Source organism: Cyprinus carpio, unplaced genomic scaffold (assembly GCF_018340385.1).
Source record: "Cyprinus carpio isolate SPL01 unplaced genomic scaffold, ASM1834038v1 S000006646, whole genome shotgun sequence".
NCBI lineage: Eukaryota > Metazoa > Chordata > Actinopteri > Cypriniformes > Cyprinidae > Cyprinus > Cyprinus carpio.
Window position 1 is genome coordinate 1,128,274 of NW_024879272.1, and position 68,830 is coordinate 1,197,103.

The window sequence follows — 68,830 nt, forward strand, 5'->3', positions numbered from 1 at the left end:
CATCTTTTATGACCATTTTGTAAACTATAGCGAATAAACTGATAATGTGAGAAATGTTTAAGGTGTCCGAATAAATTTAGGTTGCTGTTATTACTTGAAAATTTATTTATGTTGCTTGTTTTTAAACACTGGCTATTATTTGGGCTGCAGCTGTGGCCTAACGGTGAGAGATTTGGACTTGTAACCAGAAGGTCGCAGGTTTGAGTCTCGGTGCTGGCAGGAGTTGTAGGTGGGAGGGAGTGAATGAACAGCTCTCTCTTCCACCCTCAATACCCATGGCTGAAGTGCCCTTGAGCAAGGCACTGAACCCCCAGTTGCTCCCCGGGCGCTGGATATAGCTGCCCACTGCTCCGGGTGTGTGTTCACGGTGTGCTCACTTCTCACTGCTGTGTGTGTGCACTTGGATGGGTTAAATGCAGAGCACCAATTTCGAGTATGGGTCACCATACTTGACAAATGTCACGACTTTCACTTTTTTTTTTAACTGAAAATGAAAATAATCAACAAATAAATTCAAAATTGATTAATCAGGGCTTCAAGTTATACACGAAAAAAACAGCCAATAATAATGCATTTCTGTGAACAAAACACCAGAAATTTACACAGTCTACACAAACAACTTTCATTCTGCATTTTCGGCTCATCTGTCACAGAATCGAATGCACAGGACAGTGGGATATCATCTTCAATAAATGACACCTGCCTCAGTGCTTTAGAATGAGTTACAGTTGATCATGAATGTTTTAGTAAACACTGCTGAGGACTTTGATGCTGTCACTGATCAGTCTGACGGTTTAATTAAGTTTAGAATTGAACACTGAACAGTAAAAGTGAACACTTCCCAAGAAAAAAAAAAAAAAAAAATCAAGCAATCAGTGAATTATTCAAGGCTGAGCAGGGAACAATAATCATCACTGATAAGACACTATAAAGTGCATTCAAAAATACATTCACTTGTTTTAAGTTCAGTGTTACTCTAATATAATTTATTTACCATTTTTCTTAATTTTCCACATTTATTTACGTATTATTTTTTGGAAAAACATTTAGCAACTGCAGAAGTGAAACTGATAGGTGTCCTGATATTGGGGAAGAGTGTAAGGCAATGGATCTTAATCCTAGTCCTGCTCCTGCTGGAGATGATGAAGCTGTTCTCCTGCATTTGAGTCTCAAGCAGGACGAGAAAATACTTCTTTGAAATAGAGACTGACACATCATGGGCCTCCCCTCAGTGATTATTTCTGGAACCTGGTTGATACACTTTTATTGTACAACTATAAATACAAAAACTACAAAATACAAATGCACTAAATAAAATAATTCAATAAATGTATATTTACACTTTAAGCACTTAACTAAAATAAGTTTTAAATAACAAAATAAATCACTAGAGAAGGCTGACTATAATCAGCTTGCTTCCATTTAGTGAGAAAAGCCTTCTATTCACCTGAACTAGAAAAAAAAAGCTCTTCTGGTCTTCAGTGATGTGAGGACAACATTTGAGTGTACACACAATATATATGAGCGAGAGCAGAGCCAATTCATAAAATAACAATGTATATTTAAAAGCACACGTCCAGTTTTGTGTGAGTGAAGGTTATCCAGTTGCAATGGAGAGATTTGTGCTCATGCATTACATGGATCACGTAACATAATGCGCTCTCGACATTTCTCATTAAGATCACGCTGTAGAAACAGCCTAAAATTAAGTGTAAAGAAGAGAAAAAAGCGTCCCTAGGCAGCTGCCTACACATGCGAGGATCCACCACTGCCAGATACAGTTAAACATTTACTAAAAACAAGCCTATCACAAGATATCTGGGGGGGGGGCAACCTCAGACTTCAAGGGGTGCCGGTGCCACCCCTGCCCACGAAGTAGACACACCCCTGGTGCTCTGAGAGTGTTTATAGTGCTGTGAGTTTAACACTTCATGACTGAGAGCAGAACAGAACACAATCTTCATCATCACCCAAATGACACAACACAACAACAATGAACAACATCATCATCCTCATCTGGACTCTCACACTGTTTGCTCAAGGTTTGTGTAATAAAATTTTAACAAAGATTATGCAAACGTTGAAGTGTAAAATATAAAACATTTACAGTTTTTCATTAATTTTCATTTTTGTTCTTTCTTTCAGAGTGTAGAGGACAGTACACTGTAACCCAGAGTCCATCATTAATAACAGCAGCTCAAGGACAAGAAGTCAGAATAAACTGTAAAACCAGCAGTAGTGTGTGTGGTAGTAACTACTTACACTGGTACTTACAGAAACCTGGAGAAGCTCCTTAACTCCTCATATATGTTGCAACAAGCCGTTACACTGGAACTCCATCTAGATTCAGTGGCAGTGGATCTAACACTGATTTCACTCTCACTCTCACCATCAGTGGAGTCCAGACTGAAGATACAGGAGATTATTACTGTCAGAGTGTACACTGTTCTAGTAGTGCTGTGTTCACACAGTGATAAAGAGTCGTACAAAAACCTCCGTCAGTCAGAGTCACAGTGACTGCACTGATACAGCTGAGAGACACTGCAGCTGCTGATGAGAGGATCACAAACAACACAATGACTTCAAGTAACACATTTTCCAGAGATTATGGCGTACAGACATTAAAATTAACAGTATTTATTTATTTACCTACATTAACATTTGAATATCAGATTCATCTGCTCTAGTCTGATCTGCATGAGGACTAAATGTCTGGAACAATGTGCTCTGGACAGAAAAGTCAAAGGTTGAGCAGTTTGCTGAAACTTAAATGGAAATTTCAACAGGATGATGACATTAATCGTGCAAGAGGAATGATTGAGAAGAATGAAATGAGGGTTTTAATGACCGTCAGACAGGCCCGGCGCCAGGACACAAGACTTGGAAGGGCTTTTATGTTTTTAGGGGGGCAAAATTGGGGAAGGGGGGGTTCAAGTGAACGCTCGAAATACATTCTTTAGGTAGTACTTTACAATAATAATACATTAACTAACATTAACTAATCAAACCTTATTGTAAAGTGTTACAATTACTTGTTAATAAAGTATATATATGTTCACAAAAACACTGTTAAATTAAACAGAAATGCAAGCAGGTGAGCATGATTTGGCGTGGCAGCCAATACAAATAATAACTGTTTCCTTACCTAAATCCTGCGTTTGGACCAAGCGGCAACTTTCCGCTCCCTCTCTTGAAACCAACACGGAAGTGACTAAAACTGCAATTCATCGACTGGCCGCTGGAGGCTGGCATGGGAGAATATAACTCATCCGTTTAAATTATATTAAGCCTTAAAGTTCTGCATAATTAAGGGCTCAGCCACTTGAGTGACAGGTGGATTTCTGCTGCTGTCACCGCTGTCGCGCTAGGTGGGCGTGGTTTCAGCAACCAGCTCCCGCCTTTTGACCATTTTCGATTATATGGGAGAGACGCTCAGTGACGTGCTGCCAAGATTGCGATGGCCGCCTCCGCCTACTTTTGGCTTCAAAAGAGCTCTTCAGAAACCAATGGGTGACATCACTGACACTACATCCATGTTTTTATACAGTCTATGGTTTGGACCAGATCGGTTTCAGAATCACGTGCTTCTGAAATTATCAACTTTTTCTATTTTTCTAGTGTAGCAGTTGGCCTTCTCTGTGTCATACGTGGCTGCTTGTCAAGCATGAAGTTCTATTTAAATTCTGAATAAAACATCATAGACTATACAGCATGTAAAGACTGCTCCCTTTAAATTTATTAAAAACTGTCACTCATTCATCACGATCTAACAAAGTAAAAGAAAAAAAAAATACAATGAACATGACTAGCCTACATGATGCAACTTTTGAATGTCTTTGTTAGAAAGGTAATGAGCATGATAGAATCCAGCACTGGACAAAGAACTGTGACCGGAGCGGTGATTGTGTGGATTCCAACCTAAACTCCTCTGATTGGCCACTGCGTTTTAGAAGTCAACAAACATAACTGTGATTGGCTACATTGCTCACCTCTGCGAAAATGCATTGTAAAATCATTTGATGCTTTCCAAAGAAGAAGATACACTGGATTGTTTGCCAAATCTAATTCGTTATGCTATTATTACGAAGAAAAAATAGGTTGTGAGCAGCTTTTCCATCTAAAAGCAAGCAGATTCAACAGCAGGCAGTTGTATGAGTAAGACTATAATACACACCAGTGGCGTCTCGTCGGGGGAGGCACAGCTTCCCCAAAATTTTGAGGTGAAAATGAGGACGATTTAATGTTAATAAAATTCACAATTCATTTCAGTTCATGTCTCAGAATGTATATATTTTTGTTTGTAATTTCACAGTTGTAATACCATTACATGAAAGTGCTGCTTTTCTATCACGAATGTTCCAAATCTGCTGATGTAATTACAACCGCTAAGTGATAGAGAAGGGAAGGGGAGGCCGGGGGAGAGATGAGCGATCATGCCTCCGTTGTAAAAAAAAAAATTAGCCAATCAGCGTCAAGTGTTCACTTTCAGCGCTGAGGAGTGTTGAGAAAAGGAACATCATAGAGGAGGCTAGCCTCCCTTCCGATATCAACCAATCATCATAGAGATGTAAATTATGTGCTATTAGTTTGAACGTCTCCTGTAGCAGCTGGGCTGATAATTTACCAAGTTCTTATGATGAGTAGCAATATTGAATATTTGATCGCCAACAGATTTTCCAAGCTTTCATTCAAACAGTATATATACAAATTAAAAATAAAGGGAGCTAGAACAGTAGGCGTAATTAAATAGCACAACAGGCAGCTCTCTTTTAACACAGACTTTTAAGAAGGGATGGATGTTTGTTTCAAGTTATAGGACAGGTAAGTGAATTTATATTATCTCGCTGTATGTGTTTATTTTCTTTACGTTTTCTGACTAAAAGCCACCAAAAATCTGGCATCGGGCCTGCTGTCAGAGTCCAGATCTCAGAACAATTGAAATGTTGTTGAGGAACTTGCAGTACTTGAAGAGTGGTAACACTTTATAATAACTTTCATTAATAAATTAACAAACATTATGTAATGTTTAGCTAATCATTACTTAATTTATAGTCACATATTCTAGAAAGATAATGTGCTGGTTAATGTTAACTAACTTATTAAACATTACCAAATAATCATTATTAAACGTAAATTCAAATGGTTACAAATGTCATCAAACTTTCAATTTATATGATCATGCATAAAAAAAAAAAAAAAGAACTTAAAATGATTTTGAGAGATGATTTACAAGTATTAAAGCTTCATTAATGAATCTTTAACAAACATTATATAACGCAACACAACTGAAATGTTCCCAGGTCCAGAAACACAGTAAGGACGTCAATAAAAGAGTCCATGTGACATCAGTGGCTCAACTTCAGTTTTCTGAAGCTATGAGAATACTTTCTGTGAGCAAAGAAAACAAAAATAACTTTATTCAAGAATTCTTCTCCTCCGAGTTACCGTCTTCTGCCATTTCAGAGAGAAATCCAGAATGTAATCAACGTAATCAGCATTTTTTACATCCGCTGATGCTATTTAACTGATAACTGAATAACTGATAACCGAATAACTGATGCTTTTGTTTGATTGAATATTTTTACAGTTGGGTACAGTCTCAACCTCACTATTGATTCAATCATCAAACACTAGACTTAAACTCCTTTATGACATTCATCTGAATGTTGTAAACAGACAACTTCACATGATCTGCTTCTTCATCAATCTCTTTCTTTGTCAATGCAAAGATGTTTTTGAAAAACATTATTGCAAATGTTTAAAACAAAAAAATCAAGGGTAAAGTGTCCAACCAAAGCAAATACTTTACAATGAAGCAACACTTTCAAAAGAACATGAGTAAACTGGAGCTAAACCTGTTAACTCTGAAAAACAACATTTGAAAGAAACAAAGCAAACAGGTTTATAATGAGTGTTAGATTTAATGTTTTCTTTTATTTCAGCTGATTTCATCTAAAGCTGTGGTTGTAAGTCAGTTGTGGTTGTTGTGTTTCTGCTGGTCTCTTCTCCTTATTTTCTGTTCTTGTTGTTTCTCTTTCCTTCAGTGATTCTGCTTGTTAACCAACAGGTATCATCATTAATGTTTAATCATGATTTAATTAATCACTTCTATTTAACTAATTAACTCCAACGAGAGGTGTGTTTGACTTTAAGTGCTGCTGTGCAGATCGATTGATGTATGACATCAAAGTACCGCGAGAGCGACTGGAAAGCACCGATCGGTCTGTGCAGCGCTGCTTCAAGTCAAACACACCTATTGCTTCAGTGCTACTTTTAACACTGTTCCAGTGGCTCCATATAAACACTGAGCACACTCTGGGATTTACTGAAATCCAAGGCCAAGTCCACACATGAACAGGTATTTTATAAACAGAGGGGTTTTTTATGGTGGCCGAGAGATCTCAACATGCTGCAACTTCAGAAAACACTTGCAAATAGAAAAAGCACCAGCAAATCAAGAAAACATCTTCATCAGTTTGAAAGCAGGTGCTGCAAATGCTCACAACACAAACAAATAAAGAATTTTATTTGCAGCCTGTTCCTTTATTTGTTTGTGTTTTGAGCATTTGCAGCGTGTGTGTTGTCAAACTGATGAAGTTATTTTCTTAATTTGCAAAGGGTGGTTGTTTTAGCTCTCTTGGCCACCATAGTGTTGCCTCTGTCAATTAAAAATAAATAAATAAATAATGCAAAAAAGCACTGTGAAACACTGTCAAGACAAGAGCATGCCAAACCAACAGGTGGCGATATAACCCTAACCATAAAGCCATGTTGGCCAATCAGAAGCCTTAAAAAAGTATCGGTCACAATCCAAAATCTCTGGTTTCACCGACTACATGACAGCACTGCAACCAGAGACTCTGAAAATCTTCACCCTGCAGGAGTTTTCAAAAGAATTCAGTTTCAGTGAGCTGATAATAAGTTTGCGTGTGAACAAACGTCCAAACAAGCAAAGAAAATGCTGTGGTTTTGAAAAAACCCATATTAATGTGACAGGTCACAAACAACATTCATATATGTATCTCTTTTATCCATAATTGTGGTGATTAAATACACAGATCACAAATTCAAACTGGCCGTTCCCAAACATTTTAATAAAACATTTTTATAGAAGTGGAGATAAATTCAACCTCAATAATAACAGCAGCTGAGATACTGTAAACTAAAAGTAGAATCTCCACAGGGTTCATTAACTTCAGTACTTTAATTATTTGAATCTAAATCTAACAATGAGTCTATATATTGTCCTGATCTCTCTTCTGTCTCATCTTTAGCTTTTGCATACAGAGGGTGTTTTGCATGAGCTGTGCTTTATATCTCTATGAACTGAACATGACATGATCAAGAGCTCTTCTTCATCAACCAACAAACATGACTTTCAGCATCATCTTTGTCTGGATACTGGCAGTGTTTTGTCAAGGTTTGATGATTCATGTTTGTATTTTCTGAAGATAAATGTGTGTGTGAAAATATTTGACTTCTAATATTCATTACTTGACAGAATCCATTGAGCAGGTGACAGTGACTCAAACTCCCTCACAGCTGCTCACTCAAACAGGAGAAGAAGTCAAAATAAAGTGTACAACTAGCAGCAATGCTGCCTGTTGTTGTGGTGGTACTGCATGTATTAGCTGGTATCTACAAAAACACGGAGAAGCTCCTAAACTCCTTATTTATGGAGCGAATCAACGACAGTCAGGAACTCCTTCTAGATTCAGTGGCAGTGGATCTGACAATGATTTCACTCTCACCATCAGTGGAGTCCAGACTGAAGATACAGGAGATTATTACTGTATGAGTCTACACTACATCAGTAGTAGCTGGGTGTTCACACAATGATAAAGAGTCGTACAAAAACCTCCGTCAGTCAGAGTCACAGTGACTGCACTGATACAGCTGAGAGACACTGCAGCTGCTCTACAACACAATCACACACAACACTGATCAGTGAACAAACACTAATAACACAATATCTTTACAACATAAATAGTATATTCCTGAAGAAAACAAGTCAGTGTTTTAATATGATCATGTTTTTGGTGTAAAATATGATGCCTGTCAATCAAACTGAACAGACTGCAATCAGTCACTTCTTCTGTCTTTTAAGAAATATGCTTAAGACAAGCAAACTTTAAGTGAAGTTTTAGTCTATTTACATAAAACACTTATTTTACTCTTACTTAAAGTATAATTTATGTTTACTTTAAGAAAATAGCTAAATTACTCATGTTTTAGTGGGTTTAAAGTATCAATTCTTTATAACCATGTGAAGGCCTGCTGCAGTTTATTTAAAATATTTACGTAATGATCGTGCTTCAGTTTGCTTTTCAAAAGTAAGATATTTTTAACATTTTCATATATTTTATGACGCACAATATTACTTAATTTTTTTTCAAGGCTGTGAGTGTGTGAGTGTAGGTGTGTGTGTGTGTGTGTGTGTGTGTGTGTGTGTGTGTGTGTGTGTGTGTGTGTGTGTGTGTTATTAGCCTATCTCTATATTCAACACCTTATGTGTCTGTAATCCATGGGGAAAGAATACCCTTATGTCTTGTGTAGTGGACTGTGAAGTTAAAGGGATAGTTCACCCAAAAATGTAAATTTGATGTTTATCTGCTTACCCCCAGGGCATCCAAGATGTAGGTGACTTTGTTTCTTCAGTAGAACAGAAACGAAGATTTATAACTGGAACCGTTGCAGTCTGTCAGTCATATAATGTAAGTGGATGGGAATCATGGCTTTGAGAGTCAAAAAAACATACACAAACAAAAACAACTGAAACCCTGCACCCCGTGACAAAACATTGATGTGTAAAGACACAAAACGATCAGTCTGTGCAAGAAACTGAACAGTATTTATATTGTTTTATATTTATAAACATGTACACAATAAGTGCATTGTATCAAATTATTAATTTTGAATGTAGGTACATAATAGTTAAGGCCACCTTATATAAAGTGGGACCAAATAGTTTAAATGAATTGTGAATAAATACAGTTTAACACAATTTAATATATTTAAATATATTGTAAATAGCTTAAACTTGATCTTAAACATATTTAGAAATATGCTTAATATATTTATTGTTTCAAAATAATACATGTAATATGCATTTAGTATAGCATAATATAAATATACTAAGTATGTCCAAAAAAAAGCACAATTTAAATATATTTCCTTTGCACCTGGGCTGCAGGACTACAGCAGAAGTGAAAACTGGTGTGTTTTCAGTTCAGATCATGTAACCAATCAAACAGTGACTCTGGGAGTGTGGGCTGAAAATCTCATTTGCATTGTCAGGGTGGAGTGATTGTGATCCTCTCAGAATAGAGCAGCTCTGTCTCCAGAGACCATGTTCAAACCCCAAGAGCTTTATTTGACTAGATTTACTGCTACTGATCGAGCTTCTGAAAAGCACCTGGACAAACACTACATGCACCTTCATCTGTTAGTTGAATGATGTTGTCAGACACAAATGGAGTTTGTTGAGAAGCTTTATTGAATGTTGCAGCAAACACAGCAGATTGAAAGATCAGCCAGTGCTTTGACACTAGAGCTCTCTTTCAGTATTGAGTTGTAAATGACTACAGCTGCAGCACTAGACTCATGTGAATCCTGCCTGACACAGGACACTCAGATACGCTCATCTTCAGGAGAGAGCAGTGCTCACTGGAGAAACATCAGCACTGCGAGCGACTAACAGCGACTCTTGTGGAACGAGGCCTCATGAGGAGCTCCATCATGTGTTACTCTGCAGACGTACAGCTCTCCCGCTTCCCAGCGTGCTTTGCTGAGGGTCAGGACACTACTGCGGCTGTAGCGGCCGTCCTGCTCGCTCTCTGTGCTGGTCACAACCCCCTCGGTGACCCCTGAGCCGTCCAGTGTCCAGCTCACCAGCGCCCCCTGTGGAGAGTAAGAGCTGAGCAGGCAGAGCAGTGCGGCTGAGTCTCCAGAGATCTGCAGAGAAGAGGGCGGCAGCAGAGACACTGAGGGCTTCACTGTGGGACCAGCTGCAGGAGACAAACACAACACATTCACAAACACAGAGAAAACACAAACACTACATACATTTCAATGAATTCTCACAAATAAAACAAAACATATTAAGATATTTACTGCTTTAATCCCAGTAGATTTATATCCCTAAATGATGTCTTTGTATCTTAGTTCAGTGAGGTATTTAACTCAAACTCTATTTCAAACAGAGATTGTGTGACTACAAATGATATCACTCGAATTAGAAATTAATCAACTGAGTTTTTTTTTTTGTATAAACTGTGCTTGTATTAAAATGAACTGAATTATAAACACAACATGAGCAAAAGAGATTCATAATCATTTATTGATCTAAAGAAAGTAGCTCCAGTTCCTTTTTATAATATTTTTCTTTTTATTTTAAATCTCTTTTTATGTATAATATATATATATATATATGTGATAAATGATAAAATCAAGAGTAAGCCACAAAAAGTGAATAATTCAGTTCTTCTGAATATCTAAACGTCACAATATTTTAGATTAAATATTTACTGTAAACTATATATATAAAATGTGTAACACTTTGCAACAAGATTCATAAGTTAGCGTTAAATTATGCGTTATTTAATATTAACTAAAAATGAGCAATACATTTGTTACAGTATTTATTAATCTTAGTTAATGTTGATTAATAAAGGTTCAACTGTTCATCGTTAGTTCATGTCAACTCAGGTCCATTAATTAATATTAGCAGATAAAACTTTGGATTTTAATACTGTATTAGTAAACAATTAATATGCGATAGACTTAGATTAATAAATGCTTTACAATAATTTTTCATTGTTAGGTTACGGTAACTAATGTATTTAACTAATATTAACAAAAGAAACATTATTGTGTTACCAAAATATTATTGTTAGAAAAAAAAATCTGGTTCAATTAAAAAAAATAAAAAATATATATATATATATATATATATATATAAATATATATATATATATATATATATATATATATATATATATATATATATATATATATATATATATAATAATAATAATAATAATTGTACGCAATCTAAATTGTATGTTTGCAGTGGAGAAATTAATAGAGACTTACCGAGCATCAGTTTAGTTCCTCCACCGAAAGTCCTCCACAGTCATACAATCTCATGAAACACTCGTACAAAAACCTCTATTCCACTCGAGTGAACACAAACTCCAGCAGAGAGAGAAACACTTCAACACACTGAGAGTAGAAACACTTCAGCTGACAACAACTCTAAATAATATAGGTTTTGAAAAATGATTTTCAAATGTAAAAACTCCTTCACACAAAATCTTTTTTAAAATGTAAAAATGTATTTTTGTAAGACATAGCAACATGACACTGACTCACCACTGAATCAATATTAATTTCTGACATTGATCTATATTAACTGTGCAATCTTGTTTTAAAGTTTTTTTTTTTTTTTTTTGTTTTTTTTGAACATGTAAAAAAAAATATATATATACAGACATGCATACATATATAAAATTAAAATTAAAATAACAGCTGAATTAAATAATATAATAAGCTTTTTATAGAAACCAAAATTATTATAGAAATTCCCATGTTCAAAAAGGAGTATGAAGAAGTTCATAAACTTTTCAGGTCCTACCCCATTTCTCTTTTTTTATCCTTTAGTTAAATACAAAACAATTTGATGCTTCTCTTATACATACATCTTTACATACACCGTATATCTACCTACCTTATATTCACATAAACCCATGCATTCACATAGATACAGATGCATGCATACATGCATACACACACATTCCCTTTTTTTTCTTTTCTTCTTCATTTCCATCTATCTATAGCAAATCAAGTAATAACACCTCCATACTAGACTTAACATGTAAACCAATGAACCTGTATACACTACTATCACCTCGAGTCCTTTCATATTCATTTAATATATTCAGCTTAAATAGTCTTTTAAAATTACTCATAGTTGTACATGATTTTATCTCTTCACTGCAGCTGTTCCATACAATAACTCTTTTGGTTGTGATGCAGTGATATTTAGAATTTGTTCTTATAAATTTATTTTTAAATACAAATGTTCCTCTTAAGTGATGTTTGCTCTCTCTCATTTGAAACAACCCTTGAATACTATTCGATAGCTGTTGATTATTTATTTTATACATAATTTGTGCAGTTTTGAAGTCAACAATATCTCTGAATTTTAGTCCTTTTAATTTAATAAACAGTGGAGTAGTTGGTGCTCTATAGGTGGTTTTATTTACAATTCTTAAGGCTCTCTTTTGAAGGGTAAATATTGGTTCAGTATTAGTTTTGTAAGTGTTGCTCCATACCTCCTAACAGTAAGTGATGTATGGAAGTATGAAGGAACAATACAACGTGTACAATGTTTGTTGATTTAATAGGTAATTGATTTTATACAATATAGCCTTGATATAATGTATATGTGGCTTCCAACATAATTTTTCATCGATTATTACTCCCAAAAATTTAAGTTCTTTTACTCTTTCTATTTCAATATCATTTATCACAAGTTTTTTGTTTAAAGTTGTGGCACGATTACCAAAAATTATAAATTTAGTTTTACTTAAATTCAGTGTTAGTTTATTTGCATCAAACCAGCTTTTGTAATTCATTTTCCACTGTATCCAAGAGTTGTTCCATATTTTCTGCAGAACAGATTAAATTAGTATCATCAGCAAACAAAATGGTTTTCAGTGTTTTTGACACCTCCCATACATTATTAATATACAAGTTAAACAACAATGGTCCCAACACTGACCCCTGGGGGACCCCACAGGTAATTTTCTTTGACTTTGAAATATGGTTTTTGCAGTTCAAACATATTGTTGTCGATTATGTAAGTAGCTATTTAACCAAGAAAGTGCAGTCCCCCCTAATTCCATATTTGTGTAATTTCATAATCAAAAAAATTGTGGTCTACTGTATCAAATGCTTTCTTAAGATCCAAGAATATCCCTACTGCATATTTTTTTTCTTCTATTGCTGTTGTTATTTCTTCCACAAATTGAATAAGTGCATGTGAGGTTGTCCTATTAGTCCTGAAACCATATTGAAAGTGTATGTTTTTCACCAGCCTTATATATTGGTATTACTTTTGCCATTTTCATTTTATCTGGAAAAACTCCAGTTTTCAAAGATTGATTACATACATGCGTTAAAGGTTTAACAACACAACCAATAATACTTTTTATCATAAACATGCCAAATACCATTCCAGTCAGTTGACTTTTTACACTTAAATGTTTTAACAATCTCTATAATTTCATTTTCATCAGTTTCCTTAACAAACATAGATTCATTAATATTTACATTCTTGCTTAACACATCATTTATACTGCCAGTCTTTGCAAACCCCTCAGCTAAGCCTGGACCAACTCCAACAAAAAAATCATTAAATTCATTTGCAGCTAAGGTCATATCCTTAACTTCTATATTATCTTTTGTCAGAAAATAGTTAGTGTCTCACGTTTTACCTTTTTTATTCTTGATAATTTCATTCAGCACTTTCCAGGTATTTCTTAAATTGATTCTGTTGTCCTCCAGTAGTTTACTATAATACTTCTTTTTATTGCTTCTCATAATTCTGGTTAGTTTGTTTTTATATATCTTATATTTATTTTCTGCTTCTTTTGTCCTCTTCTTTAAAAATTCATTATATAATACATTTTTCTTTTTAATTGCTTTTAATATTCCATTAGTTATCCACGGTTTTCATCAGATTTCAGTTTTACTACTTTCTTTACTACAGGACAGTTTTTTTTTCATAAAGTGGTGTTACAACAGTCAAAAATGAATCATGCTTCATTCACGTTATCTACATACACTTTTCCCCAATCTTGTTTCATTAAATCCTCTTTGAATATATTGATATTTTCTTGGGTTCTGTGTCGGGTCATTGTGTATATTTTGTTGTCTTTCCTGGTCCTAGTGTAGCTATGTATGTTTGCAAAAACTGGCAGATGGTCACTGACATCGTTTATTATTAGACCACTTTCAACTTTATAGTCAATGACGTTGGTAAATATGTTATCAATTAATGTGGCACTATTTATTGTAATTCTGGTTGGTCGAGTGATTGAGGGATACAAACCGGTACTATACATCAAATTAATGAACTCTGTAATTTTGTTGTGTTCTTGTGGGTTGAGCAAATCAATATTGAAGTCTCCGCAGATAAATTTTTTTTTTTTTGTTATTGCTATTACTAAACATTTCTGTTATTTTTCCCTTAAACATGTCAATATTTGATCCCGGTTTCCTATAAATGCAGCTAATTAAAATGTTCTTAGATTTTTCCATTTCAATTTGTACTGTGATGCATTCCATAATTGTATCTAAAGCAAAAGACATTTTATTAACAATTTTACATTGATATCTTTGGTCAATAAATAATGCAACCCCCCCCCACCTATTGACTGTTTCCTATTGATGATAAACAGTTTGTATCCCTCAATCTCAACCAAATCATGAAAGTTATTCAGTTGAAATCAATTTATCATTGTGTCAACGTGTAATTCATCTTGCTTATGTTTCATACTGTGTTTTATTCTTCTAACTCCCACCCTTCACTTGCAAACACTCACTCGCAGCAAAAATGGTATAAAGTACAGTAATGAGATGAAGACTTAAATCAGAGGTTTAGAAATAGCTGCTTCATTATACAGTCGTGGCCAAAAGTTTTGAGAATTACATAAATATTGAAAATTGGAAAAGTTGCTGCTTAAGTTTTTATAATAGCAATTTGCATATACTCCAGAATGTGATGAAGAGTTGATCAGATGAATTGCATAGTCCTTCTTTGCCATGAAAATTAACTTAATACCAAAAAAACCTTTCCACTGCATTTCATTACTGTCATTAAAGGACCTGCTGAGATCATTTCAGTAATCATCTTGTTAACTCAGGTGAGAATGTTGACGAGCACAAGGCTGGAGATCATTGTGTCAGGCTGATTGGGTTAGAATTGCAGACTTTACATGTTAAAAGGAGGGTGATGCTTGAAATCATTGTTCTTCCATTGTTAACCATGGTGATCTGCAAAGAAACGCGTGCAGCCATCATTGCGTTGCATAAAAATGGCTTCACAGGCAAGGATATTGTGGCTACCAAGATTGCATCTAAATCAACAATTTTATAGGTTCACCAAGAACTTCAAGGAAAGAGGTTCAATTCTTGTAAAGAAGGCTTCAGGGCGTCCAAGAAAGTCCAGCAAGCGCCAGGATCGTCTCCTAAAGAGGATTCAGCTGCGGGATCGGAGTGCCACCAGTGCAGAGCTTGCTCAGGAATGGCAGCAGGCAGGTGTGAGCGCATCTGCACGCACAGTGAGGCGAAGACTTTTGGAAAGATGGCCTGGTGTCAAGAAGGGCAGCAAAGAAGCCACTTCTCTCCAAAAAAAACATCAGGGAGGGACAGATTGATCTTCTGCAGAAAGTATAGTGAATGGACTGCTGAGGACTGGGGCAAAGTCATATTCTCCGATGAAGCCCCTTTCTGATTGTTTGGGGCATCTGGAAAAGGCTTGTCCGGAGAAGAAAAGGTGAGCACTACCATCAGTCCTGTGTCATGCCAACAGTAAAAGCATCCTGACACCATTCATGTGTGGGGTTGCTTCTCATCCAAGGGAGTGGGCTCACTCACAATTCTGCCCAAAAACACAGCCATGAATGAAGAATGGTACCAAAACACCCTCCAACAACACCTTCTTCCAACAACCCAACAACAGTTTGGTGAAGAATAATGCATTTTCCAGCATGATGGAGCACCGTGCCATAAGGCAAAAGTGATAACTAAGTGGCTCGGGGACCAGAATATGTTGAAATTTTGGGTCCATGGCCTGGAAACTCCCCAGTTCTTAATCCCATTGAGAACTTGTGGTCAATCCTCAAGAGGCGGGTGGACAAACAAAAACCCACTAATTCTGACAAACTCCAAGAAGTTATTATGAAAGAATGGTTTGCTATCAGTCAGGATTTGGCCCAGAAGTTGATTGAGAGCATGCCCAGTCGAATTGCAGAGGTCCTGAAAAAGAAGGGCCAACACTGCAAATACTGACTCTGCATAAATGTCATGTAATTGTCGATAAAAGCCTTTGAAGTATGAAGTGCTTGTAATTATATTTCAGTACATCACAGAAACAACTGAAACAAAGATCTAAAAGCAGTTTAGCAGCAAACTTTTTGAAATCTAATATTTATGTAATTCTCAAAACTTTTGGCCACGACTGTACATAATGGTGGTCCTCCCTCGTGAATATCATATGATGTAATATAAATATAATAAATGAATCATGGGTGAGAAATATTTCTGAAGAGGGTGGTTCTAAAAAAGGATTTTGTGTCATGCTGCATTCAGTGTAAAGTTCTTATTTTTATATGCTATACTTTATTTAAAGGTGATGTTGTTGCAGTGTAATTACATAAATAAATACTGAATAATATTAATTACTATATACTTACTGTAAGGATTTGGTTGGGGTGTTGGTTTAATTACTCGAAATGATGCATAATTTACTGTTGTTCTTGTTGTTGTTGTTAGAGTAAGTACATGTAACAGTTGTAAAAGCATCTTCTTAAAATAAAGCTGTTGTAAATCCTGCCCACTTCTTTGCATCGTCAGCACATGCTTCAGTGCTCTGAGAGTGTTTATAGTGCTGTGAGTTTAACACTTCATGACTGAGAGCAGAACAGAACACAATCTTCATCATCACACAAGACACAACAACAACAATGAACAACATCATCATCCTCATCTGGACTCTCTGTATATGTATACAAGGTAAGGTTTTCATGTTAATGTTATGCTGACATACTGTAGTTATGATATTATGAAGATTCACATTTACAATACATATAGATCCTGTTTTTTAACTCCTGCTACTTTTCTAACAGGTTTCAGTGGACAAGTGACTGTGACTCAGACTCCCTCTGTAAAAACATTTCAGATTGGTGAATCAGTCACTATAAACTGTAAAACAAACACAGTAGTGAGCAATGCCTGTACAGGTTCATATACTTGTATGGCCTGGTATCAGCAGAAACCTGGAGAAGCTCCTAAACTCTTGATTCAATCTGCAAATCGAAGAGTGTCAAACACTCCATCTAGATTCAGTGGCAGCGGATCCAGAACTGATTTCACTCTCACCATCAGTGGAGTCCAGACTGAAGATACAGGAGATTATTACTGTCAGAGTGTACATGAGATCAACAGTAAATATGTGTTCACACAGTGATAAAGAGTCGTACAAAAACCTCCGTCAGTCAGAGTCACAGTGACTGCACTGATACAGCTGAGAGACACTGCAGCTGCTGATGAGAGGAATCAACACACAACACATGGACACAGCATATCAAACATTTCAGAGACTATTTATTTAGATTATATATTTGGGAAGCAGAGATTTATTAGTAGAAACAAGGAGAGAATAGTCAAAACCAGGCAACGGTCAAAAACAAGGCAACCAGTCAGAGAAGCAAACAGCATGCAGGAGCTGATTAAGATCAGAAACCAAAGATTACAAAATCCAGAGACATAAAACCAAGAGTGTAGAGTGTGAAACAAGCAACACTCCACACTGAAACAGTCAGGGTTTAAATAGGCCAGTCTAATTAGAATAAACACCTGAGAAGAATCACATCAGAGTTCAGGTGAGTGTGACATCTGTTGTTGGAGATATTTGATAAATGTGTGTCAATACCAAGGAAATATAATAAAATTGTACTGTATGTCACTTACTAGATTTCACATTGTCTAGAACAGTGCTTCCCAAACCTGTCCTGGAGGCCCCCCTGCCCTGCAGTTTTTGTATGTCTCCCTTATCTAACACACCTGATTCCACTCATCAGCTCGTTAGTAGAGACTGCAAGAACTAAATTGGAAGTGTCTGATTAGGGAAACATGCAAAATGTGCAGGGCAGGGGGTCCTCCAGACACCGGTTTGAGAAGCACTGGTCACAGAAGAAAATAAATGTTGTGTGCTTGGCCTGGTATCAGCAGAAACCTGGAGAAAGCTCCTAAACTCTTGATTCAATCTGCAAATCGAAGAGTGTAAACACATCTAGATTCAGTGGCAGCGGATCCAGAACTGATTTCACTCTGACCATCAGTGGAGTCCAGACTGAAGATACAGGAGATTATTACTGTCAGAGTTACCACTACAGTGTTCACACAGTGATAAAGAGTCGTACAAAATCCGTCAGTCAGAGTCACAGTGACTGCACTGATACAGCTGAGAGACACTGCAGCTGCTGATGAGAGGATCACAAACAACACAGTGACAGCATATCAAACATTTCAGAGACTATTTATTTAGATTATATATTTGGGAAGCAGATATTTATTAGTAGAAACAAGGATGACTTAATGATCAAGTCTCACCAGTAACTTATTGTCTGGCTCATCTGATTCTCTCATCTGATTTTCATGATGAATCATCCACAGATCAACAGTTGATTCAATCATTCAGAAGGTCAGTATGACTGCTGAGAGTCTCAGTGTGAACAAACCTCATCTCTCCATTAGTCTCCATTAGACTCATTTCAGAGAATAAAGAGTCAAACAGTCAAACTCATATTTGAGTGATTGTGTTCCTCTCAGAATAGAGCAGCTCCATCAGCAGATGTTCAGCATCCTCACAGGAGCTTCATGATACAGTAAAACTACACAGAGTCAACACACAGAGAACCAATAGTGATCTGTTTCAGTGTTTGAGCTTCAGAAACTGACTACACAGAATAGATTCATAATTTCCTTCATCTGCAGGTGTTTTCATGGTTCACTGAGTGACATTTGATTATAAAATATGAGCTTGAGTTCTGGGGCCTCATTTATAATAACGGGCATATAATTTTCTGAAATTCTCTACGAGTGATTTATAAAACCAAAAAATAAATAAATAAAAATACACACAATTTTTTTTTTTCCTAAATGCATTAATCGTTATAAATCTCAGTTCATTTTAAATAAAAGCACAATGTGATTGAATCAAACACATAAACCTACAGAATGTTCAGAAATAGGAATTTATGGTTCAGAAGTACAACATTCATCACCATGAACAAGAAAAATCCAAATGTGTTCATATTCAGTAAATAATTAATACCTGTGATGTAATTTTCACAAAGCATAATATTAATGAATATTGTGACTGTCTATTTTTACCTTATTATTATTATTATTATTTTAATCTTAACAATTTTATAAATGTTGAATTATTTTGATGGTATATATGTGTACAAATTTGTACTTATGCTCTTATGAACAGATAAAAATATTTTCACATCATTTCTCATCATTTGTCTTTGAAAACACCAATTTGTTCCTCACTTTTAGGATGAATCCTACATCATTTAGGATTCGATCATACTTTCATTTAAAAATGAAGCTTGTGACAAATTCAAAAAGACAAAAATGAGTCAAAGACATAAAGATAAAATATTGTTTTATTGTTTTATCTAACTGAAATTTGATTAAATAATATCCAGTACAGTTGAAACAGCTGTTAAGTTTTTTTTTAATTTTTAGATTTAACTGTGCTTTTATTTTGACTTCTGTAAATATTAATCAGATTAATATTAGTCTAATATATCTTTGAACAAAACCACCAGACCATCATTAAACACCTCAAGATCTGAACATTTAACTCTTAAAAATATGTTTAGAAAGCAGATGATCTTTAATATTATTAGTTTTTTTATTAAGCCAGTAAAATAATTAAACACTCACTGTAACAGAGTGTCTGTTGATTTATGAAGCTCATTATCATCATAAAGTATTCAAAATGTTATTGTTTTTAGAACATGAACAACCTGAGACTGACAGCTGCCTGTTCTGTGTATGAAGAGCATTTACATACAGAGACACTTTGCATGAGAGTGTTTATAGTGCTGTGAGTTTAACACTTCATGACTGAGAGCAGAACAGAACACAATCTTCATCATCACACAAGACACAACAACAACAATGAACAACATCATCATCCTCATCTGGACTCTGACTCTCTGCATCCAGGGTAAATACTTTATAATAAATCACAAACTATACTAAAACTTTTCATATACTGTGGGATTAGTATGATATATTAGAATGATAATATTTGATCAAAATGTTCACTAAAGAACTAAAATGTCTTATTTCAGAGATCTGGGGGACAAATGACAGTGACTCAGAATCCAGCGATAAAATCAATCAAACAAGGAGAAACTGTTACAATCAGCTGTAAAACCAGTCAGACACTTTCTAGCTGTAGTACCTGTGTGTCTTGGTATCAGCAGAAACCTGGAGAAGCTCCTAAACTCCTCATTTATGACATAAACAGCCTCCAGTCAGGAACTCCATCTAGATTCAGTGGCAGTGGATCTGGCACTGATTTCTCTCTGACCATCAGTGGAGTCCAGACTGAAGATACAGGAGATTATTACTGTATGAGTCACTACTTTATGAGTACCTGGATGTTCACACAGTGATAAAGAGTCGTACAAAAACCTCCGTCAGTCAGAGTCACAGTGACTGCACTGATACAGCTGAGAGACACTGCAGCTGCTGATGAGAGGATCACAAACAAGTTACAAATTTAATTCTAATTTTAATTAATTATTTTATTAATTTTTTAATAAAATAATTTAGGTGGATTATAATTGTACACTCAACTATACAGTAGATGGACGTACAACACTTTTTGATCAATGTTTTTTTTTCATCACACTTTATATTTGGTGGCCTTAACTACTATGTACTTACATTTAAATTAATGTAATGTCCCTAACCTTACATGTATCCCACCTCAATAGCAGCAGAAGTGCTTTGCAATAAATTATGAACACAATAAGTACATTGATGTAGGACCTCGGTGAACAGTCACACCAATAACTGCAGAATCGGCTACTTCTGCCAAAGGAATTAAAAGAGCATATTTCTATGGCGTTATTTCCCTGTCAAATGTCGAGAGCGCATTATTGTAGCGCGAAAGTACATTCATATAATGTGCGAGCGCGAATCTCTCTGCTCGCGCGCGGAATATAATGTGCAAGCGCGAATCTCTCTGCTCGCGCGCGGGAACTGGGCGCGCGCTCTCACATACACGTTGCTCTTGTAAGAATTTTCTCTGGGCTCGCTCAGAGAGTCTACCTGCACTTAAAACGTGTTCAGTGCAATCGCGAATCTCTCCTCACTGCATGAAAAGAGCTGTATACGGACAAATACGGGATGGGAAATCTCTGCTTAACTGTAGGTTTGCCAGATAAATGAGGCAGAGTGCTTGGAAAGGTAATACACAGAAGTAAACTCGTGAAACATCCAGAAACCTTAGGCTACGTATGTGGATGTATATAGGAACTGGTGGAAGTTTCCAGGAATCCTTACAGCTGGTTGTGAGGAGGGGTGGGTGTGAGGTGTGAAGGGCTTTTTAATATGTGAAAATTATGTCTCTGACTTTTCATGTTTAATGTAGTCTAGAGGAATGCAACAAAGGTTATTTCAGAATATATATTTTCAACACTTTGAAAACATGTCTCCAACTGCCCTATGTCAGTATGTTGTGCATGTATCTCTCAATGCTGCATTCATTGTATAAAAGAAGCAGTTCAAATGAGACATTTTGTTTCAAAAAACATCATGTAACACATTTTGCTAGCTAGGATGTTGATAAATTCAGTACCATATTCATAAGTCAGTGAAATTTAAAGCTGCTTGTTTTTGCTGATGTCTCATGATTTGAAGTCCACTGTTTCTATTGTTATTATGATTCTACCCTAACATTTCATTAAATCTTGTAAAATAGAAACAAAGAAATCTAAAAGTCTTTCACATGTGAATGCAAAACATGTTGGGTGATACAGACTGACAAACTCGGGTAAAAATATCTGCAGATACCTGTCAGCTACTGTACTTCTAGTCCAGAGGTGCCGATACTAGGGCACGCAGGCCAAAGTTGGTCTTTTATAATATATCCATGTCACATTTGACCCTGGGCCACAAAAACATAAGTAAACCCATAAGTAGCACATGTAGGTTATATTTGTAGCATTAGCAATAGCCAACAATACATTAAATGGATCAAAATAATAGATTTTTCTGTTTTAATATTAGGATATTAAAAAAGTTCCATAAAAATAATAGTAATGTAAATATATTTATTGGTGTTTGTGTGAAGATCACTACATTTATCAAAAATATATTTATCATTAGTAGCCTAATATTTGTTGCTAAGGACTTCATTTGGACAACTGGGGATTTTCTCAGTTTTTTTTTTTTTTTTATTGTTGTATCTCTGCCAAATATTTATAAAGTAAAACTCAAAAAAAAAAAAATGTACCCGTATGACTGGTTATGTGGTCCAGGGACACATATTATAAATTTTATGTAAGTTTAATTGCTATATCAAAATAACTTATGGGTATATCATATCAAGCGACACAGCCAAGCGACTTTCCGCAACAACACCTTATCCCCTAACACGCTTGTTAGTAATATAAATAATTTAATTTGTTATTTTGACTGTTGCAAAAATGTTCTCAAAATAAACAGTCAATAGACATGACTACCTTTTTAATGTGTAAAAATTACTTTATATGTCTGACTCTTCATGGGTTACATTAGTCAAGAGGAATACAACAAACATTGTTTTAGTATATCAAGAAAAAGGTTTATTGCAAAGGTTGACATTTACAGATAATGACAAAAAATGAAAATAGACATTAACAATGACAAAACAAATTTCTAAATCTCTACCACAGTGCATTGTGGAATTACAACCGAGACCTTCTCTTTAGTGTGACTTAACTGCACGGTTGATGTACTAAGTACACATCTGCCTTCTATACGCTCCACAGGGAGAAATGCTGCAGCAGTATCAGTCTGTTCCGGCCATTATGTCGGTGACGTAAGGGAATGCAACCAGTGACATTACAGTATCATTCGCGCGAACACAATTTAAATTGTCGGCATTGTGTACGGAAGTCATTTTTTGCGAATTGCGACTTGGTGAAACTGACTATTGTTTGTGATGGCGTGTAAAAGGAAACCTGAGTTTTACTACTCCCGTGAGTAATAGGGCTTTGCAACCAGCAGCAAGCCCACTGAGCATAAATGATATAATGAAACAGCTGATCTCCGGTCAGAACGCTTTGTCTCGTAAGCTTGAGGGTTTGATGGAGAAGCAAGCTGCAAACACTGTTCTTCTCGAAGATGCTATCCAGCGTCTTTGTGCTCTTGAGCGAAAGTTTGACGAGCAAAGACCGCAAGAGGAACAAAAACCGCGGGGAAGAGCCATTACATAAAAGGATAAAGAGGGCGCACAACATGGGCATTGCGGTAAGTTGAGTTTTATTTTAGCGGACAATATAGTAGTAAAGATATGTATAATAAAGGCTAGATGTTTGGCCCGCACCGCATTTGGCGGCCATCTTACCACGGGGAGCTCGCTCGCTCGCTCACTCGTAGTATTGTGTTTTAATGGTGCATGCACTTTTAAATAACAATAACTTGTTCCATTTTCTACCGATTTTCAAACGGTTTGGTTTGTTATAAACGTTAGAGATGAACCTATGACACTTAGGGTGGCCATTCGTGCCAGTCCCGCCGGACACGCCCGAACATGTTTTCAGGTGCGTTCTCCGGAAGTCACGTTGGTCGACCGCATACGTCATCGAGGTTCTCACATTTCAGTTAAAATACATTAGAAAATTAAGATTTATATTTTTTAAGACATACAGTCATTGTAGTTTCATTCTTACCTTGAAATGTAACGGTTTGCTTTTTCTGAAATTGAACCCGAAATATAAACCTTGATGACGTATGAGGGTCAATTATTTTTGACCCTTTCGTTGTTGTAGTTGTCCGGCCTTTTAACAGTTTGTCACGTCTGTAAGTTACACAACGTCGTTTGAAAACTTTTGTTCCCAGCCAATGTAACGTTATGTGTGCATGTATTAAAGCGTTTTTTCATTCAATGTTACAGGAAGCTGTAAGGCGCCTTCACAATTCGGAAAACAACCCACATAAATATGATCCACAAACTGGGTAAGACTGCTGTTTTTCTGCTATGTTTATTTGGCCTTTGTGGGCCATGCTGTTTATGGGGTTTTACATATTCCTTTTAAATGTATTTAATGACACACTTCTCTCTTTCCACACAGAATAAGTTCGCCTCGTAACCAAGCAGTCATGACTTATCTGCTAGAGGACTTGAAAACAACTTTTGTAGATGCAGACCCTGAGTGTATACAAGGTAATTTTAAAATGTTTGTTTAACAATTTTAATGTCCATAATTTTAGTCTCTTATATTTTGTCCATCTTATGATTTCAATAGTGTAGTTTCTGTCACTTATCTGAATTTTCTTTTATTCAGCATGTTGCAAGACATACTTAGAAACACTTCGGAGAAAGTACAATTTGTCTCAGCCAGAAAAGTCCCAGCTAAGAGATGCCATTAAAACAGGAGCTAAAAACCGACAAAGGAAAAGACGGGTAAGTGTAGAAATTCATCAACTTGTCTTTAAAGGGATAGTTCACCCCGAATTGAAAATTCTGTTATTTTCTTCTGATAACCACAAAAGAAAATATTTTTAGGAATGTTTGAAATCAAACTGATCATGAGCTCCAATCACTTCCATAGTATTTATTTTTTACCTACTTTAAAGTCAATGGGGCCCATGATTGGTTGGATTATAAACATTCCATCTTTTGTGGTTATCAGAACAAAGACATTTACAGGTTTGTAACAACATGAGAGTGAGTACATTGACAGAATTTTCATTTTTGAGTGAACTATTTCCTTTAAGTTTGATACATTTCTGGGTGTTTTTAGTGGTTAACACATTGTGTGTTTTGCAGTTGCTGGATTCCAGGTCCAAGGTTGTTCAAACCGATGCAGAGAGAGCGCTTTGGCAGACTGCAACAGTGGAGCTGATGTCTGACGAGGAGGATGTCATTGTTGATGGAAGGCCAGTGTGGATTGTGAGGTCTCCATCTCACAGGAACCCACAATTGTCAGAACTTTGTGAGGAGCTTCAGCGCAGATTGGAGGCAGACATGCGCTACACTATTTTGCATCATCAGCGTGTTAAGGCTGATGGAAATGAACATGATGGACCTTCCTTTCTTCAACTTTAACTAAACTGCACTGGTTTTGCAATTTTAATAATTGCACCACAAACTGCACATTTTCACTTATTCTCTTCTATTTTATCTTATTCTTTGTATACTTATTAGGTTAGATTTATTTAGTTTCATATTCTGCAACTTATTTTCTTTTAATATTGTGTGTGTTTGCTGTGTTTGGTTACATTTTAAATACTTTGTGCTGTGTGTACATACTATGTAGTTTATTTAGTTTTATATTCTGTAACTGTTATAATATTGCTTGTGTTTAGTAAAATTTTATAAAAGTACTTTGCTTTGTGTACATATTTAGTTTTATATTCTGTAACTGTTATAATATTTCTTGTGTTTAGTAAAATTTTATAAAAGTACTTTGCGTACATATTATTTCGTTTTATATTTTGTAACTGTTATAATATTGCTTGTGTTTGGTTAAATTTTATAAAAGTACTTTTTCCCCTGTACAGTTCCTATAGTTTTATTTATATATTTAATGCTTTATTTATATATTTAATGCTTTAAGTGTTTTGGTTTAATTTTAATAAAAAGAAATTCTGAATCCATTCTGTTTCTCTATTTTTGAGGGGGTTGGGTTGTATAGTGGGTGGGGTGGTTATGGTTTATTAACATAGCTGGCCAAAACCAATCAAGTCACTATGCTATGAGGGCTTGGGTTGGAAAAGTGTCATCTGCAATGGATTTTCTTTATCGCGGATTGCAGCGTTGAGTGTTATAATCAATCACGCACTGTTTTTTATTTTTTATTTTTTTATTATTATTATTTTTTTTTTAATCTAAAAAATCTAACCTTCAATGGGCATGGCACGTAGTGTGAACAATGTGGTTGACCGTCTAGGTAATTTATGTGTAAAATAATCCAATCGCCCTCTTCCCAGACATTTCTAAGATACATTTGACGTATTTAACATCAAAACAAATAAAACTGGTTACCTGAGATCATCGATTCGGCGGATTCATCTAGGCTCGTCTTGATTGAACTTCAGTGAACTTATTCCATGATGGGTCGTTCGCGAACTCTTAAGAGCCCTTGTAGGTTCTTGTAGGTGAACGACGAGAGCTAGCTCGCATATCTGAAGAGCCGACTCTATTTTAAAAAAAATATAGCCTATAGAAATTAAATCATTATGTAATAATGAAATAATGGATGCATTTTATTTTATTTAAAATAATTGACTAATTCAAAGAACAAAAAAATATATTATATAGGCCTAAAGGCGCACATATTCGTTTCGACTGTCTGATCAGCCTCACATTCTGTTCCTGTCAATCATACAAGAGGTGTCAACCAATTATATGGCATGAGGGAGGAGCCGAGCCATCACACACAAACCACACACACAGTGTCAAACTCGGAGAAAAAACCGCATCAGCCCCTCGAAAGTAAGGCAGCTTGCATTTCTGAATGCAAATCTCTCATAAAATAAAAATATGATCAGCATTGTGTGTGTGTGTGTGTGTTCATGCTAGTTATACAAAAACATAACTAGTGAGATAGTTCATGCTGGTTTATATAACATGCCAAAAAAGATGGACCAGTTTAATCCTTTCAGTTATTTATTTTTCTTTAATATGGGTTCTATTATGTTGTTCAGATTCAGATTGTATTTGTTTTATAATGTTGTTGTTTCTATACATTTAAAAAGTTGTAATTTAAATGCAAATGTTTAATAGTATTCTTTTTTCATAACAAATCAATGCATTTTTAAAGAAATTGTGAGACATTGTGAGTATGATTTCATTTAATAATTTAATTAGAATTGTTTTCACACCTATCATAGTCAAAACATTATTGTTTTTTAAAGAGCCGTTTGTGAGCCAAAAGAGCCGGCTCTTTTCAGTGAGCTGAGTCAAACGATGAAAAAGAGCCGAAATGACCATCAACCAATAAGATTCCATGTACGATGTCGCGTTTTCATTGGTCAGTCGTCGAAGCCTATTTCTGATTGGTTGTTGCCGTTTTGACAGCATTTATGCCAAGAGCAAAGAGAAAGAATTCGAAGAGAAGAGTACTTGGCCATGCGCGCGAACGCACGGGACACAGTCTAAGCACATACACGCTTACTTTAAGCGAAGAGGAGAGATTCGCGATTGCACTGAACACGTTTTAAGTGCAGGCAGACTCTCTGGGCTCGCTCAAAAATTCTTACAAGAGCAACGTGTATCTAAGAGCGCGCGCCCAGTTCCCGCGCGCGAGCAGAGAGATTCGCGCTTGCACATTATATTCCGCGCGCGAGCAGAGAGATTCGCGCTCGCACATTATATTAATGTACTTTCGCGCTACAATAATGCGCTCTCGACATTTGACAGGGAAATAACGCCATATATTTCCTCCCATCTGTACAATCTGAACTCCATTAATTATTAACTAAAGAGTAACAATGCTCAGTTGTATGTCAGCATTTAATAGAAGTGACAACGTGATTCCGCAACAGAGGACTTTTGTTCCGCCCGCTCATCAGAAAACTAATCAGGAGTTAATCATGTGACGTCGACATCCTGTGTAAGCTTTCTGTCAGCCTTGTTGTTTTCCAATTAAAAGAGTTGACGACATTAACTCTTTTCACAAGATACAAGGACCCTGTGTATCAAGAAGCATCTCATGATCACAACGTATGGAAACCCCTGGGGCCCCACAGAAATCATTAATAATTAATGGACCTCAACACAAAGGATCCATATAAGATCCATCCCATGACTCTGCTTCCTGCTTGGTTGTGAAGTTTTCTACAAACTGAACTTTTCAATAAATGATCTCAAAAGGACAACCATTGAGAATCTGAAGGTTTAATTATATTCACAAATAATATGTTTTATGTCTTATATATGTTTGATGTGTTTCAAATGTAATCGGTGCAAATTTAATCAATGTTTTACTGGTTTTAGCAGATAGTGCTATTAAATGTCTATAAGATATGGAAAGTTTAGTGTTGAACGAAAGCTCACGTTATTTGCTTAAACTTGGAGCTAATGAAATGTCCAAATTCTGTATTGGGTGCATATTATGACACTTTATAAGGTATTAACCAAAGTTCCACAATGGAGTTCTCTCACATGACGATGTCACAGGATGCTTAATCAATGCACAAAGAGAAACAGTATGGGGCATGTCTAAGTTCTGCAACAGCATCCCATTGGAAGATCACGTCGTGGGATGGGCCAAATCCTCTTGGATAAAACCCCAATGCCTGAACTAATTCAGTGCACGCTTCCTTCTTCGCCATGGCTTGAACTACTCCAACGCTGCTAGCGTTCTTGTCATCCAGAACTCAAAACCACTCTGTTGAAACTTCGTGACTGCCAAGAATCTTCGAAGTCTTGCAAACAGCGAAACTATCCGAAGAAATTCTGAAGCTCTACGTAACCAGTCAACCAACCAATCACCAGGAGGGTTTTCCCAAAAGACGTCATCCAAACGACAGATCTGCAACCAACCCGAGGTGTGGGGATTCCCTGAGACGAGGCAACAAGCAAATCTCCAACTCCGCTTTTCAGCGCAAATGCAAGTAAAACAAACAAACTTCATTCCTAGCTGAAATAAGGTGCAGATTGACCTTAAGCAGTAAAGATAAGACACATCTCTGCTTTTGTGATTTTCTTGTTGCGATCTAACGAATAACTTACTCCTGGGACTCCATTCAAATTCCGTTATCATCCTCTTCAGTAACTGTGTGTGTGTACGTGTGTGTGTATGTATGTGTATGTCCATTAGGTTTTAGATCCATGTAATAGAGTAGCTCAATAAATTCTTGTTTCATTTATAAAGAAGTATTGTCTTGTGTGGTGTATTTTAAGATTAAACTTTGCCCAGATCCTATGCTACCTAGCTCGTAGTTTATAAATTATCATTCTGTTTGTATTCTCATTAAGCCATGAAGTAATATACTAGCCACTAGCAAGACTTGCTCCTCATCCTCCCAGACTTTGCAGTGTCTGTGCGAGAAGGCTCACTGGGGGAAATGCATATTTGCATAGAACAACTGGCAGTGAGAGGTCTCTGGAGAAGCAAACAGGTCTACCTGAGCGGCTCCGAACCGTCTCCAAATCATCTGGACCATCAGGGGATGGAGTCACCATTCTCCTGGGAGCATTGCTCGAGACAGCTCATCGGCTGCACGGTTGAGCAGGCCCGGAAAGTGAATAGCACAAAGTGACCTCAGAACCTTCCAATTCCAAAGGAGGTGGTGGCGGGCGATTTGCTACATGCGACGGGAGTGCAGACCACCTTGTCGGTTGATGTACGCTCGCTGTGTTGTCCATTCAGACAAGCACGTTCTTGCCTCGTAAGTGATCTTTGAGATGGTTCAAGGCAAGGCGCACTGCTAACAACTCTAGGCAATTGATGTGCCAATGCAGCTGCGGGCCCGTCCAAACCCCTGAGACTGAATGCGTGTTGTACGTGGCCCCCCAGCCAGTGGTGGAGGCATCCGTGTGAACCACGGCATGCCTGGAGATCTGCTCTGGGGCACCCCTGCCCGGAGGAAAGCATGATCTGACCACGGGGTGAGGGTTTGGCAACAGGCCGGTGTAACTTGGACCCAGTGAGTGCCGCGCTTCCACACCCACCTCAGGACTCAGCCATAAAGCCAGTGGTGGAGCAGTCTCATATGTAACACGTCAAGCAGCAGAATCTTCATGGGACAGCTCTCCCTCCGATGCTGAGATCACCATCTGGTCGGGGGGAGGCCCACTGGATACCGCTGGTACGCTCTTTGAAGAGGGCCCAGCGCGTTCCGTGGGTTGTTCCACTGGATCGGAGGTGCAAGAGGAGTGATGGTTTAACACTTCATGACTGAGAGCAGAACAGAACACAATCTTCATCATCAAACAAGACACAACAACAACAATGAACAACATCATCATCCTCATCTGGACACTAAGAGTCCGTCAGTCAGAGTCACAGTGACTGCACTGATACAGCTGAGAGACACTGCAGCTGCTCTACAACACAATCACACACAACACTGATCAACACAAACACACACAACACTGACCAGTGAACAAACACTAATAATACAATATAATTTCTGTTAATAGAAATATTGTATTTCTGAAGAGAATGAGAAAGTGTTTTAATATAATCATCATGTTTTAGGTGTAATATATGATTGCTGCTAATCAAACTGAACAGACTGCATTCAGTCACTTCTGCTGTCTGGACGTGAGGCTTTCCATTTGACCCACAGAAAGATTTACATTCTTAAACAATTACTGTCAGAACGACTGATTCTTGATTCATGATCACAGATTTTTATGACATTTTCATATATATTATCTCTTATGAATGTAATGGTGAGTTTGTCTGTGTGCTGCAGGACTACAGCAGAAGTGAAACTGGTGTGTTTCAGTTCAGATCATGTAACCAATCAAACAGTGACTCTGGGAGTGTGGGCTGAAATTCCATTTGCATTGTCAGGGTGGAGTGATTGTGATCCTCTCAGAATAGAGCAGCTCTGTCTCCAGAGACCATGTTCAAACCCCAAGAGCTTTATTTGACTAGATTTACTGCTACTGATCGAGCTTCTGAAAAGCACCTGCACAAACACTACACGCATCTTCATCTGTTAGTTGAATGATGTTGTCAGACATAAATGGAGTTTGTTGAGAAGCTTTATTGAATGTTGCAGCAAACACAGCAGATTGAAAGATCAGCCAGTGCTTTGACACTAGAGCTCTCTTTCAGTATTGAGTTGTAAATGACTACAGCTTCAGCACTAGACTCATGTGAATCCTGCCTGACACAGGACACTCAGATACGCTCATCTTCAGGAGAGAGCAGCGCTCACTGGAGAAACATCAGCACTGCGAGCGACTAACAGCGACTCTTGTGGAACGAGGCCTCATGAGGAGCTCCATCATGTGTTACTCTGCAGACGTACAGCTCTCCCGCTTCCCAGCGTGCTTTGCTGAGGGTCAGGACACTACTGCGGCTGTAGCGGCCGTCCTGCTCGCTCTCTGCGCTGGTCACAACCCCCTCGGTGACCTCTGAGCCGTCCAGTGTCCAGCTCACCAGCGCCCCCCTGTCGAGAGTAAGAGCTGAGCAGGCAGAGCAGTGCGGCTGAGTCTCCAGAGATCTGCAGAGAAGAGGGCGGCAGCAGAGACACTTAGGGCTTCACTGTGGGACCAGCTGCAGGAGACAAACACAACACATTCACAAACACAGAGAAAACACACTGCAGCTCCAGCACTCTTCTGCCCTGCAGCATTCACAGCATTTCAACAGGACTTTCAGCAGCAGACATGAGGAGTGCAGTCAAAATCACAACAATCTCATCATTCGCATCTTTCAACATCACTACAGCTGATATTACTGTCTATACAATAAACAAACTACACAAACACTTTACACATTTAAATCAAGTCTCATAAATAAAACTAAATTAACTAAGACACTGACTGTTTTAAGTACAGTATGTTTTTTTTTTTTACATCCAAACACAACATTGTGTTTATGTGAGATATTGAGCTCATCTTTTTTTATACTTTTCAAACTTAATTATATTTAAATATAATTTGAATACAAGTTAGAATATGTTACTGTTGAGAATTAGAAAACAACTGAATCAAATGAGTTTAAAAATGTACACAAGTACACATTTTTTTATGTATATTTAAACCACTGAACTATAAGAGCAGCATGAGCAAAAGAGATTGAGAATTATTGACTGAACTTCAGAAAGTTGCTACATTTACATTTTAACATCAAATCTCCTTTTTCTGTGTATGACATCTACAAAGAAAAAGATTAGCTATACATGAACACAACATAGAAAAGAAAGGGAAAAAATTATGAAAAATTGATAAATTGCATACATATAACAAAAAAGTGTTTAGACAAGAATTGTTTGTGCGAAGTGAATATATATATTCTAAATATCTAAACATGTTTTTAAACAGCAAATAACCTGGTTTCACTATTTTGATGGTCAATTTAACACATTCTGTTGACTGTAAGTAACGTTGCACTTACATATCTACTGACTCTCATTAGAGTGATAATAGAGTGTGAATAGAGTGTTAGTAGAGTGTTAGTAAACTGGTAGCGTTAGGGTTAGAATAAGAAGAAGCAAAGCTACTTATAGTCATTATTATGTCTGTTGGGTGACCATCACAATAAAGAGTTATCAGATATTAATCAGACAGTCTACTAATACTCTGATGAGAGTTTGTTGACATGTAGGTGCAACGTTACTACAGAATACTCAAAATGGACCATCAAAATAAATTGTTACCAATAATCTTAATATTTTAGATTACATGTGTATTTTTTATATTCATTATTACAAAAATAGTTTTGTTTCAATTTTAAAAATATTTAGTATGCGCTAAACTGTATGTTTTTAATCAACAATTAAAAAGACAGACTTACCGAGCACCAGTTTAGTTCCTCCACCGAAAGTCCACCACAGTGATACAATCTCATCAAACACTCGTACAAAAACCTCTATTTCACTCGAGTGAACACAAACTCCAGCAGAGAGAGAAACACTTAAACACACTGATAGCAGAAACACTCGATTTAGATTTGGCAAAATGCTTTTCAAAAAGCAAGAATTAATCTCTTTCACACAAAATATTTTAAAAATGTTTGTTTTTTGCTTGATTAACAATATAAATCTTTCATAATCAGATGAAGAGTTTATTCTTTTCTTTATTCTCTCATTTACAATACATGATTCAATCCTATATTTCTCATTCATTCTCTTGTGATGTGCTGATATAAGACTTTTTTTTAAAAGACCTGTATTTGATCTATGACCTTCGATGTGACCTTTGACCTCTTTCTCATAAAGTTTCTCATAATTATGTTTCTGTTCTTCATATGCAGCTCAATCATCATGATTCACAGAAAATTTTTAATTTTTAATTCCTAATAATATTCATATTATAGTGTGTTGCAATATTGAGTGTACGGCAGTCATTCATCTTTGCTGGAAACTACTGAAGTGATTGGATGCTCTGTTGACATGCAGTAACTGCAGCAGCTGAGTCTCTTGTTGAGATCACATGACCAGCTGAACATTACTTTTCTTTGTCTCAGTAAATATCCTGTTATCAGACACTGCTGGCTGTGGGAGAACTGTATGGGGGAGAAATACACCTGTGAAGAGGATATTTCTGCAGTGACTTCTGTCAGATGCTGCGTTCATGTTGATATGTGTCAGTATAAACCACTGTAATAAGAACCAGTGACATATCCACAAAAATGACTTGTCACACAAATGATTCAAAACTTGTTTCTGAAAAATGATATTTGTGAGAATTTAAGTTTATTAGTTCTATAACAGTGTATAAGAGTTTGTTAGCAGCTCAAGCTGTTGTAAATCCTGCCCACTTTGCATCGTCAGCACATGCTTCAGTGCTCTGAGAGTGTTTATAGTGCTGTGAGTTTAACACTTCATGACTGAGAGCAGAACAGAACACAATCTTCATCATCACACAAGACACAACAACAACAATGAACATCATCATCCTCATCTGGACCATTGCAGCTTTTATTCAAGGTGGAATATTACTTTTGATATAAGTAATAAGGCGTTTTTTTTTTTTTTTTTTTTTACCATTTTAATATCAATATTCTGCTATAAAGGTGATTTACTGACAAACTGACTTTCTTTTCTGTTCTTCAGAATCCAAAGGAGTCACTTTGACTCAACCTAACGTTAAAACTGTGCAACAGGGTCAAACAGCTACAATAGAGTGTAACATAGATGTAGGGATACTTGGCAGCTTCTTCGCCTGGTATCAGCAGAAACCTGGAGAAGCTCCTAAACTCCTCATTTATTACATAAACAGACTCCAGTCAGGAACTCCATCTAGATTCAGTGGCAGTGGAACAGCAAATACTGGAAAAGATTTCTCTCTCACCATCAGTGGAGTCCAGACTGAAGATACAGGAGATTATTACTGTCAGAGTTACCATGAGATCAACAGTAAAAGTGTGTTCACACAGTGATAAAGAGTCATACAAAAACCTCCGTCAGTCAGAGTCACAGTGACTGCACTGATACAGCTGAGAGACACTGCAGCTGCTGATGCTCATCTCAATCACTTGTGTCTGTAAATCTCTATTGTATTGTAACACTATCTATCTATTTGCCCAACATTACAAGTAAATATTAAAATTATGAAGGAGGAGCAAAACAATCCAATGAAGTATAAATCACACAAATCTAGATTACTTACAAGACTTTTACTCAAACAGTGTACAAAAGTCTTATTCAGTGCTGCTGCACTAACTGGCATCACTAGTTCCTGAAGGGGTTAATTCATGATCCTATTTTAATTAACTTAATTAAATCTGTAGTGGTTATGGTGGCTGAAAAAAGCTTCCATTGCCCACAGAGTTACAATCCAAAATCTTATTTAACATTTATCATATTTAAAAATAAAATGCAAACTTTCTCCTCATCAGTTTCTTTGACTTTATTATCCATATTTGCTTGCAAATTCAGCACATTGACTGAGTGATACACATGGACTGATTTGTGTTGTTACCAAACATACAGACTGATGGAAGATCATCCATTAATTCACTCATCCACTCCTGCAGTATACTTCATAACAGTTTGAATGAGTTCACAATCTACTACATTACCAAACCAAACATTTCCATTCATAACAACTTTGCCATCAGTTTTGGGAGTGACCTTGTCCAAGTCCAGATTGAGCCTTGCCTTCACTACACAACTCTCTGACTTCATGAACAGTGTTGGGGAAAGTTACTTTTAAAAGTAATGCCTTACAATATTGCATTACTCCCTAAAAAAGTAACTAAATACGTTACTTAGTTACTTTTTATGGAAAGTAATGTGTTACATTATAACTTTCACGTTACTTTTTAAATATGAGCAGGGCTTGATTGTTTTTAATATAAGAAGTTCTATTTATAGCAAATGTAAAAGCCCTTTCACACCAAAAAGTGTAATGAATAAACCTCAGGCTGAAGGAAAAGTAAATTTACGTCTGTACAGTAGAACACAGGAGAAGAAGGTTCAACACTCTCCAGCAATAAAAAAAAACAATGAAGCACAATTGTTAGTTTATCTTAAGTCATTTTTGATTATTAGTATGGTTGAACTGGATCATTAAAGGTCAGCAGCAAAGACACTAGTTAATAAAATGGGAATTGATACATTTGTGTTATTTAATATATTTAGTTATTGCAGGTTTGCGTCATATTCTGAGTTTGCATTTCACTGTTTTGATTAATTTTGATGAATACTAAATCTGTTTTGTTTTTTGTGAGTTTTTTTTGTGAGTGGGAATTAATGCACATTCACATTTAGTCTAGAACTACAGTAACATCATGGTTCACACAGCGCACACAACGCCTCCATACTTCCGATTTCTCCCAATATGGGAACAGGAGGCTTGTCAGTCAAACAATGGGAATACAAAGTAACTGGTGTTACTTTTTTGAAAAAGTAACTCAGATATTTTCTTGTAAATTAAAAAAGTAATGCGTTACTTTACTAGTTACTTGAAAAAAGTAATCTGATTACGTAACTCGCGTTACTTGTAATGCATTACCCCCAACACTGTTCATGAATCACTACTGCTCACTTCACACAAGACTTCTAGTCATCTGCTATCTCTGTTTTGTAGCAGTGCAGTAGCAGAAGGGAACTGGAAGCACTGCTGTTTCTAACATTGTAAAGGAGACCTGCATGAAATCATGACAGAAAAGGTTCTGAAGTCTAGTCCAGTATTTCACTAACACTGTGATTTTGTGGAGCTGAGGTGAAGAAGAGGAGCAGGAGCTGAGGAAGATGGAGTTTGTAAAGCATGAACAGTGAACACATCACAGACACTTCTAGAGACACCACCGGCTTCAATACGACCGTCACAAACCTATGAACTGCACACAGACAGTAGCTTTATTATATTTCTTTGTGTGCCAAATGATAACTGGCTTGTCAATAACACAGAGACTTTTTGCAACATTTATTTCAAGCTATTTCTGAAGATTGTAGATTTCTGCAAAACCCTGTAAGGGAATTATGTAAAAAATAAAGGATAACAAAACAGAAGTGTCTACATTCTGTCGGTTCTGTCTCATATGTGGTGATGAGTATTGGTAAGTCAGTTTATTCTGTTGAATTGCTTCATCCTAAACAGTTCTCTTTCTCTCATATGTAGCTTTGGAAAATTAGCTTCATTCCAGAGAATCTGTTTGTCCTAAACAGTCCAAAATGTAAATTAAGTCCTGTTCGTTTTAGTGAATTCTTTTGTTTAAAAGAGTTACAGTTAAAAATAGCTTTAAAGGGAGACACAGATAGAGGTCCACACTATTTCACCAATGTTCATCCACTTGGAGATTTCTGGCCTCGCCGCTGAACTCATATGAAATGATTTTGTTGATCTTTATACAGTGATGATAAAAAGGCCACATGAAATGATTTCCCAGATAGCAACATGTCATTGTTTCAGTGTAGGAATTAACACTGAATCATTGAATCTATATATTTATCTTGTCTGTTAATTCTAACATTGAAGAACCATAACTATTTTGATGTTGTTGTTGCTGCTGTTGATGATAATGTTATAAGATTCAAAATATCATAAAATTCTAAATTTTCTAAAATAAATTTATCAATCAAGGTTTTTATTTTTTTTACATATATTAAGTACAGGAGAGGACATCGTTAAAGTCATAAATGTGGGAAGTGATAAGCATGCTGTGCCTTCTACAAAATATTTGTTTTACAGAAACTTTGATTTCATTAGAATACATATGTGAAAAAATGATCTCTTCCCATGAATGTCAAAGAAGAAGCTGACATTTGTTACAACTGTCAGATTTCTTGTTATGCAAATTATCAGATGACACTGGGATACTTCTGTTTTGTACACTCAATAAAAAATGTTTCGGTCTAAATTACAATTTTATGTAATTCAATTACATAACAAATTTCCATTCACTTAGATTACATAGTTTTAACATAAAATAAATCAATAAATTTAATGTGATGCATATACGTCAGTCATACGTGAATGAATATTTATGTAATAGTTCACAGCAAAGTCCCCACACTGCTCAGTGTTCATGTGTTTCCACACTACAGAGTGTTAAAGTAGCACTGAAGCAGTGCTGGAGTTAAGAAGATAATTATGTGATGATTGAGCATTAATGATGAACAGCTGCTGTTAACAAGCAGAATCACCGAAGAAAAGAGAAACACAAGAACTACAACTGACTTCAGACACAGACGAAGATGAAATCAACTTAAAATAAAAGACATTAAATCTCTCAACATACTTCCACGGCACACCCAAAACCAGCTTTACCAGCTTCTCATTATTAGCCTGACGCATATGCATCACATTAAATTTATTGATTTATTTTATGTTAAATCTGTGTAATCTAAATGGATGGAAATTTGTTATGTAATTGAATTACATAAAATTTAAATTTAGACCGAAACATTTTTTGTGTGTATTAGCACTTGAAACTCAGGTAAAGGACTTGATGGAACAATTTGAAAATGATGGTTTGTTTGCAAACAAAAGAAATTCCTCTCCTGGGGTGTATTCCAGAAAGCAGGGTTAACTTACCGTGAGCAAAACCCTGTCTAAATTCTAAATCAAAATACGTATCTGATATGACTTAATATATAATTAGCATAAATATAATTCACATTCTCAAGGATTAAAGATTAAATGGAAAAAAGTAAAAATGATTGCACAGCCATCAATTAGGTGGCGATATGCACTAAGCATGTAAACAACAAATTTTTCTTAGCGTCTGTTTCTATAGTGACTCGTCGATTCGTCGCTCTGTTGAGAATGTCTTGAGTCTTAATCAGGAACATACTCTGAGTTGAATGAACTTACTCCCGGACGCGTTTTTGGAACCTCATACCTCGAGTAAGCAAGGTTTGGGGTTAATCAACCGAGAGTTCAGGGTTTAGCTCACGGTAAGTTAACACTGCTTTCTGGAATACCCCCCTGGTGTGTAGGCTGGTGTTTGTATTATTAGTTGTGATAGTAGTGGTGGAGTACGAGGAAGGAGCATGAGTAAGTAAATGGTCATTTTGCAAAATAAAAATAATAGACATTCAAAGAAAACGTGTCATTTTCTAATTTTGTAACCACTCAATTATTACCTTTCATAGAAACTGTACACAGCAAAATCCCCAGTGTCAAATTAACACTGCTGTGTGTCTGTATGTGTCCACAATACAGAGTGTTAAAAGTAACACTGAAGCAGTGTTAAAGTTAATGAGGTCATTAAGAGATTCACTGAGTGATGATTGACCATTATGGTAACAAGCAGAATCACCAAAGAAGAAAATTGCAATGTTTTAACTTACCATTATAGTGGTCAGTGTTTACTTTAGTTGGGCTCTTGGCCCTTGACTTTATAATATTGCATTTAATTTATAACCTATAACTGAAGCATAACAGCCAGACTTTAGCAAAGAGCAAAAGTCATCATTACCAAGACAATTTAAGTCAGAATGTAAAACCAAATCTACTATAATCTGTTATAATGAGAAGAGAATGAATCAGTGTTTTAATATGATTATTATGTTTTAGGTGTAATATTCTTCTGCTGTCTGGACGTGATGCTTTCCATTTGACTCACAGAAAGATTTACATTCTTACACAATTACTGTCAGAGCAACTGATTCTGTATTTACAATCATAGATTTTTATTATTTTACTGACATTTTCATATACATTATCCCTTTGAAATGTAATGGGTTTGTCTGTGTGCTTCGAGGTGGAAAATAAATATTATTAAATCTATCAAAAATATACTTAAAGTGTATTTGTACATTTGTATCCACAACATGCTTATTTGAAGTGCATTAAACTATATTAAAATGCATTTAAGTATATTTCTAAAAAAGCATACTAATAAATATATGCTTATTTGCGCTTTTAAGTCATATGTTTAACACAACATACTTTAAGTGAAGTTTTAATGTATTTTTAAAACTCATTTTAATTTTACTCATACCTAAAGTATATTTTATGTGTACTTTGTGTAAGAAGATAGCAAAATGATTCAGGTTTTATGGGGTTTAATGTATAAGTACTTTATAACAATGTGTAGGCCCACTACAATATTGTTTTAAATATTTCAATGTGATTCAATCTGATTTTCAAAATTAAGATATTTTGAAAAACATTTTTATATACTGTATATATATCACATGAATTCACTACCGTAAAAATACATTATAGCTATATGTGCCATATGGTGTTGTGTGTTTAAGTGTAAATTTTACATTTGTTAATATATTAAAATATATTGCAAATAACTAAAAACTGATCTGTAGCATGTCTTGAAATTTGCTTAATATACTTACTGTTTTAAAATAATACATTTAATATGCGTTTATTATGATATAATTACAATAAAATAAGTATGCCAAAAAAAAAACAAAAAAAAACACTATTTAAATACATGTATTTTTCACCTGGGCTGCAGGACTACAGCAGAAGTGAAACTGGTGTGTTTCAGTCCAGATCATGTAACCAATCAAACAGTGACTCTGGGAGTGTGGGCTGAAAATCTAATTTGCATTGTCAGGGTGGAGTGATTGTGATCCTCTCAGAATAGAGCAGCTCTGTCTCCAGAGACCATGTTCAAACCCCAAGAGCTTTATTTGACTAGATTTACTGCTACTGATCAAGCTCCTGAAAAGCACCTGCACAAACACTACATGCATCTTCATCTGTTAGTTGAATGATGTTGTCAGACACAAATGGAGTTTGTTGAGAAGCTTTATTGAATGTTGCAGCAAACACAGCAGATTGAAAGATCAGCCAGTGCTTTGACACTAGAGCTCTCTTTCAGTATTGAGTTGTAAATGACTACAGTTTCAGCACTAGACTCATGTGAATCCCGCCTGACACAGGACACACTCAGATACACTCATCTTCAGGAGAGAGCAGCGCTCACTGGAGAAACATCAGCACTGCGAGCGACTAACAGCGACTCTTGTGGAACGAGGCCTCATGAGGAGCTCCATCATGTGTTACTCTGCAGACGTACAGCTCTCCCGCGCTTCCCAGCGTGCTTTGCTGAGGGTCAGGACACTACTGCGGCTGTAGCGGCCGTCCTGCTCGCTCTCTGCGCTGGTCACAACCCCCTCGGTGACCTCTGAGCCGTCCAGTGTCCAGCTCACCAGCGCCCCCTGTGGAGAGTAAGAGCTGAGCAGGCAGAGCAGTGCGGCTGAGTCTCCAGAGATCTGCAGAGAAGAGGGCGGCAGCAGAGACACTGAGGGCTTCACTGTGGGACCAGCTGCAGGAGACAAACACAACACATTCACGAACACAGAGAAAACACACTGCAGCTCCAGCACTCTTCTGCCCTGCAGCATTCACAGCATTTCAACAGGACTTTCAGCAGCAGACATGAGGAGTGCAGTCAAAATCACAACAATCGCATCAATCTTCATCTTATTCAACATCACTACAGCTGATATAAATGCAATATACAAACTAAATGCAATCACTATATACATTTACAAACTTAAATATAATGAAACTACTGTAGGCACAAAGCCTAACATTCATTTAGCTCACAGCAGTGCAGCCAGATTGAAGAAAAAAAAACAAACACCTTGAGCTGTGCTGTGAATCAGTCTCCACTAGTTTTAAACTAAAAGATGAAAAACAGACGTTTTCTCATACTGAAAGAAAAGCAGATGTATGTGTGTAAGAAAATATCATATATGGTGTTTAAAAAAAAAAAATTACAGCATATAAGAAAAGTTCCTATTCTCTGTTTTTATTTGAGCTCCATGAGATGAAGCATCGTAACATTCTCTTGCAGTCACGGCTGAAGGCCGTTGTTAGGCACGACGCGGAGCTGAGTTATTCACAATACAGCACGGCCTCTCGTACATTATTACTTACTCATAAACACATATTCTACAAGACCATATTCAGCGTAAGAGACAAAAAATCCAAGTGATTATGTTGGGTGTCGCTATATCAGAGCTACATTATCTGGAAAGATAAACTGTTGCTACTTTGAAACAAATAAGGTGAAGGACCTTATTATGCATCAAACAAATACGTGAAAGATTATTTGTTAACTGAAATCAGCTGATGATGTACAACAATGCCAAGGTCTCTGGAAGAGGTTTGGATAAGTGATAGTTAAATTGTTTTGAGTGAGCAGTCCGGTAGTGGTGACTTCATCCACTGGTTTTGCTGTGGGGAAAGGAGCAGGAATCTGTTTCAACAGCCCTGAACACGAAGCACTGTAGGATGCTGATCTCCTGGAGCACCAAACTAACATAAGAAACACAAAAAACAGACCCTGCACTAGATTAAGAACATAATTTCCTTAAACACGAAAACAAAAGCAAAATTAACTAAAAGTAAACTCTTCCTCACCGGAGCTTAACCTTGTTGCAGATGTCTGTGTGTCTTCTGCCTGTGATTGGCTGTTTCCATCAGAGTGGGAGGACACAGTGTGGCCCACCCTTCTTTCCTCCTGGGGAACTTATATGCATTGTCCAAACACACATTTAGAAAAGTGTCACTGAAGTTTTACCAATGCATTATTCACTTATCGAACCACAACCAGAATACATTTGGCAATGTTACGAACACATTAAGTCCAAACATGATGGAAAAATATTGAACTGTCATGCATGCATTAATTTGTTCATTGAGTTTCTGTAAGAAGTTGCACTACACGTCGCTGACATTGAGAGTATTTATTTCTCTGAATAAGATGTGTGTGTTGTAGTTTGCATCAGTTTAAGGTTTGAGAACATAGTTATGAATGGATTTGGATGGAACTCTGTGATCTCTCTTTGTTTCACCCACTGCTGCTGCATCCTGAGGTCCAAATTAATTTTTATGGCGGTCACAGGCCAAAACCTGAGGAATCAGTCTGTTGGTGGGTGAAGGGCAGAAACTGCATTTTGATCAATAGCAAGTCCTGTCCTTCCTGGGCTTTGTACCAAAGGTCTTCTTCTTGCCCTCTAAGAGGTGTCTGGCTGTTGTCCTGGCATCTTTATCTGACGGCGTTGGACAGTTTGCTTATGTTCGTCTACCAAGACCCAATCAAAATGTAGCAAACCTTTGTCAGCTAGAGTGGTCAGAGAAAGGCCCTGCCATAAACTGTGCTGTCTACTACAAATAAATCATGGATACAATATGTGTGATGAAGATATTTCTACAACAGTTTTTGTGTGATGCTTCATTCATGACAAAATGCATCAGTATAAAGTCTAAGAACATCAGTCAGTGAAATATCACTTTATCATAAAAATGTTTCAAGAATTGTTACTAGTCAATGGATCATCAAGTTATATTACTCAATGTAAAATGATATAATCTATACTTTTATAGTATATGAGTTTGTTATCAGCTCAAGCTGTTGTAAATCCTACCCACTTCTTTGCATCGTCAGCACATGCTTCAGTGCTCTGAGAGTGTTTATAGTGCTGTGAGTTTAACACTTCATGACTGAGAGCAGAACAGAACACAATCTTCATCATCACACAAGACACAACAACAACAATGAACAACATCATCATCCTCATCTGGACTCTCTGTATATGTATACATGGTAAGGTTTACATGTTAATGTTAAGCTGACATACTGTAGTTATGATATTATGAAGATTGACATTTACAATACATATAGATCCTGTTATTAAACTCCTGCTACTTTTCTAACAGGTTTCAGTGGACAGGTGACTGTGACTCAGACTCCCTCTGTTAGAACAGTTCAGATTGGTGAATCAGTCACTATAAACTGTAAAACAAACACAGTAGTGAGCAGTGGCTGTGTAGGTTTATATACTTGTATGGCCTGGTATCAGCAGAAACCTGGAGAAGCTCCTAAACTCTTGATTCATTCTGCAAACCAAAGAGTGTCAAACACTCCATCTAGATTCAGTGGCAGCGGATCCAGAACTGATTTCTCTCTGACCATCAGTGGAGTTCAGACTGAAGATGCAGGAGATTATTACTGTCAGAGTTACCACAGTGGTGGTGTGTTCACACAGTGATAAAGAGTCGTACAAAAACCTCCATCAGTCAGAGTCACAGTGACTGCACTGATACAACTGAGAGACACTGCAGCTGCTGATGAGAGGATCACAAACAACACAGTGACAGCGTATCAAACATTTCAGAGACTATTTATTTATATGATAAAGTTGTGAAAGCAGTGATTTATTAGTAGAAACGAGGAGAGAATAGTCAAAACCAGGCGATGGTCAAAAACAAGGCAACCAGGCAGAGAAGCAAACAGCATGCAGGGACTGATTAAGATCAGAATCCAAAGATTACAAAATCCAGAGACATAAAAACCAAGAGTGTAGAGTGTGAAACAAGCAAGACTCCACACTGAAACAGTCAGGGTTTAAATAGGCCAGTCTAATTAGAATAAACACCTGAGAAGAATCACATCAGAGTTCAGGTGAGTGTGACATCTGGTGTTGGAGATATGTGATAAATGTGTGTCAATACCAAGGAAATATAATAAAATTGTACTGTATATCACTTACTAGATTTCACATTGTCTAGAACAGTGCTTCCCAAACCTGTCCTGGAGGCCCCCCTTACCTGCACTTATTGTATGTCTCCCTTATCTAACACACCTGATTCCACTCATCAGCTCGTTAGTAGAGACTGCAAGAACTAAATTGGATGTGTCTGATTAGGGAGACATACAAAATAATTCTCTCATCTGATTTTCATGATGAATCATCCACAGATCAACAGTTGATTCAATCATTCAGAAGGTCAGTATGACTGCTGAGAGTCTCAGTGTGAACAAACCTCATCTCTCCATTAGTCTCCATTAGACTCATTTCAGAGAAAAAAAGAGTCAAACAGTCAAACTCATATTTGAGTGATTGTGTTCCTCTCAGAATAGAGCAGCTCCATCAGCAGATGTTCAGCGTCCTCACAGGAGCTTCATGATACAGTAAAACTCACAGAGTCAACACACAGAGAACCAATAGTGATCTGTTTCAGTGTTTGAGCTTCAGAATTTGACTAAACAGAATAGATTCATAATTTCCTTCATCTGCAGGTGTTTTCATGATTCACTGAGTGACATTTGATTATAAAATATGAGCTCGAGTTCTGGGGCCTCGTTTATAAAGATGTGCATATAACTTTCTGAAATTCTCTATGAGTAATTTATAATAAAAAAAAGAAAACAAAATGCACAAATAAAAAATGTTTCTAAATGCATTAATCTTTATAAATCTCAGTTCATTTTAAATAGAAGCACAATGTGATTGAATCAAACACATAAACCTACAGAACAGCCACAAATATGATTTTATGATTCAGAAGAAGTACAGCATGCATCACCATTAACAAGAAAATCCAAATGTGTTCATATTCAGGAAATCATTAATACCTGTGATATTATTCATCATAAAACATAATATTAATGAATATTGTGATTGTCTATTTTTACCTTATTTTATTATTTTTTTTTAATCTTTACAATTTTATAAACAATGTTGAATTATTTTGATGGTGTATATGTGTACAAAGGTTTGTATTAATGCTCTTTTGTACAGATACAAATATTTTCATTTATGTCTTTAAAAAAACCAATTTGTTCCTCACTTTCAGGATGAATCCTACATCATTTAGGATCTGATTGTACATGCATTTTAAAAAATGAAGTTTGTGACCTTTTCAAATTCAAAAAGATAAAAATGAGTCAAAGACATAAAGATAAAATATTGTTTTAATGCTGAGTTTTGTATCCAGTATAGTTGAAACAGCTGTAAAGTTTTTAATCTTCACCCATCTGTGCTTTTATTTTGACTTCTATAAATATTAATTACATTAATGTGAATCTAATAAATCTCCAAAGAAAACCACCAGACCATCATTAAACACCTCAAAATATGAACATTTAACTCTTAAATTCACAAAAGAATACTGAAAGATTGACAGCCAAACACAAGAGTGCAATAATTTTACGAGACTAACACACAAAATAATTTATTATAAGAGATAAATAGGAATATCCCCTCAGTTTTTAGTCTTGTGTCAAACTGGTTTATGTGGATGTGCATGAAGAGCATTTACATACAGAGACACTTTGCATGAGAGTGTTTATAGTGCTGTGAGTTTAACACTCCATGACTGAGAGCAGAACAGAACACAATCTTCATCATCACACAAGACACAACAACAATGAACAACATCATCATCCTCATCTGGACTCTGACTCTCTGCATTCAGGGTAAATATTTTATAATAAATTACAAACTATACTAAAACTTTTCATATACTGTGGGATTAGTATGATATATTATAATAATAATATTTGATCAAAATGTTCACTAAACAACTAAAATGTCTTATTTTAGAGATCTGGGAACAAATGACAGTGACTCAGAATCCAGCGATAAAATCCATCAAACAAGGAGAAACTGTTACTATCAGCTGTAAAACCAGTCAGCTGATTTCTGGCTGTAGTGACTGTGTGTCTTGATATCAGCAGAAACCTGGAGAAGCTCCTAAACTCCTCATATACGGCATAAACAGCCTCCAGTCAGGAACTCCATCTAGATTTAGTGGCAGTGGATCCAGCTACGGAAGTGATTTCTCTCTGACCATCAGTGGAGTCCAGACTGAAGATACAGGAGATTATTACTGTATGAGTGTACACTGTCCTGGTGGTAGCTGTGTGTTCACACAGTGATAAAGAGTCGTACAAAAACCTCCTTCAGTCAGAGTCACAGTGACTGCACTGATACAGCTGAGAGACACTGCAGCTGCTGATGAGAGGAACACAAACAACACAATCACACACAACACTAATAACACAATGTCATTACAATTAACAGAAATATTGTACTTCTGAAGCGAATGAGACAGTGTTTTAATAAATCATCATGTTTTAGGTGTAATATATTTTTATTTATTATTTATTTAACCTTTATTTTTCCAGGAAGGTCCCATTGAGATTGAAATCTCTTCTTCCAGGGAGTCCTGGCCAAGATGGCCGTATTAAAATTTCACATAATTACAAAACACATAAAACAAATTCTAAACAGACAAGGTAAATACAATAACATTAATCATATGTCACCAAATTAATTAAAAACAGCCACACACTTCATTCATTTTACATCGCAATATATTTTTAAACACATTCAAAGAAGGAATTCTTTCTAGTTGAGCATTAATTTGAAATTCATTCCACAGCCAAGGAGCAAAGTAGGAGAAAGCTGATTTTCTATGTTCTGAGTGTATCCTAGGTACTTCTAATTTAATGCCAATCGATGATCTAGTGCTATAGTTCTTTTTATACAGGCATACAAGCCTAGTAATGTAATTTGGCAGCAGACCCAACAATGCCTTTACTGTAAATACTAATATATGTGTTCCCTTTCAGTCGGTCACGGAGATGCCATGTCAGTGACCAACGAAAATGGGATATCGCTTCGATAGACCAATCTACTTCGAGTGTAAACTAAACGAGCCAATGCACATTGGCATGCAATTATTGCATCCAGCTGCCGCTGATCACAGCGTGAGTATAATAAGGCAGCAGGTGCAATGCATACCAGCTTTTCGCTTTGGAGCCGAGCGTTAGTAGTGTTCTGCTCAACTGTGTCTGCTGTGAATTAAGAGTTCAGCACGCTCTCGGAAGCTTTGTGTGTTGGCGAGACGGCGCTTCAGCGGTGGTCGTTCCCGAGTCGAGTGGGTTGCGCACTTCAGGCTGCACTACCCCCTGTCATGTTGCAAGCAACCAATTCCCCTGTGTGCATCAGCACTAAAAGAGCATTTCCTAAAGAGCAAATTTCTCTAAAAGAGCCTCACGGGTGCACCTTTGTAAAGACGACGGATCGTCCTTATAAGGATGCCATTTCACCCGTGCGTTTCTGGGTGCGGTCGTTACCTGGCAACGGGTGATGGTCATGATCGCTGCCTTACGTGTCTGGGCAAACACGCTAAGGTAGCTTTCGTGGATGACTCATGTTCTCTCTGCGGGAAGATGACCATCTCGGAGCTGCGAACCAGGCTCCGCTTCCTTCAAAAAAGGGGGCGGAGTCCCGCTGCCGCGATCTGGGGCTCGTTCTGGCGGCCGACAGATGAGAACCATTTCCAGCAGTAGCACGGGCGGTTTGGGGATTACAGTGGTGGCAAACCCCACAGAGAACCAACCCTCTGGGGACCATAACTCCTCATGCATCTCCGATCCAGAGGAGTAACCCACGGAATGCACTGAGCCCTCTTCAAAGAGCATACCAGTGGTATCCAGTGGTATCCAGTGGGCCTCCCCCTGACCAGATGTCGATCTCAGCATCGGAGGGAGAGCTGTCAGATGAAGATTCAGCTGTGCTGGTGCCCTCTGGGATGGTGGCAAAGCCTGAATTGGATCCGGAGATGACAGCTATGCTTTCCGAGGCTGCCGAGAGGGTAGGGCTCGAGTGGAAATCTCCACCGCGTCCCGAGCCCTCGAGGCAGAATGATTGGTTTCTCAAGGTGGCACGCGACGAGAGAGCGGTTTTCTCTGTCTCTGGGTCCCAGGAGGGCACGGAGAGTTGCGGACGGCCAAACACCGGACCTCACTCATCCTTTAGACTTTAGACTTTATTGTCCACCTTAGTGGAAATTTGTCTTCGACTTCTCCAAACAAAAATACATCAATGACACCACATTTAAACTTATATTAAAATACACACAATTAAGAGTACAACATTACCACCATCAACATACAACAACAGAAAATGGAAAGCAGTGCAGCTAATTAAAATAAGATAGGTTTTGGTCTACAAAAAACACATTTTTAAAACAATTTCAGTTTAGATTAAGTTCCTGTATGGCATGGGGAATAAAAGATCTCTTATAGATGTTCCGGCTCGCCCTTGGGACCCTGAATCTACGGCCAGATGGAAGCAATTCAAACTCTGCGTTAAGTCGGTGTAGGGTGTCTGTTGATATCTGTCGGGCCTTCCTGAGTACCGCCTTATCAAATACATCCCCAAGCTGCCTTTGTGACTTGCCAATATTATTGTATTAACAATTTTCGAAAACTTGTTTTTATCTTTCACATTCAGGTTACCATACCAAGCTGTTATATTAAACTGTAAAATACTTTCTACAAGGCCCCTATATGCCATCTCAAGAATATGCTGACTGACCCTGAAACTCCTCAGTTTTCTAATTAAAAACATTCGCTGATTAGCTCTCTTGAAAATACTCTCTGAGTTAAAACTTAAAGTACGATCAATGATTGTACCCAGGTACTTAAAATTTTCAACTACTTCCACAGGCCGACTGTTAAGTACAACAGGGTTGATGTTACTGACCCCTCTTGGTTTCGTTTGTATTATAAGTTCTTTTGTTTTAGTCACGTTAATTTCCAATTTAACAGTCTGACACCAATCCTGCAATAAAGTGACTTAGCTAAAATAAGCTTCCTCATGTGCTGCATTATTTTCTGTGAGAAGTCCTACCAAGGGCATGTCATCAGAATATTTAAGTAAACTAACATTGGTGCTGTGCACAGTCATATCATTTATATAAATTGAAAACAACAAAGGTGACAACACACAGCCTTGTGGTGCTCCAGTGTTTATAACAAGCTCATCTGAGTAGACCCCATTCATTAAGACTCTCTGAGGGCGGTCAGTTAAAAAACTTCTAATCCAGTGAATGAGCCCACCATTCACATTCATCCTATGAAGTTGTTCTAAAAGAATGTCAGTTTGCATAGTATTAAAAGCAGAAGTAAAATCAATAAAAAGAACCCGAGCAAGTGACTTTGGTTGTTGCAAATGTTTAGCTATTTGATTTATAAGAGTAAGAGTTGCGTCCTCTGTGCCCCTGTGTGACCTATAGGCAAATTGAAGGGGGTCAAGTTGATTCCCAACAGAAGACATAAGATGGGTACTGACCACTCTCTCCATACACTTAGCTAAGAGTGGAGTGAGTGCCACTGGTCTAAAGTCTCCAAGGGCTTTAGCCCTAGAGACTTTAGGCACAGGTATTATTGTGGATTTCTTCCATGAATTTGGAAAAACACCACAGTTCAGCAAAATTTGAAACAGCTGAGTGAGAACCCCTTAAAGCTGCTGAGAACATACCTTTAACACCCTTCCTTGGAGGCCATCAGGCCCAGGTGCTTTGTTTGGTCTAATTTTAGAGAGACTCATGGCTACTTCTTCTTCAGAAAGCTGTATATGTTCATAGCTACCAATCTGATCACAGGTAATACTACAGCCTATTTTTGGGTCTCTCACATCGTATCTTCCATAGAAGATGTTTAAATCATTAACAAATTTACCACAATCTGCCACGTTTACACTTTGTTTTTTTCCTTCCCTACCCATTATTGTGTAATGCTTGTTTTGCATTGCCTGTACAGTACAGAATCTTTGTTCAACCTTATTCTTAAAATCTATTTTTGCTGTAAAAACCTTACGTTTAAATTCCTTCTCTTTCTCCTTTACTACATCATTTTCTCCTCTCAAAAATGCAGCCCCTTTCTCATTCAGACACGTTTTAAGATCCTTTGAAAGCCATGGCTTGTTATTACTAAACACCTGAACTTTCTTAGAGGAGATAACAGTCTCTTCACAAAACTTAATATAGCATGTGATTGTGTCTGTTAATTCGTGATAATCAGAGCATGTGTCAAAAAACATGCGCCAATCCGTAGAGTCAAAACAATCTCTGAGCTCCTCCTCCCCATCTTTAGTCCATTGACGTACAGTTTTCAGGTGTGGTTTTTCACGCCTTACTTTCTGTCTGTATGTTGGAAGGAGATGAATGACGTTATGATCTGACTTACCAAGAGGAGGACGACTCACTGCTTTATATGCGTCTGGGATGTTACCGAAGCATTGGTCCAGTATGCCAGTAGAGCGAGTGGGCATGGTGACATACTGCTGCAGGGTGGGTAGATGAGGTGACAGCTGACATGTGTTGAAATCCCCCAAAATAAAAACCGGCTGAACTGCCGATCGGGAGAGAGCAGCATTGAAGCTTTCAGTTATAATTTCTGCAGCTTCTTTGTTATTAGGTTTTGGAACATAGACAAGGATGATGGTAATTTGCCCGAACTCCCGCGGAAGATAAAATGGCCTGATAGATACAGACAGCAGTTCATAGTCTCTAGTGCACACCCTCTTGAGCACTTTAAATTGTGATGCCCAGGCGCTGTCAATAAACATGCAGAGTCCTCCCCCGATGGATTTTTGAGATGACACCTTATCACGATCTGCTCTTATAACTGTAAATCGCTCCATGTCAATGCATGTGCTGTCCTCGTGAAGCCACTTCTCTGTGAAACAAAGCAAATTACTCCTCCTAAAATCCTCATCAAACCGGAGGCATGTTGTGATCTCATCCAGTTTATTATTTAATGATCTGACGTTTGACAGAGTTATGACGGGAAGCGGGTGTCTGTTTCCTCGCCTTCTCAACCTGTTACGAACGCCTCCCCTCGAGCCTCTTTTCTTCCTTTTCCTGCCCTGGGCTTTTCCATGAGGTATTGCTGATACATGACTTAAGTCCACCGGGACAGCTTCACTCCGTAGGGCAAGAAGAAAATCCCTCGAATATGTAATCACTGGCGACATTCATATCTGGTGTTTACTTCCCTCATTGTTCCCGGCTAGGCACTGGGTCAGCAGCCGTGCCGCGCCCCCGGAAGGTCCTCCTTCGCCAGATGGCACCATCGGGCGGCTCGAGAGTGTCAACAAAGGCCCTACTCACGCACCCTCTGCCAACCCGTGGAACCAGGTGAGCCCTGCACCCCACACTCGCACCACACTCAGGCCTGCTCACAAGCCGCCCGAGTTGGGTCCCTGTGTTCCACCTCGCTGCCCCACTGCGGGTACGGCTGTGGTTCCGCTGGTCCCGTTTGTACGGTTTCTAAGTGCCTGGTCAGCGCTACCCAGCCCGCCTCGCTGGCTCCTGTGGACCATCAGCCTCGGCTATGCGATTCAGTTCGCCCGGCGTCCCCCCAAGTTCAGCGGTATCTGCTTCACTACAGTGAAAGCGTCCGATGCCCCTGTTCTGCGGGAAGAGATCGCAGTCCTACTGGTGAAGGACGCGATAGAGCTGGTCCCTCCAGCTGATATGAGGACGGGGTTTTACAGCCCTTACTTCATTGTACCCAAGCAAGGCGGTGGGTTACGACCGATCTTGGATCTGGGATTTTTGAACCGGGCCCTTCATCGGCTACCGTTCAAGTTGTTGACGCAGAAACGCATCTTCTGGTGCGTCCGTCCCCGAGATTGGTTTGCAGCGATCGACCTGAAGGACGCGTACTTTCATGTGTCGATCCTTCCACGTTTTCTGGGGATGACAGGGTACTACCGTGGCTTTTGTAAGAACTTTGCTACTGTTGTCACACCCCTAACTGATCTCCTTAAAGCAGAACAGAAGTTTGTGTGGAATGCTGAGTGTGAATCTGCATTTGATTCTGCTAAAGATCTGTTATGCCATGCTCCTGTGTTGTCTGCCCCGAATTTTGCTTTGCCTTTTAAGCTACAGGTGGATGCTAGCGGGGTTGGCGCCGGGGCAGTGTTGCTGCAAGAAGACAAGGCAGGAATTGAACACCCAGTATGCTACTTTTCGAAGAAATTCACCAGGTGTCAAAGAAACTACAGTACCATCGAAAAGGAAGCTCTCGCCTTGTTGTTGGCACTGCAGAATTTTGAGGTCTACTTGTGTAATGGTAGTATGGGCCCTATCATTGTATACACTGACCACAACCCTCTCGTCTTCCTGTCTCGTATGGCAAACTCAAACCAGAGATTAATGAGATGGTCTCTTATTCTGCAAGAGTTTGTTCTTGATATAAGGTATAAAAAAGGAGTGGACAATGTAGTAGCAGATGCTTTATCAAGGGCTCATACTGATGACTAAACCGCTCATAAAATGTGTGGTAAGTTTTGTTTTTCTCTTTTACAAACCAAGAGAAATCATAGTTTGTAACTATGGGTGGGGGTGTTACGTCCAGAGACGAAGTCTTTATTGATTTATACTTTCTTTAATGTGTTCTTTTTTTCTTTCATTGTTTCTTCTTGACTCCTCCTACTCAATCTGCCTGGCAGGTAGTTGATTGCTCCCAGCTGTAACTGCTTACCAATAAAGAGTGAGCCAGCATAAAAGCAGAGCTCCAGCTACCAGACTGGGAGAAAAACGTTCCCCAAGAGCTTTCTCCAGAGTGTTGGTCTTTGTCCTGCCCAGCCTGTTGCTGCAGTTACAACTGGTGGTGGTTGAGCTGTTTAGTGTTCTACTTTGGTATTGTAGTATTTTCGTTTATTTGTTTATTGTGATATTCTCCAACCCTTACTTTTGTTGTTTTAGTTAAAGAGATTTATATTCTTCTTTACTTTTTAGTTTGTTACTTGGTTTACAGCTGCTATTATTAATGTCCCTCTTAGCAGCTACTTTAAGGTTTGCCTATTTGCGTTTTTGCTTATTAGCTCTATTTTGGAAGTTGTAGGGAGGTGGGTGCCATTTTTGTTTAACTCTGTTTTCTCCTGTTTTGTGGCCAGAAAGGGAGCTAGGGTATTCTTTTCTTTTCTTTTCTTTTCTTTTCTTTGTTAGTCTAGTTAGAGGTAAGCTACTCCAGTTAGATTATATTTTTGTTTATTATTTTGGCCATATCCTCTCCTGAAGCTATTGCTTCCTGTGTTTTTTTCCCTTTTGTATTTGTTCCACGAGCTGTAAAATAAAATCTTTTTCTCGACAACTTGTTGCTTGTGGTGCTGTGGCAGGACTCAGATTAACGCTCTTTAAAATATTTTACTTTTGTTGCGTTCACATGTATCCCTAGACTTATGTGGGACGTAACAATTGGGATTTACTGACTCAGAGATGGGGCACCGTTTGGCACCCGTGTCCAGACCTTTGGAAACTCCATGTCTGGTCCCTGGACGGGACACGGAGGTTCTAGGTGACCTACTCCAGGAGGTAGTGAACACCATCACTTCGGCAAGAGCACAGTCTACGAGACACGTTTACGCCTTAAAGTGGAACCTGTTTGTTGAGTGGTGTTGTTCTCGCCGAGAAGACCCCCGAAGATGCTCGACTGCGGTCGTGCTTTCCTTTCTGCAGCAAGGGCTGAAGCGAAGGCTGTCTCCCTCCACCCTCAAAGTCCAGGTTGCCGCTATTGCTTCATACCATGACCCCGTGAATGGGAAGTCTTTAGGTAAGCATGACCTCGTCATCAGGTTCCTTAGAGGGGCCAGGAGGTTAAATCCTTCACGGCCCCCCTCCATACCCTCTTAGGACCTGAATCTGGTGCTGAAATCACTACAGTAGGGCCCATTCGAGCCTTTGCATTTAGTCGAGCTAAGGTTTCTTTCATTGAAAACTCTGCTCCTGCTTGCACTGGCCTCCATCAAGAGGGTAGGGGACCTGCACGCATTTTTGGTCAATGATTCGTGCCTAGAGTTTGGGCCGGCTGACTCCCAGGTAATCCTGAGGCCCCGGCCCAGCTACGTGCCCAAGGTTCCCACTACTCCCTTCAAAGACCAAGTGGTGAACCTGCAAGCGCTGCCCCTGGAGGAGGCAGACCCAGCCCTGGCTTTGCTCTGTCCCGTCCAAGCATTGAGATGCTATGTAGACCGGACACAAAGCTTCAAGACCTCAGATCAGCTCTTTGTCTGTTACGGTGGCCGGCAGAAGGGGAATGCCATCTCTAAGCAGAGGATGGCCCACTGGATTGTGGATGCCATAGCCCTGGCTTATCAGGCACAGGGTGTGCCCTGCCCGTTCAGGTTGCGAGCTCACTCAACTAGAAGTGTTGCATCCTCCTGGGCGCTGGCTCATGGTGCCTCGCTGACAGATATTTGTAGAGCTGTGGGCTGGGTGACCCCTAACACGTTTGCTGGGTTCTATAGCCTTCGTGCAGAGCCGGTATCCTCCTGGGTAGTGGCACAGAGAGGCCATCATATTGAGACCTAAGCGGTACTCGTATGCGTATAATCCACGGTATAGCCTTAGAGCCCGTGTTTCCCCGGCAGACTTCTGCCTTTCCAAGAGGGTTTGAATCACCTCAAATTTCTCCATATAGACCTAAACAGATGCTATATGTGTATTTGCTCCCGAGACCTCCTTCGGGAAGGATGGGGCTTCCGCAGTGTCCCTGTTCCAAGTGGAACAGGTACGTTTTCCCAGTGTTAGTGCTTTGACAATGGTGAGTGGAACTACTTGTTCCGAGCCCCGGCCTACACCTAATAGGGGTGCAGGCGGCTCGCACAGGGCACTGGAAGGGGCAGCACCCATGGCGCTTTGGTAGGGATCCCATTTTCGAGGGAACTGAAAGGGAACGTCTCGGTTACGTATGGTAACCCTCGTACCCTGAAGGAGGGAACGGAGACGCCACGTCCCGTCGCCATGGTTGCTGTACCACCGCTGAGCCGCCGGGTCTCCGGCTCGGCTCCTCAGCGAAAACCTGGTATGCATTGCACCTGCTGCCTTATTATTCTCACGCTGTGATCAGCGGCAGCTGGATGCAATAATTGCCAATGTGCATTGGCTCGTTTAGTTTACACTCGAAGTAGATTGGTCTATCGAAGCGATATCCCATTTTCGTCGGTCACCGACGTGGCGTCTCCGTTCCCTCCTTCAGGGAACGAGGGTTACCATACGTAACCGAGACGATTTCCTTCTTTGATGTAAGGAGGTCCAGCCTACACGGTTATATAACAAACAATGATGTGTACGTGAACAAGCATTTGTTATAAAACGCAACGCAGCATGATAAATGCAATCTAATCTTTTTAATAAATATATAGAAGGATGCATATAAATAATATCACCATAATCTAAAATGGGTAAAAAAGTACTGTGAATAATTTTCTTTCTAGCTCCAAAGGAAAAACTTTTTTTTTTTTGCCGAAAGAGAAAGCCCAATCTTGGTTTTAATCTTTTTTATAAGTAATCAATATGAACATCAAATGCCAACTTTTCGTCTATCCATATTCCCAGATATTTGTAGGTTGTTACTCTCTCTATATGCACATCATCAACAGTAAGAATAGACGGACCAGTGATCATGGAACGACTACGTGAAAAAACAATGTACTTAGTTTTATTCACATTTAAAATTAATTTTAATTGGAGTAAATTATGCTGAAAAGTATTAAAAGAATCCTGTTAAATTTCAATAGCTTGTGAAAGAGAGGCTGCAGCTGAATAAATTATTGTATCATCAGCATAAAAATTTTACTTTGCGGATTTTATTCCCTGCCCTAATTCATTTATTAAAATAGAAAAAAGAAGTGGTGCCAGTAAAGAACCTTGCGGGACACCCTTCTCAACTGTTAACACGGATGAAACATAATTATCTATAGCAACACATTGCGTTCGATCAAATAAATAATTTTGAAACCAACTCAAGGCCGAGTTACAGAGGCCTATATTTTTAAGCCTCTGCAACAGTAAGCCATGATCCACTAAGTCAAACGCTTTTGTCAAATCAACAAACTGGCCGCACAATGCTGTCTCTCATCGAGAGCGGTGATTAAATCATTAGTAACAAGTGTAGTAGCTGTTATCGTACTATGGCCCGCTCTAAATCCTGACTGAAATGCGTTTAAAATATTTTGACTAGCAAGGTATTCTTTCATTTAATCATTTACTATAGATTCAAAAACTTTTGCTAAAACCGGTAATTTAGAAATAGGGCGATAATTATTCAAATCAGAGGGATCTCCTCCTTTTAATAATGGCATAACCATAGCTGATTTCCAAGATGTTGGAATTACATTAGTGGATAGACTCAAATTAAAAAAATGATGCAATAGGTTCAGCAATAATATCTGCAGACACTTAAAAAAAAAAAAAAAAAAAAAAAAACTGGTTCAATTTTATCAAATCCACCTGATTTCTTACAGTCTTAATTTGAAAGTAACTTATAAACTTCGTTGGGCAATATAGGGGTAAAAGAAAATAAATCTGATTCATTATAATTTGTCGTCTCATATTTCCTGTTCATCAGTGATCAACGAATTATTGGTACCTGTTATCAAACTAGCTGAAACAAAATGATTATTAAAAATATTAACAATATCAGCCTTGTCTGTAATTAATCTCCGGTCCACTTTTAAAACTTTTGGAAAGTCAGTAGATTTATTTGTCCCTACAAGAGATTTTCTTAATTTCCAAAATTTAGAAGGATTGTTCATGTTATTATTAATTAGATTAAGATAATATTGACTTTTAGAACTTTTTATCAATTTTGTGCACTTATTTCATAGAAATCTATAATTGGACCAGGACTCATCACTATTTGTTTTTTTTTTGCTTTGGACCAGGCAAAATTTTCTTCTAAATTTTTATGATTCCTGTCAATCAAACTGAACAGACTGCATTCAGTCACGTCTGCTGTCTGGATGTGATGCTTTCCATTTGACCCACAGAAGGATTTACATTCTTACACAATTACTGTCAAAATGACTGATTCTTGATTCATGATCACAGATTGTTATGACATTTTCATATATATTTATCTTCTATGAATGTAATAATGAGTTTGTCTGTGTGCTGCTGAACTACAGCAGAAGTTAAACTGGTGTTCAGATCATGTAACCAATCAAACAGTGACTCCGGGAGTGTGGGCTGAAAATCTCATTTGCATTGTCAGGGTGGAGTGATTGTGATCCTCTCAGAATAGAGCAGCTCTGTCTCCAGAGACCATGTTCAAACCCCAAGACCTTTATTTGACTAGATTTACTGCTACTGATCGAGCTTCTGAAAAGCACCTGGACAAACACTACATGCATCTTCATCTGTTAGTTGAATGATGTTGTCAGACACAAATGGAGTTTGTTGAGAAGCTTTATTGAATGTTGCAGCAAACACAGCAGATTGAAAGATCAGCCAGTGCTTTGACACTAGAGCTCTCTTTCAGTATTGAGTTGTAAATGACTACAGCTGCAGCACTAGACTCATGTGAATCCTGCCTGACACAGGACACTCAGATACGCTCATCTTCAGGAGAGAGCAGCGCTCACTGGAGAAACATCAGCACTGCGAGCGACTAACAGCGACTCTTGTGGAACGAGGCCTCATGAGGAGCTCCATCATGTGTTACTCTGCAGACGTACAGCTCTCCCTCTTCCCAGCGTGCTTTGCTGAGGGTCAGGACACTACTGCGGCTGTAGCGGCCGTCCTGCTCGCTCTCTGCGCTGGTCACAACCCCCTCGGTGACCTCTGAGCCGTCCAGTGTCCAGCTCACCAGCGCCCCCTGTGGAGAGTAAGAGCTGAGCAGGCAGAGCAGTGCGGCTGAGTCTCCAGAGATCTGCAGAGAAGAGGGCGGCAGCAGAGACACTGAGGGCTTCACTGTGGGACCAGCTGCAGGAGACAAACACAACACATTCACAAACACAGAGAAAACACAAACACAACATACATTTCAATGAAACCTCACAAATGAAACAAAACTTATTAAGATATTTACTGCTTTAATCCCAGTAGATTTATATCCCTAAATGATGTCTCTGTATTTTAGTTCAGTGAGATATTCAACTCAAACTCTATTTCAAACAGACTGTGTGACTACAAACTATATCACTGGAATTAGAAATTAATCAACTGAGTTTTATTTATGTACAAACTGTGCTTGTATTAAAATGCACTGAATTATAAGCACAACATGAGCAAAAGAGATTCAAAATTATTGATTGATCTATAGAAAGTAGCTCCATTTACATTTTAAAGTATTTTTCTTTTCATTTTAAATCTATCTTTCGATGTATAATATATATGTGATAAATAAAAAAAATCAAGAGTGAGCCACATTATAAAAAAGAGAATAATTCAGTTCTTCTGAATATCTAAATGTCACAATATTTTAGATTAAATACTTACTGTAAAACTATATTTATAAAATGTGTAACACTTTGCAACACGGTTCATAAGTTAACATTAATTAATGCATTAATTATTATTAACTAACAATGAGCAATACATTTGTTACAGCTTTTATTAATCTTAGTTAATGTTGATTAATAAAGGTCCAACTGTTCATCGTTAGTTCATGTCAACTCAGGTCCATTAATTAATATTAGCAGAAAAACTTTGGATTTTAATACTGTATTAGTAAACAATTAATATGCAATAGACTGAGATTAATAAATGCTTTACAATACTTTTTCATTGTTAGTTCATGTTAACTAATGTAGTTAACTAATATTAACAAATGAAACATTATTGTGTTACCAAAATCAAGTTTCAATTTAAAAAAAAAAACATATATACATATAATTATAATAATTGTACGCAATTTAAATTGTATGTTTGCACGGGAGAATTTAATAAAGACTTACCGAGCACCAGTTTAGTTCCTCCACCGAAAGTCCACCACAGTGATACAATCTCATGAAACACTCGTACAAAAACCTCTATTCCACTCGAGTGAACACAAACTCCAGCAGAGAGAGAAACACTTCGGCTGACAACAACTCTAAATAATATAGGTTTTGAAAAATGTTTTTCAAATGTAAAAACTCCTTCACACAAAATCTTTTTTAAAATGTAAAAATGTATTTCTGTCTCACAAGGCAACATGACACTTATTCACCACTTAATTAATATTGATATTTGACATTAATCTATATTAACTGTGCAATCTTGTTTTAAGTTTATTCAGTTTAAATCAATTTATCATTGTGTCAACGTGTAATTCATCTTGCTTATAATGTTTCATAAAGTGTTGTATTCTTCTTACTCTCACTCTTCACTTGCAAACACTCACTCGCAACAAAAATGGTGTAAAGTACAGTAATGAGATGAAGACTTAAATCAGAAATAGCTGCTTCAATCTACATAATGGTGGTCCTCCCTCGTGAATATCATATGATATAATATAAATATAATAAATGAATCATGGGTGAGAAATATTTCTGAAGAGAGTGATTCTAAAAAGGATTTTGTGTCATGCTGCATTCAGTTTAAAGTTCTTATTTTTATATGCTATATACTTTATTTAAAGGTGATGTTGTTGCAGTGTAATTACATAAATAAATACTGAATAATATTAATTACTATATACTTCCTGTAGGGATTTAGTTGGGGTGTTGGTTTAATTACTCGAAATTATGCATAATTTACTGTTGTTGTTGTTGTTGTTGTTGTTGTTAGAGTAAGTACATGTAACAGTTGTAACAATATCTCCTTAAAATAAAGCTGTTGTAAATCCTGCCCACTTCTTTGCATCGTCAGCACATGCTTCAGTGCTCTGAGAGTGTTTATAGTGCTGTGAGTTTAACACTTCATGACTGAGAGCAGAACAGAACACAATCTTCATCATCACACAAGACACAACAACAACAATGAACAACATCATCATCCTCATCTGGACCATTGCAGTATTTTTTCGAGGTGGAATATTAAGTTTTGATATGAATAATAAGCTATTGATGTTTTTACCATTTTAATATATCAATATTCTGCTATAAAGGTGATTTACTGACAAACTGACTTTAGTTTCTCTTCTTCAGCCTCCAGAGGAGTCACTCTGACTCAACCTGAAGTTAAAACTGTGCAACAGGGTCAAACAGCTACAATAGAGTGTAACATAGATGTAGGGATATATAGTGACTACTTAGCCTGGTATCAGCAGAAACCTGGAGAAGCTCCTAAACTCCTCATATATGACATAAACACCCTTCAGTCAGGAACTCCATCTAGATTCAGTGGCAGTGGAACAGCAAATACTGGAAAAGATTTCACTCTCACCATCAGTGGAGTCCAGACTGAAGATACAGGAGATTATTACTGTCAGAGTTACCACAGTGGTCCAGTGTTCACACAGTGATAAAGAGTCGTACAAAAACCTCCATCAGTCAGAGTCACAGTGACTGCACTGATACAGCTGAGAGACACTGCAGCTGCTGATGGAGGTTATTTCTTATAACAGTCTCATTTAGTTAAAATATGTTGAAGTCTTGTACTGATTTATGAATCTTTCTGGATCTTTAATGTGTTACACACTCATAGCTTCACCATTGATGTATTTAATTCATCATTCAAAATGTTCCACCATTAAACAATCCAATGAAATCTGACGATACTTACAGTATGCAGTGAAACAGCAGCCAGAGTCCTCGTGTCCTTTCAATCCTGAATTACACTAAATGAGTTCTGCATAAAATCTCCTTCTGCGTGTCATAGAACATTAAAATTTAATTCCTAATTTCTTCTTCTACTTCTTCTTCTTTTTCTTGCAAAGTGAAAATCTCAAATGATGTATTGTGTTAAGAATCATTCTGTGAGTCCGTAGTGAAAATTATGTTTTTGGATTTCACACAATCAAATTTTCACACTTTTTTCATAATTAAAATTATAGCTTGATTGGAAATGACTCGAAGATATTCTGCTCACAAGTCATATTTACCTTTGTTTTTCAATTTGATAAATGTTTTACTGGGAATGGTGGAAATATTACATATTATAATGTATTGTAATAGTTATTATTATAATGAATGAGATTGATTATTATTATAATGAATGAACTGAGACTTGTCATGGCACTTGTATACTGTTGTTGTTCTCTCGTTGGTCTGATTGCTTCTATTGTTCTCATTTGGATAAAAGCGTCTGCTAAATGATTAAATGTAAAATGTAAATGTTATCATAATTTTATATTTTAACATTGAAAGTCTTCCCAAAAGTCACTTTCACTTTTCACTTTCAAAGAAGCATTTGAAAAGCAAGAAAAAAAATCATGAGGAAGTCAGTTTTAATATGATATTCAAATAACCAAATAAAAGACTGAAATAACTTGCTTTTAATTTAAATTCATCCTTGGTTCATAAAAGTGTTCAAAAGACCCCTGTATGGCTGTATTATGAAGAAAGAGACAGGTTTGGTGTTGATGTTAACAGCGGGGCTTGTCTCCCTCTGCTGGTTTGGTGTTAAAGAGTCTCTTGAGGCAGTAGAGCTGCAGGTATCCAGCGGTGATGATGACCAGACTCTGCACAGCAGACCAGCTGTTCACATAAGTGGAGTTGGACTGAAGCAGGTAGAAATCAGCACCGCGTCTCATTCGCTCGTAGTTATAATGACGCCACATGTGGAACACAAACCTCTGCAGCCTGCTGCTGCTTTCCTACATGAAGATTTGAGAAATGTGAATGAAATTTAACTTGGTATGTCAAAATTAAATAAATTGCTCAAAATGTCATTTTATTCAAGTGTGGAAATATATATATATTTATTTTATTTTTTACTTTTTTTTACCAAAAAACTGACATACATACATGCATGGAAAAAAAGTGTTTTTTAAGTGTTTTCTGTCAAAACATAACCAGTTCTATTAAATTTTTAATAAAGAAATAAATGAATAACTACAGTTGTGGCCAAAAATATTGGCCCCCTTGGTAAATATGATCAAAAAAGGCTGTGAAAATTCATCTGCATTGTTAATCCTTTTGGTCTTTCATTTAAAAAATTCACAAAAAATATATCCTTTCATTGGATAATAAGAATTTAAAATGGGGGGAAATATCATTATGAAATAAATGTTTTTATCTAATACACATTGGCCACAATTAATTTATTCAATACTTTTTGAAACCTCCATTTGCCAGTTTAACAGGTCTAAATGTTCTCCTATAATGCCTGATGAGGTTAGAGAACACCTGACAAGAGATCAGAGACCATTCCTTCATCCAGAATCCCTCCAGACCCTTTAGATTCCCAGCTCCATGTTGGTGCTTCTCTTCAGTTCACCACACTCAGTTTCCGTAGGGTTCAGGTCAGACGACTGGAATGGCTATAGCAGAAGCTTGGTTTGAGCTCAGTGACCCATTTCTGTGTTGTTTTTGAGGTTTGTGTTTGGGGGTTATTGTATGATTGGAAGATCCAAACATGGCCCATTATAAGATTTCTAACAGAGTCAGTCACTTACTGATCTTTTATCTGTTGGTATTTGATAGAATCCGAGATGCCATGTATCTAAACAAGATGTCCAGGACCTCCAGCAGAAATATAGGCCCACAACATCAAAAATACAGCAGTATATTTCATTGTACACATGGGGTACTTTTTTTCTCTGTGTTCACCAAACCCATCTTGAGTGTTTGCTGCTAAAAAGCTCATTTTTTAGTTATATCTGATCATAGAAGCCATTCCCATTTAAAGTTCCAGTCATGGCTGATAACTGAATATGCTTTAGTTTGTTTTTGAATGAGCTAGGATAATTTTTCTTGTAACCCTCCCAAACAACATGTGTTGATGTAGGTTCTGTTTGACAATTTTTTTAAAGGTTTTCTGAACCAGAGACTCATCTATTTTCTGCAATTCTCCAGCTGTGATCCTTGGAGAGTCTTTATTGCTGCACATTTGTGAAGCTCAATTATCTTTTGCTGCACAAGATACACGTCCTCTTCCAGGCAGTTTCGTAACATTTTCTGTTGGTTGGAAATTCTTAATTATTGCCCTGATGGTGGAAATGGGAATTATCACTGCTCTAGCTCTTTTCTTAAAGCCACTTCACTAATTTGTGAAGCTCAATTATCTTTTGCTGCACACCAGAAATATATTCTTTGGTTTTTCTCATTGTGATGGATGATTAAGGGAATTTGGGCTTTGTTTTCCCTCCTCTTTATATTTCTGTGAAACAGGAAGCCAGAGCAGGATGATTTCATGTTTATAATCTTGTCTGTCGCTTGCTCCTCCTGCATATATATATATATATATATATATATATATATATATATATATATATATATAATATATATATATATATATATATATATATATATATATATAAAATTTTGAAATGCAAGAAAAAAGATCAAAACAAAAAAAAAAAACATAACTAATAACAATATAGATTAATGATAAATGGCTGGCATACAAATGTATTGAAAAAAAAAAAAATAAAAAACACAAATCATACATTTTCCCAAGATCATTACCGATTTGAGATGTTTTAGCTGAACACTCTTTTAGAATTTACTCCATTTGCAGGTGTTTTCTTGGTTCATTTTGAGGAATCAAAGCCATAAAGATGACTGGATGAACTAAATGTGTCAAAATGTGCAGCACACACAACAGATCAGACTCTGTGAAATACTGTATTCCTGCAATTTACTTGATTTTCTATTTCCAATGTTACAAGTATGTCTGCAGTAATTTCATCTGCAATGTTAAACATCTCTTTTTATTTTCATTTTGTAAACCAATCAAAAGTTAACAAATCTTAAGTTAAAAAAAATTGTTTTTGATAAAAAATGCAAATAAAATAAAATAAAATAATAATAAAAGTGAATTTATTTGGTGATGTGGACTGCACTCACTGAAGTGAGTTTGCTGCAGTGTAGCATGCTGTTGTTTTGAAACTTTCATTGTTGTTTATTACACACTCTTTCTCACAGTGTGATCTGATGTTTCTGTCAAACTCATATTTGAGTGATTGTGTTCCTCTCAGAATAGAGCAGCTCCATCAGCAGATGTTCAGCGTCCTCACAGGAGCTTCATGATACAGTAAAACTACACAGAGTCAACACACAGAGAACCAATAGTGATCTGTTTCAGTGTTTGAGCTTCAGAATCTGACTACACAGAACAGATTCATAATTTCCTTCATCTGCAGGTGTTTTCATGGTTCACTGAGTGACATTTGATTATAAAATATGAGCTTGAGTTCTGGGGCCTCATTTATAATAACATGGATATAATTTTCTGAAATTCTCTACGAGTGATTTATAAAACCAAAAAATAAATAAATAAAAATACACACAATTTTTTTTTTTTTCTAAATGCATTAATCTTTATAAATCTCAGTTAATTTTAAATACAAGCACAATATGATTGAATCAAACACATAAACCTACAGAATGTTCAGAAATATGACTTCATGGTTCAGAAGAAGTACAACATTCATCACCATGAACAAGAAAATCCAAATGTGTTCATATTCAGTAAATAATTAATACCTGTGATGTAATTTTTACAAAGCATAATATTAATTAATAGTGTGACTGTCTATTTTTACCTTATTATTATTATTATTATTTTAATCTTAACAATTTTTATAAATGTTGAATTGTTTTGATGGTATATATGTGTACAAATTTGTACTAATGCTCTTATGAACAGATAAAAATATTTTCACATCATTTCTCATCATTTTGTCTTTGAAAACCCCAATTTGTTCCTTACTTTTAGGATGAATCCTACCTCATTTAGGATTCAATCATACTTTCATTTTAAAAATGAAGCTTGTGACAAATTCAAAAAGACAAAAAATGAGTCCAAAGACATAAAGATAAAATATTGTTTTATTGTTTTATCTAACTGAAATTTTATTAAATAATATCCAGTACAGTTGAAACAGCCTTTAATTTTACTTCTGAAAATATAAATCAAACTGTGCCTTTATTTTGACTTCTGTAAATATTAATCAGATTAATATTAGTCTAATATATCTTTGAACAAAACCACCAGACCATCATTAAACACCTCAAGATCTGAGCATTTAACTCTTAAAAATGTTTAGAAAGCAGATGATCTTTAATATATTAGTTTTTTATTAAGCCAGCAAAATAATGAAACACTCACTGTAGAGAGTGTCTGTCTGATTTATGAAGCTCATTATCATCATAGTATTCAAAATGTTATTGTTTTTTGTAGAACATGAACAGACCTGAGACTGACAGCTGTCTGTTCTGTGTAAAGAGCATTTACATACAGAGACACTTTGCATGAGAGTGTTTATAGTGCTGTGAGTTTTAACACTTCATGACTGAGAGCAGAACAGAACACAATCTTCATCATCACACAAGACACAACAACAATGAACAACATCATCATCCACATCTGGACTCTCACACTGTTTGCTCAAGGTTTGTAGTAAAACTTTCATAAGACCAATTACACTAAATGTGAAACATACAATATTTATTTAATTGTTGTCCTTTTTATTATTATTATTTTCTTTCAGAGTGTAGAGGACAGTACACTGTAACTCAGAGTCCATCATTAATAACAGCAGCTCAAGGACAAGAAGTCAGAATAAACTGTAAAACCAGCAGCAGAGTGCTTGGTGGTGATGAGTTACACTGGTACTTACAGAAACCTGGGAAGAAGCTCCTAAAACTCCTCATATATGCTGCAACAAGTCGTTACACTGGAACTCCATCTAGATTCAGTGGCAGTGGATCTAACAGTGATTTCACTCTCACCATCAGTGGAGTCCAGACTGAAGATACAGGAGATTATTACTGTCAGAGTTACCACAGTGGTGGTGTGTTCACACAGTGATAAAGAGTCGTACAAAAACCTAACCTCCGTCAGTCACTCTCCAGTCACAGTGACTGCCTGATACAGCTGAGAGACACTGCAGCTGCTGATGTTCATCTCAATCACTTTTTTTTGTCTGTAAATCTCTATTGTATCTTGTAACACTATCTATCTATTTGCCCAACATTACAAGTAAATATTAAAATTATGAAGGAGGAGCAAAACAATCCAATGAAGTATAAATCACACAAATCTAGATTACTTACAAGACTTTTACTCAAACAGTGTGCAAAAGTCTTATCAGTGCTGCTGCACTAACTGGCATCACTAGTTCCTGAAGGGGTTAATCATGATCCTATTTTAATTAACTTAATTAAATCTGTAGTGGTTATGGTGGCTGAAAAAAGCTTCCATTGCCCACAGAGTTACAATCCCAAAATCTTATTTAACATTTATCATATTTAAAAATAAAATGCAAACTTTCTCCCTCATCAGTTTCTTTGACTTTTTTATCCATATTTGCTTGCAAATTCAGCACATTGACTGAGGTGATACACATGGACTGATTTGTGTTGTTACCAAACAGACAGACTGATGGAAGATCATCCATTAATTCACTCATCCACTCCTGCAGTATACTTCATAACAGTTTGAATGAGTTCACAATCTACTACATTAGCAGATTTCCACAATCGCTGGAATTCCTCTTTCCTTTTCTGACTTCACTGACTCAGTTTATAAAACCATGTGATCTGAACAAGCAGGTCATGCCATGTGCTCCTCAGCATCTATCCCCTTCTTCAATTAAAAGCCCATTTTTTGTGATCGCTGTAGCTTGTAGAAAGTGCTCTTGTGGCTATAGTGACTGAACAAAATACAATTTTTTATGCTCAACATCTCACAAAAAAATGATCCATCGTCCACAGCATTGCAGTCAAAATCTGAACTGAAAAATAACACACAAAGAATCAAAATGCATTCATGGATTGCAGTAATCAGAGCCTGTGCAGCAGTGTGGAGTCCTGTTTACACCTGATATTAAGATGCCTTTTCACTGATCTGATCACAAGTGGACAAAAGCTAAATACAGATGTGAACGGGTGTAAAATGTGTTGAGTTTGTCCACTTTTAACCATTTCCCAGAGGTAGACTGGATTGTGCTTGTAGTGAAGACGCTCATGTGGTCGAATGCATTCAAACAGACACCAAAAAAAAAAAAACCCAAAAAAACAGTCTACTTGTGATGTGATTAACCAGAACACATCTTAATGGCAGGTGTAAGCAGGGCCAAAGACACATTTGATGTGTCACATTTGATAAGAAGAACTGGATGATCTTCAAGATTTCTGGATAGACGACTGAATCAAACAGGAAACAGATTTTTAGACACGAGTACTGTTACGTTTAGCAGGAACCAAACATTTCCATTCATAACAACTTTGCCTCAGTTTTGGGAATGACCTTGTCCAAGTCGCAGATTGAGCCCCCCTGCCTTCACTACACATCTCTCTCTGACTTCATGAATCACTACTGCTCACTTCACACAAACTTCTTGTCATCTGCTATCTCTGTTTTGTAGCAGTGTGCAGTAGCAGAAGAGGGAACTGGAAGCACTGCTGTTTCTAACATTGTAAAGGAGACCTGCATGAAATCATGACAGAAAAGGTTCTGAAGTCTAGTCCAGTATTTCACTAACCCTGTGTATTTTGTGGAGCTGAGGTGAAGAAGAGGAGCAGGAGCTGAGGAAGATGGAGTTTGTAAGCATGAACAGCACATCACAATCACAGTCAATTCTAGAGACACCACCGGTCTTCAATACGACCGTCACAAACCTATGAACTGCACACAGACAGTAGCTTTATTATATTTCCTTGTGTGCCAAATGATAACGGGCTTGTCAATAACACAGAGACTTTTTTTGGCAACATTTATTTCAAGCTATTTCTGAACATTACAAGAGTTCTGCAAAACACTGTAAGGGAATTATGTAAAAATAGCCAAAGAATAACAAAACAGAAGTGTCTACATTCTGTTGGCTCTGTCTCATATGTGATGATGAGTATTGGTAAGTCAGTTTATTCTGTTATTCTAAACCGTTCCATCTTTCCTCTCATATTGTACCCTTTGGAAAAATTGCTTATATCCCAGAGAATCTGTTTTGTGTCCTAACCATCAGTCCAAAAATGTAAATTAAGTCCTATTCGTTTTAGTGAAATCCTTTTTTTCAGATGGTACTACTTTTTTTTTAAAAGAGTTTACAGTTAAAAATAGCTTTAAAGGGAGACACAGATAGAAGTTCCACACTATTTCACCAATGTTCATCCACTTGGAGAATTCTGGCCTTTTTTTTGATCAAGTAGCGTGGTAGCGTCAACAACAGCTAATGTACATTATCCAAGAAGCATTTCTGAAACTCAAGCTCAAATTGGAAATATTAACCGCTAAAAGGCCAATTCACACCACCAACCGACAAACACCAACAAACTCCAACAACAGTTGGCTCAAGTTGGCCATTGGATTTAGAATCTTATGAAAAATAACTGTCATGTCCACACTGCACCAACAGACACCAACCAACTCTCACTGACTGGGGAGAAAATGGATGATCCTATATCCACAATCCAAATTTGCTCTTATTAATGTCTTTGCATGTCATTCTTTTGCATGTCATTCTTCGCGAATAAAACAAAAGACGCTGTGGGTGAAGCCGTGGTTTTTTTTCATGCACGGGGAAGACGGGGCGCCTACTTGAATGAGAACTACGTCGCAAGATTTACATTGGCTTTCAAAAACAAACTCCGACCAACGCCAACAACACCAACAGGGGTAACACACTGATCCAACAAACCTACCCACAGACTAGTTTGTTGGAGTTTGTTGGTGTTTGTCGGTTGCGCGTTCTGAATTGGCCTTAAGGATCACTTGACCCTGGACCCCAGTAAAAGTGACGCCACCGCCACCCCCCCAAAACCTCGTAATGTGATTGGCTCCTTCAAACTGTCAGTCAAACATCATTATTCCTCCGCCTCTATAGTTGATTGAAGCGGCGGGGCGACGCAATTTGGAGATTCTCAGCTTGTTTGCAGTTTGAGGTAAATAAAAGAATGTTGATTGCATAAGTACAGCGTTTTCTTACTCAAGAAAACACTACATTTATAAAGGCTAATGTTTTTATATTGAGGAGCGGGGAAGTGTCTTAGCATTTGTTGTCAAGTCTCAGTCAAATAGTTTATGCGAAAGCGCTGATGTTTTATAATATGATACTTTGGCCAAATAACAGCAAAAAAAAAAAACTGAGCGCCACATAGGACAGACGAAAACTGTAAAACCTGCAAGTTCATGAAAATGGAATTGAGATGCCTGTACGCTTCGAATGGCATTGAGTTGCTTGGATTGAGTTGGGCGTCATTCCACCACGAGGGAACAGGTAATGATAAAGTCAGTGAAGTGATTTTGTGTTCTTTGGATGGCCAAATAAAGCGGTGTTCACTTGCAGAACGCAAA

General features: G+C 37.3%; 1 long non-coding RNA gene and 2 gene segments (V, D, J or C); 1 reads left to right on the forward strand and 2 right to left on the reverse strand.

Moving 5' to 3' along the window:
* Window positions 1-9,640: 9,640 nt before the first annotated feature.
* Window positions 9,641-11,211, reverse strand: LOC122144337. The segment is given in 2 exon segments: window positions 9,641-10,007; window positions 11,095-11,211. Coding segments are annotated over 2 exon segments (321 nt in total).
* A 19,524-nt stretch (window positions 11,212-30,735) lies between these two features.
* Window positions 30,736-32,824, reverse strand: LOC122144339. The gene is made up of 2 exons (XR_006159661.1): window positions 32,508-32,824; window positions 30,736-31,265 (listed from the first exon to the last, which is right to left on the reverse strand). It is a non-coding gene; the product is annotated as an uncharacterized LOC122144339 (long non-coding RNA).
* Window positions 32,825-51,417: 18,593 nt separating this feature from the next.
* LOC122144344 lies at window positions 51,418-60,586 on the forward strand. The segment is given in 3 exon segments: window positions 51,418-52,181; window positions 59,359-59,458; window positions 59,578-60,586. Coding segments are annotated over 3 exon segments (483 nt in total).
* The last annotated feature ends 8,244 nt before the right edge of the window (window positions 60,587-68,830 follow it).